This window comes from Lissotriton helveticus, chromosome 2_1 (assembly GCF_964261635.1).
Source record: "Lissotriton helveticus chromosome 2_1, aLisHel1.1, whole genome shotgun sequence".
Lineage (NCBI taxonomy): Eukaryota > Metazoa > Chordata > Amphibia > Caudata > Salamandridae > Lissotriton > Lissotriton helveticus.
The window spans coordinates 1,285,510,567-1,285,582,655 of record NC_136059.1 but is presented as its reverse complement, the minus strand read 5'-3'; positions in this window follow the sequence as shown (position 1 = coordinate 1,285,582,655).

The window sequence follows — 72,089 nt, the reverse complement described above, 5'->3', positions numbered from 1 at the left end:
TAGATGTGCCCAACCCACGCAATGGTCTTGACTGAGCTAAATATCATCACCTGGAATGTAAGGGGGCTGGGTGACCCACGAAAGAAGCGTCAGGTGTTGTCGTATTTCGACAGACATAACATACACGTGGCCTTTCTGCAGGAAACTCACTTTAAACCTCATACCAACAATTCATTTGCTGGACGGTGGGCGGAACACAGGGTATTTGCCTCGTATTCCTCATATGCTAGGGGCACCGCAATAGTGATAAAGAGAGGTACACAATACACAGCAGTAGAAGGCAAAAGTGATCCGTTGGGAAAATATTGTATGACATGGGGACGCTTGGGGCACATGTCACTAACGTTAGTATGCTGTTACGGCCCCAATGTCGACGACCCTCGGTTCTTTTTACGGTTCTCTGGGCTGCAATCTTGGACACTGGACCCGATCATATAATCTGGGGAGGAGATCTCAATGTGTCCTATAACCCGGCAGTGGATATATCACATCCAGCCCCGCATCATTACACCAAGTCACATACTGAACTACGAGCAATACTGCAGGACTATGATCTAGTTGACACCTGGAGGTATTGGCACTCTGAAGCACTGGAAGGCACACACGTCACTGCGCATGCTGCGTCATGGGCAAGATTAGATTATATATTTATGTCACAAGAGCTCTGTCCCATGATCTCTAAAGTGCAACACCTAGCCAGGACCTACTCAGATCATGCGCCGGTAAAACTCACCCTAGCTGCGGAGGACCTAGGTCCCCCCAAAAAAACCCTGGAGGTTACAACCCACCATGCTACTCGATACATGCTTCCAAGAAGAGCTCAGGGAGGAAATGTTAGATTTTTTTAAGCGCAATAAAGGGTCCGTCGACAGCGTCGAAGTGATATGGGAGGCCTTTAAAGTGACGCTGAGAGAGATCTGCATAGCGAAGGGGGCAGGTGTTCTTAAAAGCATATTGAATGCACTCTCCACCCTTGAGCACGATCTGAAAATGTTGGAGAAATCCCTGGCTATAAACCCAGCAGCAGCGACACGCTCCCAAATTAGAGAAAAACTCACAGAATATAAAGAAGAGGCTGATAGGGAATCAGAATTTACAGGCCGTTACTGGACAGCGCGCAGATATGGCGAGGGGGAACGACCAGGAAAGGCATTGGCGGTGACAATCAAAATGATGCCACCAACGAATGTGGTGCTCGAAATTGAAGATGGTGATGGGAGGATATACAAAGACACAATGCATATTCTGAACGCCTTTACTACTCACTACACCAAATTATACACCTCCACTAGGGCGGCTAGGCTCGACCTCACTGAATATTTGGAGGATGTGACACTGGCATGGTTGAGTGACGCCCAACAGCGTTTTTTAAGCACCCTGTTTGAATTAGACGAAGTAAGGGACGCCATAAGGCATATGCAATCAGGCAAAACCACTGGATCAGACGGCATCCCAATAGAATTCTATAAAACCTACATTGATTTTATGGCACCAGTATTACAGGAAGTATATGAGGATGCACTCGAGATGGAACGCTTACCCCCTCCATGAGAATGGCCCTCATAACGTCACTCCTAAAGCCAGGAAAATCGCTGCAGCAGTGTGACTCATATAGACCTCTATCACTGCTCAACTGTGATGTCAAAATATTAGCCAAGATCATAGCCACACGTCTTAATCTCCTCATGGAGAATTTGATCTTACCAGATCACTCAGGCTTTGTGCCCGGCAGGGCGACATCGCAAAATTTGAGAACATTTTTCAAAGTTCTGAATAATGTTTCTGAAGAGTTACCCATGGCGGCATTATTCCTAGATGCCACAAAAGCATTTGATTCCCTGGAATGGGACTATGTGTTTGCAGTGATGGAACGCATGGGATTCCCACCTATATTTCTAGCCTGGATCAGGATATTGTATGAATCGCCCACAGCCAAAGTGGTTATTAATGGGAAACTGTCGCAGGAAATACCCATCACAAGGGGCACTAGACAGGGGTGCCCATTATCACCCCTGCTCTTCGCGATTACAGTGGAGCCTTTAGCGGCGAAACTGAGGCAACATCATAATGACAAGGCTCTGCAGTGCAATTTACGACAAATCCTCGTCTCTTTATATGCAGACGACATTACATTATATACCCGGGACCCCCAGCAGAACATGAACCCCGTCCTTAGAGAATTCATAAAATTTGGTAGACTCTGTGGAGTTCACATAAACTGGAGTAAGTCGTGCTGTTTTCCCCTTACAGCGGCGACGACTAAATTCCCCATGTATTACCCCATACTCTGGTGTGATGACGAATTTAAATATTTGGGAATCCGTATATCCAAAGACAGAGATGAACTAAAGAGGGCCAATTACGGAACAACTATGGTCCAAATCTCGGACAAAATTACACGCTGGGTTGCTTTGCCTCTGTCTATGGCAGGCAGAGCCTCCTTGATAAAGATGGTACTATTGCCGCAGTTGCTGTATTTATTCCTCAACATTCCTTTTTATACCGGAAGGTATTTCTTCCAAACACTGAAGTCAGAATTAATTTGTCTGATCTGGGGAGGCAAGAATCCGAGACTTAAGTGGGAAGTGCTTACGCGACCATATGTGCAAGGGGGATTCGGGATCCCTGATTTCGAGCTCTATTATTACAGCGCACAGGCGCACTATGCATTTTACTGGGTGCATCAACCCCGATATATGCCCCAGATAGCGGCGGAGCACTGGCTAGCGCATCCGGTCCCTATAGAGGGCGCATTGTTTATCCCGCCACCTGGCAGAGACAAGACACCATCCACGGTGATGAGCACAAACCACGCATGGTCCCATTTGAGTGACATGCTGGAAACGCCCCTGATATTTTCACCGCTCTTGCCACTGGTCTACCACCCTGACATGCCCCTGTTGCAAGAGGCGGTCTTTCACAAATTACTGGAGCGCACGAAGATTAAAACATGGGGGAATCTTTATCATAAAGGTACATTTAGAACTCGGGAGCACATGTTCATGGGTATACAACAGTCCCCTTTGGATACCTTTCTATATATCAGTCTCCGACAGGGTCTTAGGGCACTCACGGCAGATTTTCCTCGTGAACCTCCTATTTTTGCACCACTGCAGAAGATCCTATTAGGGGGGAAAGCCAAGAAATTAGTGTCGACTATCTATAAGACTGTACAAGGGCTAAGAGAATTCGCTCCCCCAGGAGCTAGGGCTAAATGGGACCGAGAACTAGGTATGGAGCTAACGGATAGGCAATGTGACTTCTGCGCGCAGCAAACAGAGTGCATTTCAGGGAGCAGCAGGCTTAGAATTATCCACTATAAGTACCTTCACAGACTATACTTCACCCCTGCGTGCATGCATAAGCACCGACTGAGGGATACAGACACCTGTGATCGTTGCCACGCTCCAGGAGCTGATTTTTTACATTTGGCATGGGCTTGTGAGGGAGTGCAGGCATATTGGATACAAGTCTTTAAGGCCCTATCCGACATGCTCAATGAAGAGATTTCTCCCTCCCCGGTCCTGGCACTCCTAGGATATGTGGAGCCAATACGGGTGGCGCACCGTAAATATATCGCACTGGCGCTACTCATGGCTAAAAGAGGAGTGGCGTGTAGATGGGGCAGAGGGAGGGCACCTAAATTCAAGGATTGGTTAGATGATCTTATTTACTGCCAGTAACAGCTAGCAAAATATGCTGAGTTACTACCACTCGCTTCGAGACCGACTGATATTTGGGCCCCTCTGACATGCTATTTGCTGGCGCAAAATGGCATAGACACCCCAGGAAACCTCGGTGATTTAACACTCAGATTACAATGTGACGATCCCCGCATGCACTTCAAGGATGGATAGTATATGTTGGAGTGGTTGTATTGTGGCTTATAGGTATTGTTCGATGATTGCTTAACACGTCCCATGCGCAGGTAGCACCCGCTCTACTATGAATGTACTTGCTAGCTGCTTCTGGTTCCTCTTCTGCTTCGATTACTTCACTGATCCATTTTTATGGTAGTATTTGCTGCAGAACTATGCTAAGATATTTATGCTGTAGTGTATGTCTTTGAGCTACCTAAGGATAATGTATTGAAGGATTGGAACAGGAGGACTGTCTTCCCGACATGAACGTGTATGGACATGTACTTACATCTGCCACTATTTGCCGCATAATGTATTGATTGTGTTTGTTTTTCTCTACCGCAATGTGTGATTGCTAATATATTGGGTTATTTTTATACCTTGTATGGCAACACTCAATAAACAAAGTTTAACAAGTTTCAAACAAGTCAAGACATTACCCCTACTGTATCGGCTGATCCCCGGTTCCAATAAAACATATAGTGGAGGTTGAATAGTAGCCATGGCTGTAAATTCTTTCAAATCTGAAATTGTGCGAATTGCCGGTGAAATTAACGATCCGCACTTGGAAATACTTGAAAGGTGTGCAAAATTGCCGACTAGTTTATTAATAAAAATCAGCCCAGTCATGTGCATGCAACACAGTTAATTAAGAAGATGTGTTTGAAGGGTACAAATCACAAATAAAGATAACAATCCACACTTGGATATCTTTAAAAGCTGTGCAAATCTCCTATTAATATTAGTTTTTTAAATCACCACAATAACATGAATGCAACAACTTCCACTGATAAGATGGTGTGTGAATCGCCGTAGGTCCGTTGCAATTTCCGAATACAAACCAAAATGGCATATCCCAAGTCCGTAATGTGTATAACTTAATGCGGTAACCAAACTTACATGGTGAAAAGCACACGTCAGTACTCAGCGTGTGCAGAAAAGACTGCACCGCTGAACACAGTATCTGCCTCCAACTCCACAATTGACCCATCCGATCCACTCAGGAGTATAAAGTTATCAAAAAGGTAAAGTCTCCCAATTAGAATAATATCAGTCCCCAACTTGCCTTTTCTAATGCACATCAATAGATTCATGTAGTGTGCTGGTATCTCGCTGGGTCCGACACATCCATAGAGCCACTCAGACCGCTCATATCATGTTGGGTCCAATCCCTGAATAAGAACGCCACTCCACTCCACTTAACTCGTTCCCACTCATCTGCATCTGTTGCACTGGAGAAAAATCCACTCTAAAGTTAGATCAAGAGACTACTTCATTTAAGTTAACAGCAAGCGGAGCAGCTCCATTCACCATCTGGCAATTTTTGCTCAACTGCTGGTCCCAGAACTTTGAACCCCACCTTCTACCCCAACATTCTATGGGGGCACATGCCACAACATTTCTTCTTAGGCTGGCTTTACAAAACAGACACACTCTGCTTCCGGCCCTCTTTCTAAAGGCCTGACAGAGCATATTCAGCATCACAACATTTCAAACAGAACGGGCACAGTGTGGATGGTACAACAGTAGCACTAGAACCATACAGGTTATACAATTTGATCTGTACGTACCTAGGGTTTAGCTATCAATTGTGCAGCAGGTGTAGTGGAACGAGCTTCTACATGGCAAACACTTTAGGTGACTACTAACACTCCGGACCCCTAATTGGACGCTCGGAGAACAGAGTTCTAGAGCCCATGGCACCCTTACTACGCCACTGGTGCAGACTGTCCCAAGGTAGTATTTTTTCTTTAACTGATACCTTCACACCATATAAAGTGGGTATTGTTTTGATTCTGGGTCTGGAAAGATATATACTTTTTCCCCATACCATTTGAAGGAGCAAGATCTAAAATGTGCAGCATTAAATTTAATCCAATCTCAGATGTTCCTGTTCAGAGGCTTCTGACATATGGCACCCATTTTGAACTTCACTTGAAATTTATACTCCACAACAGAATACTAGTTCCACATAATTATGCTGCATTTGCCACATAATCCATCATCTGCTGCATAATTTGAAGATTTTAACAACAAAAAAGTTTCTGGCTCAATCAGATTAAAAGTAATACATGTGATAAAGGAATATTGCAATAAAGTATTTGTTTGAAAGGAACACAATTTGATCAGAAAATAAACAGAATTTAAAAAAAACTGTATAGTGCAACCTAATGTATAAAACAGAATTGCCTTACTTTATGTATTTTTGTGTCACTGGATTGGGCGAGCTCTCAGTGATAAGACAATCAGTTTTCAGAATTGGATGATCTTGGGCCACAACATATCCCTGATCTGCCTTTTCATCATTACAACTTGTAACCAGGCTGGTTGTCTACTTAACCTTTATTGAAACTGACGATTTGTCATACTGCCCGATTACCAAAACGATATTAAACATGAGCTACAAATTAGACTGAACTTTTTCTGAAGTTCTATACAACAGAATTATATGTTGGAGTGCCCTTATACTGAAAGTCTGTTAAAACCGCATTCTGCAAGAAACACTCTTTCAAAATCTGTGTTAAAAATGTCCATGGAACTGCAATTTTTCCAAAAGCTTTGTTGAAACTCCAAACTCCAAGCAGCACTTTAGCAGAATTTGTATTAAAACTGTGCATCGACCCACGCTATTCCTGAAGGTCTACTGCCAATATTTACAGACTGCTCTTTTCCTAAAGCTCTATTAAAATGCATAAAGCTGGATGTACCTTTTCAGAGCCTCTACTAACACCAAATACTTGGGTACGCTTTTGAAAAAGCTGCCTATCAAACAGATATTTTTTGGAATGTATAGTAATTCTTTCTATATAGAGGCACTGTTCTTGAAGCTCATTAATGTTCTGTTTCTCGCTGTACATTTCCTAGAGCGTCAATAGGTAAAAAGGAATGTTTTATAGTGTGTAAATTTATATTAGCTATTAGGAGAATAAATTGTTGTAAAGCTATGGATGACTGTGGATAACGTAGGTGAAGCGAGTAGTTTGCAACAAGGTACAACATTCTGAAATTGATTTGTCAGGAAAAAAAGCTACCATAATGTGAACTCAGCTGGTTTCAAATTAAGGTTATTGTTTCCTGTTCGAGCTTAATCAGGTTTCATGTGAGAAGGTACGCTGTGAAAGTGTCAACACAATCCAAACATAAAGTAGTAAAACCATTGAGCTACTCAAGTGGAGGATAGCTTGTCTGCCTTTCCCTGTTTTGAATCTGTACTAAACAAAGAACCTTTTTTATGGATCTCGAATACAGACAGCTGTCTGCAACAAACCTACTGTGACAACTGGGTACCTGGTGCACCAAGGCAGTCAGGGGTTAATGGTCTCCAGTTGTATCAATTGGAGCTGTTTCCTGCTTATGTCTTGGGATCACATTACTGTTGAACCCCACACTGGGTAACCAAGGACTCCGCAACAGCACTTGACTCTCTCAGGGTAGCAATAGGGATCAGTTCAAGGCTTACCCAAGGAGGTGAGTTGAGTTAGACATTCAGAATACAGTTTACACCATAAATCCAGCTAATAAGATCAGTTATCCAGTCATTGCTAAATACTTAATGCACACACATGAAAATATACTACAGATAAAACTAAGATACACTGTAAAAAATGGAAATTGCTTCCACCCTCTGTACCAGAGTTCTGACCTCAAACAGTAATATGGCACCTAGACATTAAGCACTATAAAAAGCAGTTGATATGGAGTCAAATGATCCTGCTCCATCCACACAAAGCAGCAGAAGTGGTCACCATTCCTTAGTGGGCACACCGCTCTGAGCGTCCCAGGGGCTGGATAGGAGTGCCTGGTGTCCACAAACAGTTACTGGAGTCCCACTAGTCCAGTAGCCACTGGTGGAGCTGTAGGAGAATAGTGGCTGGCCAGGGTAGCAGTCCACCCTGATACATGTGGATGACACAAAAGAGGTAGGGTAGTGTAGTTCCTATCAGCCTGATTCATGAAGCGAAATAGCGCCCGCAATGGCTGCGAAAACGCAATTGCGGGTGCAAAACACGGAATCGGCATTCAAGTACGAAATAGCGAAATCGCTAAAAAATAATAGCGAGCGGAATAGCGATTACGCTGTAAAAGTCGCAGACTCCGGGAAGTCGAGCATTAGCGATACTGAAATAGCGACCAACCACGGAATCTGCGAATTGAATAGCGAAACGCAATATTGTCTCAATCGGCATTCATGAAAGAAATACATTAGCGAAAAAGCGCTAAATCGCACATTTGCGCGGCGCAATTTAAGGACAACTCAAAGCAGGTGGTAACCATAAAAGCCATGATTAACCAAAATTTGAAAAACTGTTAGCCAATCACCAACAGGTCCAGGCCTGACCAATCACACATAAGGACATTCAGCAGCAGCAATAGGCGTTCCACAATGCCTGGGATGTACATGGTGGTGAGGCGGCGAAGGCTACAGCGAGCAGCACGGAGGAGACGCATGAGGCAGGCAAGGATTTACCGGCAGCGGGTCACCTTGCTGGGGCAAACCAGAGAACAGATTTATGCTAAATACAGGCTGAATGGGGAAATGATCACCTGGCTGATACAAGAACTCGACCCCATCATGCAGCACCCAACAAGGCGAAACAATTCTGTGCCCACACATGTGCAGGTATTGTGCAGCCTGCACCTCCTGGCATCCGGCAGTTTCCAGGGCATAGTAGCCGCTGCTGGGGGGATATCCCAGCCCACCATGTCACGCTGCCTCCACACTTTTGTTGACGCCATGCTCACCCAGCTCCACCGGCACATCACATTTCCCACGAGCCAACAGGATTTGGACCTCACAAAACTACAATTTTATAATGTTGCACATTTTCCCCATGTCCTTGGCTGCATAGACTGTACCCACGACGCCATCTGCCCACCAGCTGGCACGGAGTATATGTACCGCAACAGGAAGTCGTACCACTCCCTCAACATACAGATGGTCTGCAATGCCAAGACCATCATCACTGACATTGTGGCCCAGTACCCAGGGAGTACCCATGACTCCTTTATCTTCAGGCACAGCGGACTCCACACACGACTGATCAGGGGAGAGTTTGGGGAAGGACACCTACTTGGTAAGTACACTTTGTCGACAATGTCACATTGCTATGAAGTAACTGCGCTGCACAGGCAATCAACATCTGCTCCTCTCATTCAGGTGACAGTGGCTACGCCCTACGGGAATACCTCCTGACCCCTTACCTCAACCCTGCCACACCTCAGCAACGCCGCTACAATGTTGCGCACATCCGGACAAGGAACTGTATTGAAAGGACATTTGGCCTGCTCAAGAGCAGGTTCCGTATACTGCACAAGACAGGTGGGGCCATGTATTACAGTCCTGCAGCGTGCTGCCGCATTGTGGCTGTCTGTGCAATGCTTCATAACATTGCAACCAAGCGCCGGATACCAGTTGACATCTCAGGCAGTGAATCTGAGGGGGACGACCGGCCACCAGCACATGCGCACCATGCACGCGGGGAGAACCCAGCTGAAGGCCACAGACGTCGCAACCACATCACAGCTAACAATTTCTAGCCCACCCCCTTCCCCCACCCCACATATCACAATTGCATGCAAACTGTAATGATTACACAAGGCGTATGTGTGCAGCAAAATAAATGTATTTGTTTGAATAACAAAAAAAAAAGGGTCATGGAAACAACTATTTACAAAATGCAGTATTCATGCATACTGCATGAGACGGTTCATGGCAGGCTTAACTTCAGCCTGCGCCTGTGTCCCTGACACAATGTCATTGGCGCCTCCGGCGCACAATTCCCAGGCGCCTGTGAGGCTCTTCCTCATCCTGGGCAGCTGTAGCAGGCGTAGCCCTGGTGCTGCGCCTAGGTGGGGGGGCCTGCGTGGCAGAGTGGCTGCTGACACTGGAGGCACCCTCACTAGCATCATCACCCCCCACAATTGCCGGTAGCACAGGTGCGTGCAGTGCGGTGACGGCGGTGGTCAAGTGCTCCAGCACCCGGGTAATATCCTCGCAGCACTGGACCAGTTGGTGCTGCTGGGTCAACGAGCGCCGCGCAAGCAGGGTGGTGGCATTTGCCGAGACATAATTGGAGCGGCTATAGGTGGACAGCCGGCTCAGCAGCTGGTGGTGGCGCCTGCTTGCAACACTGCGGTGCTTCACCAGCGCTGCAGTGTTGTCTTCCATAGCCGCCGTCATGCGGTCCATGGCCGCCGTCATGCGGTCCATCCTCTCGCCGACTCCAGCCACATTGCGGCCTATCTTATGCAGCTGGAGCTGGATGGCTCCTTGCTGCTGGGACTGGCGCTGGTGTATGCGGAGCATGCGCCGCTCCACGCTCAAGCAGGCATGGAGATGCCCATTGCCCCGCCTGCTGTTGGGCCGGTGTTGCAGGTGCGGCAGCCACTGGAGGCACATTGGTGGGGTGCCTGGCTCTGGCAGCCGGTGGGCCTGCAGATGTTGCAGCAGCAGAGGCGGGGGGCCTGGCCTTGGCAGCCGGTGGGCCTGCAGATGTTGCAGCAGCAGAGGCGGGGGGCCTGGCCTTGGCAGCCGGTGGGCCTGCAGGTGTTGTAGCAGCAGAGGCGGGGGGCCTGGCCTTGGCAGCCGGTGGGCCTGCAGGTGTTGTAGCAGCAGAGGCGGGGGGCCTGGCCTTGGCAGCCGGTGGGCCTGCAGGTGTTGCAGCAGGTAAGGTGGGGGGCCTGGCTGCTGGTGTTGGCGCTGCTGCAGGGTCTGGTGGCTGGGTATCAGGTAGGGATTCCTCCTCCTGGGCCTCCTCATCGATCAGCAGCCTCTCACTGTCACTGCTATCACCCGCACCTGTGAGGGTAAGTGGATACTCATTAGGTGCATGTGACTGTCAGACGTGCAGATGTTACATGCATGCTGGGTGTCATTCCCTGGGTGGCTGTGTATTTGCGCACTTTGGAACCTTTCTGGCCGCATTGTGGTACTACTACATTGTGGACATACTACGTCTCCCACAATGCTTCGGGGCATTTCCTGATGCACAACATAGGCATGACTAAGGGCCAATGAGTGAGCCTATTTGGTCAGGGGGGTCATAGGGGACAGGGTCGCAGTCGCATGCCACTTACCTTGGGTGTCTTGGGTGGGGCGGGAGGAGTCCAGAGGGGTCACGCCAACACACGCCTCCCTCTCCAAGGTGTCCTCTACCTGGTCCTCCAGGGGGGTGTTGGGTGGGACAGTCGGTCCACCACCTCCGGTGCCTGATGCCTCACCAAGGCGCTCCGCCACCCTCTCCTTGGCACGCCCTCGGAGGTCGTACCACCGCTTTTTAAGCTCCTCCAGAGACCTGTCCGCAACGCCCACAGAGTTGACACTGGAGGCAATCCCCACCCAGATCCTCCTCTTCTCCTGCTCTGGGACCCTCCGGGAGTTGGCACCAAACAGCTGGTCGTGGTTGGCCACCACCCCTTCTATGAGGTTCTCCAGCTCCTGTTCGGAGAATTTCAGTTTGCGCTTGCGGCCAGCGCTGTTGCTGGGGCCTGGCTGGGGTTCATCCGACATGGCGGTCGCTATTTCGGCGGGGTTGTGAGTCGCTAACGGCGGTTTAGCGGCAGCTTTCGGTCGTGAACACTCGACTGATAGCGTCACTGTGTTGTTTGGGGGTGGGATTTGGCTGCTTCCTGGTTGTGATGTCATCACGGTGCTCGTAATGCGTCTTCCCGTTTTCCATATCCCGCGAGATTGCGACTCGCATTCCCGATCGCACGGGATTGCGAGTCGCTATCCCGTGCGATCAGGATTGCGAGTCGCTATCCCGTGCGATCGGGATTGCGAGTCGCTATCCCGATCGCAGGTAGCCGGAAATAGCGATTTTTCTGCGTTTTTTGTCGGTCGCTAACGGCTTTAGCGCCCGCGTGCGAGTCGCTATTTTTTCCCCGAAAAGTACATGAATGCCGTTTTGCGTTTCCTCAATAGCGAGTCGCTATTAATCGCTATTAGGGACACGCAAAACGGCCCGTACATGAATCAGGCTGTATATTCCCAATAGGCTCTGCGCATTGGAATAGCTTGGCTGCCTTTTTCTGTTTTGAATCTGTACTAAGCACAGAACCTTTTTTACAGATCTCAAATACAGACAGCTTTCTGCAACAAACCTACTGTGACAACTGGGTACCTGGTGACCAAGGCAGTCAGGGGTTAATGGTCTCCAGTTGTATCAATTGGAGCTGTTTCATGCTTATGTCCTGGGATCACATTACTATTGAACCCCACACTGGGTAACCAAGGACTCCGCAACAGCACTTGACTCTCTCAGGGTAGCAATACGGAACAGTTCAAGGCTTACCCAAGGAGGTGAGTTGAGTTAGACATTCAAAATACAGTTTAGACCTTAAATCCAGCTAATAAGATCAGTTGTCCAGTCATTGCTAAATACTTAAATGCACACACATGAAAATATACTACAGATAAAACTAAGATGCACTGTATTAAACGGAAATTGCTACCACCCTCTGTGCCAGAGTTCTGAGCGAAAACAGTAATATGGCACCTAGACATTAAGCACTATAAAAAGCAGTTACTATGGAGTCAATGATCCTGCTCCATCCACACAAAGCAGCAGAAGTGATCACCATTCCTTAGTGAGCACACCGCTCTGAGGGTCCCAGGGGTTGGATAGGAGTGTCTGGTGTCCACAAACAGTTACTGGAGTCCCACTAGTCCAGTAGCCACTGGGGGAGCTGTAGGAGGGTAGTGACTGGCCAGGGTACCAGTCCACCCTGATACATGTGGATGACAAAAAAGAGGTAGTGTAGTGTAGTTCCTATATTCTCAATAGGCTCTGCGCATTGGAATAATATGGACTATAGATTTGACATAGGACTGAGGTCAGTATGTCTCTATTGAGTATATTAAACTTAATTGTGTGTGTGCCAGCGAACTCAGAGGTCACTAGAAACTTTCTCGAATAAACAAGAAGGGATTAGTCTCTGACAACCGTATAAACATGACAACTTTGTTTCCCCTAAAACCGAAACAATATCTTCAGTGTCGTGGAAACAATAGATAACTAGTTTCACTCAGTCAATCATGCATGGTTCGTTTCTACAGAGTTGCACAGAAATAGAGATATGGGTGTTTCAATAAAAGGGGTTTATTTAAAAGTCTTATTTCTTATGTAAGAGATATGAACTGCTCCAATTGTTAGACAGAATGCAAAGTAGAATGATTACAGCGAGAACAGTAATATAAAATAATACTGTAACAGCATTGTCTGTTGCTATGACATGTAAAAATACATACATAAATAACACAGGCTAAAATACTCAACTGATGCTTCTAAAATACGCCTACCCCAATGTACCTAACCTTGGTCTAGTACCAGGGAAGAAGTAGATGTTTGTCTTTTAGCATAGGTTTAGTATTGCCAAGAATTGCCAAAGGTTTCTCTAGTTTCTAATCAGCTCCATACCTTAAAATGAGCGAGGTTGGTATCTCTTTCATGCGACTCGATTTCCCAACACCCTGCAAGGGGAGTCAGAAACACTGGAGCTGGATTCTCGGCAGGAAGATAACAGCTTCTGGTTAGTGTGTCAGCTGGAGTGTTGTCTTCCTTCGGCACTTGCTGTAGTGTGCTGTATTGTGCAAGTAGGTAGTCGAACTGCACTGAACCACACTGTGCTTTGCTATAGCAAGTGAAGGTATATTTATACCTTGAAGGTGTTTAGGAATGCCAGTATTGACGTACAAATCGGGCATATGAACATCATGGATGAACCCCTAAGGAATAGATGTTCATGCATAATAATGAGTTTCTTGGAGAAATCAATATCCAGGCTAGGGGAAGTCCCTTCTGGTTTTCCAAGAAATCGTTGTGACGTAGATGAACAGCTGGAAGTAGCCGTGCCTGTATTTGGGTAGCATGGGCTAGGCCTAAATAAGGACTGGTTTTCAATGTCTATATAAGGGCAATGTGAATTGCACCTATATAAGGGCATGAATCGGGAAATTAATTCGGAATCTAAATCGACATACAACACCCACTCCACTTTCTTATGTATGACGTTACTAAATTCTAAACATGTTTAACCCCTACCGCGCTACCTCGTTTTCCCGCTGTGCGCTGGAATTTGAAAAATGGCTTGTTTATGACAAAGCCAGCTCGTCATCCGCGTAGCGCAGGTAACGCCCATGACGAGCTGGCTTTGTCATTAGCGCTGAAGGGGTTAAACATATCTAAAACCTATCTACACACAAAATGTGAAAACCCCTCCATAATACATAAAAATGCATTAGAACTGTTGTACACATAAAAGATGCATAGGTTCTGAATGAATAAAAACAACGTTTCATTCTAAGCATATATTTACATTTGAATGCTAAATGAATGAATCATGAAATTATATATTTATGAAAATGGCTCATAAGTACAGAATAAAAAAGGCTGAAACCATGTCAGATTGCATAAAACTGTTTGTATATGGACAAGGTCAAATATTGTCTTTTGGAAGTATCCAAAGAATTCTTGTTCCCTATGAATAGTTCTACTTTAAGCAGATTACTTTGTGCCCAAAAATTAAAAATACAATTTTGGAGAAAAAAAATTAATCATAGGAAAAAATTCTTTGTTTTAAAAAATGAAGTTCAAATTCAAAGTCTCTCAGGACACTGTGTACCGAATTCAAAAGTCAGTGTTAGCGCTTAGAGAAAACATGAAATCTTCTATGTCTGTAAAAAAATCATCTATCATTGTAGGTGATACTTGGATTACCTCGTTTAGAAGATTAACTGCACATAGATGTGAAGCATCGCCTTCAGCATTGGTCGAATTAGCAATGTTCGTATTGGATGGTACCTGTGTGCCTGTAGTTTCCTCTCGTACCACAGCATCAGCATTTTGCGTCTGTGAGATCTCAATGAATGCCATCATCAGAATTGGTAGTTGCTGGAGATAACACTGCGCATGTGCCGTTACAGGGTCCAGCATAGTGTCAACATCCATTGGCATGACTGATGGAAGTGTTAGACAGATGTCTAGCATGCATTCTTCTTCGCATAGCAGGCAGCGTAGAACAGGTAAGATGTAATCTTGCCAGATAGGTCTGAATGACAGAAACCATGTGGTGTTTAATTCTCGTAGACGAGTTAATCCCAAAATTTGGACGATGCGCTCACGACAATTCATCTCCAATAGAGCTCTCTCAATGGTGCTTGGATTGACGCTGGTGATTTGGCTTCGCATATCGTAGCAGTAGGAGCAAAAATAGTATCCCAGCAACGAGTCCCAAAAGGAGAGGCAGTCCGCCACAGAGTGCACGAAGTTTGGAAATATTCCTAGGACTGCTTGAAAAGGTGCTAACAGTCAGGAACATACGCTCACAAATAGATGTACAATACCGCTCGTATCAGACATGTTTAAAATACAACTTAACGTTTCCGAGAAATGTGTAGGGCAGTTTGTAGTTAAGAGGGCATGTATCTCGGCAGAAGTCCTTGTGACTTGCAGATCATAGGTCTCTTTGGCCGAGGTCAGTGGCACAGTTTTTTTGCAAAAGAATGGCTTTCATTCTGCTTTAAGTATCAATTCATATAGAAGAGATTTTCAGTGAAGGCCATAAAGGCGAACCCCTGTCTGTCTTGGTTTTTGGAAACAATACTTGCATACAGCAAGAAACCCTGGCTGACACAGTCACTAGATATGGAATACCTGGCAACAGCAGCTGTGATTGTTCAACATGAGGTAACTCCCATTTTAACATTTTCCAAAATATTTGATCAATCACTGCAGCCGGTGAACCTTGCAGGTGGCATTATAAGTTGTTAGAGGAACCATCGCAGGCACGGTGTAAGTTTATACCCTGACGAAGGAGAGAACCGTTTAGTGCATTTTCACAGTTTTACCACTAAGAAACACTTCACGTCCCCCACTCCAACATCTGTGTGTGTAAGGTAATTCCCAGGATGTCTTGATGTATTCTTTACCCAACCTTTCATATGTGCCTACTGGTATGTGTTTTAGGCAATACTGAAAATAGAAAATTGTAACAGGCTGAGTGATTGTTCCATGTATTATCCATTCGGTAGCTGGCTTTTCGGCTACCGTAAATGGCAATCTTTCCAGCTTTTCAATGCTCAGCACCGTATAGTATGCTCCCCTCTGTGCCAGTTTGATCCGTTTATCAGTAAAATTGAATTCTGAAAATAGTGATGTGGTATTGATTAAACACCAAGGCACATAGCCTGAATGAAGGTTTTGCAACGTCCTGCCTAATAGCATGACAGAACGGAATTGCGACTGACCATGTTGCAGCATGACCAAGTCCTGTTCCATGATGTCTATGGCAGAAGACACTATGCTGTCCAATGAATATATCCATGACGACACCGTTGTTAACCCATTGCCAACTACAGAGAGAGTTTTCTCTAAATTAATTCAATCAATTTCTCGTATTCGTTCTGCAGTCTCTGCTTGCGTAATCTTCCATGCTTCAATATAAGCAGCATAGATACCGGCATATATAAAACATTTATGACGCGGTTTTCTTGGTCCTAGCAAGAATACCCTAAGATCAGCACCATCTTTAAGTAAAGATAAGTGTTGCTTTACATCCTTAAGTGTAGATCTGTGTAGCCAATCAAGCAGAGCTTCCCTACACTGTATGTTGTTACTATTCCAGGATGCTGTCTTTGAACATATCTTAGTTTTGGCTTACTGAATGTGAAACCCTGTGGTTTGTTTAGGAATCTATCTTGACAGTTGTTTGTGTCTGTGGGCCAGATCAACCATTTTTTCCAATCTGGATCTGTTTTGTTGTGATGCAAAACAATAGTATGTACGTCGACCTCCCCCTCTGAATTGTTATTACTATCAGGTGTAGGTATGGACGGATTGTTCTTGTTTGATCCTGGCTAACCCAAGGCAAGACGTCTGTTGGACAGTGTCATTAAAAAACATAATTTGCTCAGGGATGATGCAGGTTATAAATAAAGCTTCTACCCCATGAACCTGCCAATCTTTCGTACCCCAGACAGTTTTCATCTCAATGTTGTCTTTCCAAAAGTCGAAACCTAGTTTAGACAGTTGGGCATAAAAGGCTGAAGAATATATAGCTGTTTTGTTTTGATCATCATACTTTTCAGTCCTGTTTTGTTTACAGTTTGAAAGTAAAATGATTCAGCATTTGATACATTGAACCCTGAAAAGTATGGAAACTTATTGGTAAAAGTTTTTGAGCTACCCTTTGGTGGCGTAGGACAATTTTCCCATTGATTATACATTAATACATTTCTTGGATTTGCAGATTTGTGCAAGAAATGATGACCATAGTGATTATAACAATACATTTGTTCATAGTCTGATGAAGCTTCTAAATATTCATGATTAGTGAACACTGCAGACAGTTCTAAGTTTGAAATCATATTATTAACAGTCTCGAAGTCCCTATCATCAGAAAAGGTACTAGATGAAACAAAGTCACTTAATGAAATCTTGAATTGGTGTGGAATCTTCAACAGCTCCAACGGGCCAAAATTGTCATAATCTGTCTGTCCCAAGCTATACCACCTGGTATAGGAATGGCTGTGATGTTCACTGATGACAAGTCTCCTTATTCACAATGGGATGATTTGTGTGGCTTAAGGAGTAAGTTGATGTTCTTACTTGCTGTGTCCATTTTGACATATCTTCCATTTATCAGCATACTCAGAGTTATTACCAGAGCAAACGAAAGTAGAAGAAAAAGTACACCCAACACAATCCAAAGTTCAATCCATGGTAAAACCAGATAAGTCTTTTCCAGGTGATGAAAAAAGTAATTTGTTTGTTCTTTGAAAGTTCTATTTGCTGGTGTCGTTTCAGGTCGCTGGGATGCTCAGAAAACATATCAAAGTTAATGAAATAGCCAGAGGCAGTTCTGTCAATTGTTGGGATTGCATCAGTATTCGTAGAAATTGCTGGAACCACTTGATCACTTGTTACTTCATTGTAGACAGGTGTTTCTTGACGAGCTGTTATTTGGGTTTCAAGAGGTACAAGTTCCGTGGCTTTGTTGCATAGTCCTTCTTTTCACACTGTAGATTCCTCAAAGGTGATGAGTCTCTCAGTTTGAACCTCTTGGATATTAGCCAGATTAGTGCGTCTGCTACTTGGTCGGAGTCCACTTGGCCTACTGCTTAATATCGGCCACATAATGTGGTTTGATCAGATCGATGGACACAAAACTGTTCTCCTTTTTACCAGCAAGGGGCGGCAGTAATACTGTTATTGATCTGTGGATTGCTAGGACAGGTACTGGTTGTCTGTGAGAAGGCCCAAATTCCTTCTTGTCCGCGATCTTTTCTCTGACTAGATCACGATGCTTTGGGATCCAGACAGGCCTTGCTGGGACGGTTGGTTTTTCTTCAGTGGCGGTTGGCTTCAGGATCACGTTGCTTTGTTTTATTCTTAGATCATTTAAGTCCTGTAAAACAGCCAAACGATCTTTGATATCAAAATCTTTTTGGTCCACCACTGATGTCTGACAATCAAGGTCTGTGACCAACATTCTTGTCCCAAAAAGGACCTCATGTGGAGTGATACCATCTAGAGAACTTCTTGGCAAGTTGTTAAAACTACGTTGGGCACTTATTAGATGTTTGACCCACCCGTCACCCGAACCTAATACCCTAGCTGTTATAGATTGCTTTATGTCCCGTTTTTTTCTCTCCACAACCGAATTTCCCTCAGGATGAAATGGACTAGAATACCGCAATGAAATGCCCACACTGGCCATGGTCTCTTTGTAAGCTCGAGAGCTAAACGCAGGACCCTGGTCAGAATGTAGTGTGCCAATAGCTTATGTGCCGATAAAGACTCGCAAATCTTGTATAACAGTTCGAGCATCAGCCGAGCGTTGAGGCCACATCCAAATGAACCTTGTCTTAACATTTGTGGGACTGCATCTGTCCACAGGGACGTCTGCATGTAGAAAGTCTAATGCTGTCTAACAATAGTGTCTGTACTGGGCTGACTATGCTATAGTCAGGAATCTGGCGGCGTTCTGTGCTGCGATCTCTATTGCAGTCTTTGCAGTTAATCACAAATATGTGAATATGTGCATTCATTCGTGGCCACCAGTACATCTCTTTTAATTGTATTAATGTTTTAGAGATCCCCTGATGTATCAGACTCTCTCCCAAATGTGCGTCGTAAATCAAAGCTACCCTACGTTTCCTGTTTGGAATTACTCTATCCCCCGCTTCAGAGATTCGAGCAAAAGGAGCGCTGTTTGCATCAATTATATATGAGTATTTGCGTGGAAAGTTTTGAGGTAACGCTGCACCGCTGCCTTTGCATGTTGCATTGACAGCTAGCATTATTTCGCGGGAAGCATCCTTTACAACACAACTTTTACCACGCAGTGCCTTTACGACGCAACTTTTACAACGCAAACCATTACAACGCATTGTGCTGGGGGGCGCTCTAGGATAAGGAATACGTTTAATTTACTATCCAACACCTTCCCTAGTGTCCACGGGGACTGGAGTTGGAATAGTAAATTAAACTATTCACTATCCAGCACCCCAAAGCGCTATGCGTTGTAAAGGTTTGCGTTGTAAAAACTGCGTTGTAAAGGCATGCGATGTAAAAGCATGCGTTGTAATGTCATACATCCTTATTTCGCTGTCTATTTTCGTTTTTGAACGAGTGATTGCAGCTACGGAAGCCGTTTGCACAGCTGCCTTCGCGGCTTCATCAGCCAATGAATTCCCTTCAACGTGAACGCCATCACGTTGATGACTCAACGTATGTATGACGTGAGTGTTTTGTAGTCCTTCTTGTACTTAAACTACTTGTTCCCAAAGCGTTTTATGCTTAATTGTGCCACCTTTTGCATCTTTGAAACCATTTTGAAGTCAGTTTTGCTAGTATTCATTGTGAGATTGAACACAATAAAACGAATCGCACACAATGAGTGTGGGGAATTCGCGATCCGTGTTTTCAAGTGCCATCTTGAATGCTTGTTGTTCAGCTCGCTGAGCTGTACAATCTCCTAACGATTGAGTTTTTGTGACCATTGGTCTAAATTTGCCATTGCGACCTTTAACGATCGCGCACGCCGCACTATAGGCTTGTTTATCCCCTATAGCGGGTTGAGCTGATCCGTCAGTATACATTATACATTCATACTGGTAAAGGGGCAGAATTTCAGTAGGCAGAGGACATTCTTGTTCGTATTGTAAAAATGCTTGTGTTTTCAAATAAGGATCAAAAATGTATTCAACATCTGTTGCAGTAAGATAATTAACCCATTGTATCCATCTTGGATGCAAAGCTTTAGCATTAGGAATGCTTGCTTTTGTCACTGTATCTAAGGCATGGACAGGAGTTACGACCATAATGCAGTTACCCTGTGCTAGGGCTCTTTCTTTTGCTACAGTGGTTTGAACAGCTGTCAGAATTTTTTCTGTAGAAGTGAATTTTATTTCTGCTTGTGTATACAAATGTGATTTGTAAGCTATTGGAACTTTTTCACCTTCGTTAAAAGTTAAGTAGGTGAATCCGCATTGACCTGGAATGAACCGGAATACTAAGTTACATACGCTTACTCGTGTTTGCAAATGCTTAGTTGCTAACATGTTTGTTTGCAATGAACGCAAAATTTCTGTGTGTTTTTTTGCCCAATTTACTGTTTTAAAATCACGTTTTATTAATTTGTAGAGAGGATTAACCCTTTCACTGCGCCTGTGACAAGGCCTTGTTCGCCCCCTCCTGCTCCTGCTGACGCCTCTTGCATCCTTCTCCTGCCTGCCTGACTGCCTGCCGCTTCCCGAGCGACCCAGCCGCCGCTGAGCCGCCCGCCTGCCCAAGACTTTCCCGCCGCTGCCTCCCTGCGGCCCCGCCCCCCGCCAGCCCATTCGCCGTCCAGCTCCCACCACCCAGCTGACCCGCCCTCCCAGCTCCTTACTTAAGGGCACCGCGGACACCACTGGGGAGCGACCACTACGCCTGTGACAAAGCCTGGTCGCCCCCTCCTTCTCCTGCTGATACCGCTTGCAGCCTTCTCCTGCCTGCCTGACTGCCTGCCGCTTCCCGAGCGACCCAGCCGCCGCTGAGCCGCCCGCCTGCCCAAGACTTTCCCGCCGCTGCCTCCCTGCGGCCCCGCCCCCTGCCAGCCCATTCGCCACCCCACTCCTGCCACCCAGCTGACCCGCCCTCCCGGCTCCTTACTTATAACACCCACGCGCAGCGTTCACGCGCGCATCTGGACCGTGCCCAGTGCCAGAACCCCTGGCCCCCGAGAACGCCAGCCAATACGACGGACCTACGACCCCACCTTCCTCAAAGCACTCAACGCCGGCCGGAACCCCGCCTGCTACCAAGCCACCCCGAGACGCACCCACGGACCCTTCACCTGCCAAGACTGCAAATCCACCTGCCTCTGGACCTGCACCGCTCCCGCCAAGCCAGACACCAGCAGCAACCACCTGAAGTGCATCCTGCTCAACACCCGCTCCGTCCACAGGCACGCCGTCGAACTCTGGAACCTGCTCGACACAACATCACCTGACGTCGCCTTCCTCACAGAAACCTGGATGAACGCCTCCTCAGCGCCCGACATCGCCATAGCCATCCCGGACGGATACAAGATCACCCGGAGGGACCGCGTTAACCAGACAGGAGGAGGCATCGCCATCGTACACAAGAACACCATCCGCATCTCGGCCAACTCCGACGAAACCTTCACCGCCACCGAACACCTCCACTTCCAGACACACACTGACCCCAAGACCACCCTCAGAGGCACCCTCCTCTACAGACCCCCGGGACCACGCACACACAATTCAGCGAAGACATCGCAGACTTCTTCAGCCCGCACGCCCTTCCCACCGCTGACTACATCCTCCTAGGGGACCTCAACTTCCACCTGGAGAACAACAATGACAGAAACACCACTACCCTGCTGGACAACCTCGCCAACCTTGGACTCAAGCAACTGGTGAACACCCCCACCCACTACCCCGGCCACATGCTTGACCCGTCTTCTCATCCAGCAAGCACATCTCCTTCAGCCACTCCACCGGACTCCACTGGACTGACCACAGCTGCGTCCACTTCAGCTTCAGAAGAACCACGACTCACCACCGCCCGCAACAGGTTCCTCGCCGGAGCTGGAGCAAGATCACCGCCGAGCAGCTCACCGTCTCCCTCAGCCAGAACCCTCCCACCAGCACAACGGACCCCAACGAAGCAGCCAGCAACCTCACCAAGTGGCTGACCGCCTGCGCCGATGACCTCGCACCACTAAAGAACCCTCCCAGCAGACCCGGCAGCAAGAAAACGCCCTGGTTCACCGACGAACTCAAGGACTCCAAGAAGAACTGCCGCACCCTCGAGAAAGCTTGGCGGCTCGACCAGACCACAGACAACAGGACCGCCCTCAAGCACGCCACCCGCAAACACCATCAGCTGATCCGCGCTACCAAGAAGACAGCACTCAAAGAACGACTGCATAACAATGCCCACGACAGCAAGGAACTCTTCAGCATCGTCAAAGAGTTCTCAAACCTCAGCGCCGGAAACAACTACATCACTCTCTCGCAAGACCTCTGCAACTCACTCGCCTCCATCTTCCACTGCAAGATCGCCGACATACACAACAGCTTCGACGCACACACCATGCACCCTACCACCGAATCAACGCCCGCCACCACCACCCTCTGCAACTGGACCCCGATCAGCACCGAAGACACCACCCGCACGATGAACACCATCCACTCCGGATCCACCACCGACCCCTGCCCCACCACGTCTTCAACAAGGCCGACGCACCCCTTCTCCGGGACATCATCAACACCTCCTTCCACACCGCCACCTTCCCGGAGAGCTGGAAGCACGCCGAGCTCAGCGCCCTCCTGAAGAAACCAACGGCGGACCCCACCGACCTCAAGAACTACCGTCCCATCTCGCTCCTTCCTTTTCCTGCCAACGTCATCGAGAAGACCGTCAACAGACAGCTCGCTGCCTTCCTCGAGACGAACGGATCCCTCGACCCCTCGCAGTCCGGGTTTCGGGCCACCCACTGCACCGAGACCGCCCTGATCGCAGCCACCAACGACATCAGATCCCTGTTCGACAACGGGGAAACAGCGGCCCTCATCCTCCTGGACCTCTCTGCTGCGTTCGACACTGTCTGCCACCGCACCCTAGTGCAGCCCTGGCCATGAGAAATGCGCATGCGCGGCCGCCCGCGCATGCTTATTAGTATCCGAAATGGCTGCGCGAATCCAGGGACGGCGAGAGGGAGCCCCGGGGACGCGGCGGACAAGGTAAGTGTTTTTAAAAGCTTTCTATCATTTTATTTAAATATTTAGGGAGGGCGGGAGGGAGGCGGGTGGCGGCCGGCTACGCACCGTCTGCGGAGCGCGCGTAGTGCCGCCTGGCTACGCCCGCTACGCAAAATGCGTAGGAGAATGCACTACGTGCACTCCGTGCACGGAGCGTAGCTGGCCGCCCACCCTTACTTTTGAGGAGACCTACCTCTGGATTGAGAACGCTTCTCTTTAGAAGTTTGTTTGCTATTTCCCCACTTCTTTTTAGAAGAGGTTGGAGTGTTTTTAACAAAGACCTTTTCAGGACTTTTAGACAGTTGTGGTTTAACTGGTTTCCCACCCAAACTGTCTCTGCCTAATTCTTCATATGATTTTTCAATTATTCTGGCTAGTTCTTGTGGTTGTTCTGTTACATCAAATTCCCTCAACTTCTGGTGGATTGCCACTGATGCTGCTTCTCCTTTAATATTAGCTAATATTATTGCTGAGACCTGTTTGAAATCTTTCAGTAGTTTCATACCCAAATGTAAAGCAGGCTATGCCCCAAATTCATTTTGAATTTCTTTCAGGACGTCTGGTATTACCGCCATGGACGAAACACCATGTGTTTTAGTGTAGATTGCAGCGAAGACTGTACCCCAAGTGGTGCAATTCTCCAGATGTGGTGTGGAATTTGTTCACGTTTTGCAGGTAATTTACCTATGACTGAGTGTAAAGTCTGTGGTGTAATATTTAGTGTATTCCCCTGGTGAGAGGTTTGTTGTGGAATTACTACTGTTGGTTGGACTGTAAAAGTCCACATGACATAGTGAACCAATTGTCTATAGATTTTGATTAACTCTTTAAGTTGAGTTAGTAACTCCGCATCTGACATTTCGTCAATGTCAGGATGTGGTGTATAGCCGGCTAAAATATGCCATGTTGCTCCTGGTTTACCTAGTGGACCGAGCCTGGTAATGTGATTTAAATGTTTTAGGGCGCCTTTAAACCAGAGCTCATGCTCCTGGTATGTGAGTGGAATTTCAATATCCTCGAAAGGAATATACTCATCCGGTGGTTCATCTTCTTTGTAGAAGAGAAAAATATGTGTTACTGGATTTCCTATGGGGTAGACTATCCATGAATAGAATACCTCTGTCTGGTGATATTCATGTGCCTCTATCACAAAAATAGCCCTACCACCTCTTGATGTTAGGCCATGTTTTATAAGTTTTATAGTGATGGCTTTCCATAAATTTGGAGGAATGACTATAGCATTCTCATCGTTTTCTTGGAAACCTGTTAGGTTGTAGGCTGCATCGGCTGGATCAGCCTCAGCTCCACCGGTTCCGGTGTTGTTATCCCTGTTTAGGAAAATTTTGTTTAATGAAAACTGCAGAGCAAGTTTCAAGGGAACAAAGATAAGGTACACAATATTTTGAAACACTGTATCCTTCAACCTTGAACAAACCAAAAAGCTAATACATAGGATTTTCCTCCTACTCAGCTATGGCGGATATTATCCTTTTACCCACTCCAGACGTCTATTGGAGTATTACCGAAAAAAGGGGTCTCTGAGAAAAGCACGACTGAGTTACTTTAGTATCTAGCGTTAAACTAGTGCCTTACCAATCCGTTGGGCGCCATGTAGTGTAGTTCCTATATTCCAAATAGTCTCTGCACATTGGAATAATATACACTACAGATTTGACATAGGACTGAGGTCAGTATGTCTCTATAGAGTATATTAAACTTAATTGTGTGTGTGCCAACTAACTCAGAGTTCACTAGAAGCTTTCTTGAATAAACAAGAAGGGATTAGTCTCTGACAACCGCATAAACATGACAAATTTGTTTCCCTTAAAACCGAAACAATATCTTCAGAGTCATGGAAACAATAGATAACTAGTTCACTCAGTCAATCGTGCATGCTTCGTTTCTACAGAGTTGCATAGAAATAGAGAAATGGGCGTTTCAATAAAAGGGGTTTATTGAACAGTCTTATTTCTCATGCAGGAGAAATTAACTGCTACAATCATTAGACAGAATGAAAAGAATAATGCATAAAGCGAGAACAGTAAAATAAAATAATTCTGTAATAGCATTGTCTGTTGCTATGACATGTAAAAATACATACATAAATAACACAGGCTAAAATACTCAACTGGTGCTTCTAAAATACACCTACCCCAATTTACCTAATCTAGGTCTAGTACCAGGGAAGAACGGTGTTTGTCTTTTAGCATAGGTTTAGTTTTGCCAAGAATTGCCAAAGGTTTATCTAGGTTCTAATAAGCTCCATACCTTAGAATGAGCAAGGTTTGTATCTCTTTCACGGGACTCGATTTCCCAACACCCCGCAAGGGGAGTCAGAAACACTGTAGCTGGATTCTCCGCAGGAGGATGACAGATTCTGGTCAGGGCGTAAGCTGGAGAGTTGGCTTTCTTCGGCACTTGCTGTAGCGAGCTGTGTCGTGCAAGTAGGTAGACGAACTGCACCGAACCACACTGTGATTTGCTATAGCAAGTAAAGATATTTTTATACCTTGAAGGTGTTTAGGAATGCCAGTATTGACCGTCATGGATGAACCCCTAAGGAATAGATGTTCATGCATAATAATGAGTTTCTTGGAGAAATCGATATCCAGGCTAGGGGAAGTCCCTTCTGCTTAAGAGTCTGGTTTTCCAAGAAATCATTGTGACGAAGATGAACGGATGGAAGTAGACACACCTGTATTTGTGTAGCATGGGCTATGCCTAAATAAGGACTGGTTTTCTATGCCTATATAAGGGCAATGTGAATTGTACCTATATAAGGGTATGAATTGGGAAATTCATTCAGAATCTAAATCGGCATACAACAGTAGGGGCCTGTACCACAGAGACCACTGGTCGCAGTCTAGATTTTCTAATAGCATGGCACCAACGGGGACAGCGATACTTGCTAATAGTTCAGGACAAGCAATGACAAACTAGAGACTATGCACTTCCTGGGACAGGAATCTAGGGTTAAAATGGTAAGATCTTCAAGAGGACATTCTGCCTCTAGCTGTAGATAGAACCACCCACAGGCTCCCACAGCACAGGAGAGGGGTCAGGTGCAATGCAGTCTCACCTTCAGTGACAGAGTGGGCTAAAGAACGGTGATGGATTAAGCCCAGATCTGTTGACTGGGTGTGAGTGTTTGATTGGTTCAGATGCTCCGTCCATCACCACCCCCTTTTGTACCGCTCTGTTTGCCATAAGTTGGCAGGGTATGCTCAGACGTGAGTCCCTTGCTCACTTTGCCACTGTATTCAAGCAAGCCTGGCTGAAGACGGCTGTAATGCAAGAAACTGGTCCTAGAAAGCTTGTTTCCAGTCCAGGGAAAGCATGGCTTGGCAGTTCGGGCTGGACTGTTCCCATGAGGCACAGGGTCAGACTGATTTGCATATGGCCATGTCTGAACTGGGGTGGTAGAGTGGGCTAAAGAACGGTGATGGATTTAACCCAGATCTGTTGACTGGGTGAGAGTGTTTTATTGGTTCAGATGCTCTGTCCATCACCACCCCCTTTTGTATCACCTTCATTGACAGCATGGAGCTTCCCCCTTCTCCCTCAATTTTAATGTGCAGCAAGTTTCCTTATCTTGAGCAGCTGCCAGCAGTATCCTTTTGCTCCAAAGGACAGAAGCCCCTGGAAGCCTCAGTCAGCTCTGTCTCTGCTCTGGTGCCCCCCTCAACCAGCTTCAGCCCAGCTTCGTCTGTCAGACCAGCAAATTCCTTTCACCAGTAAACTGGCACAGAGACACCTTTTCACAATCAAACCCTATTCAAAGGTCTGAAAGAATGGCAATCCAATCCCTGGACTCCACTCCTGAATCTTGGCTTCCTGTGTGACCCCTTGTTGGTGCCTTGTCAGACAAGAGAACAGCCTTGAGCAACCAACGGGCTGATGAGGCCATACTTTTATAATTCCCTGAGTGACAGGCTAATCAGATAAGCGGGTCTGCCACTTTTTGCATCTAACCCTGGGGCAAATTTCCTGCATGTTCACTGCATGATCATTCTGTGATCAGTCCCTGAAAGATGGGCTCTCCCAGTCTCTTGGTACTTGTCTGTCCTATCCCCTGAGAGGGGAATTTTAATTAACCAGAAAGCAGGAGGCCCTAACACACATCCAGCAGAAAGGGAGGGTTCCAATCCAGCAGAGGAAGTCTTAACTAAATACAGGAGCTAGAGCTTACTCCAAGCCACCAAGCTTCTACTAAGAATAGGGAGGGGTTCAGATACCAGCCTGGCTCACATTAATCATAATGGTTCAACATTCTCATCCAGTGAACCCACTGGCTCTCAATACACACACCCCACATACCACATGTGAAGAAAAAACTGTACAGACCTAACAAGGAGAGAGCTGGTGAGCAGCCCCTCCTAAAGGGTACAGGTACCCAGATTATACATTAATGCTGCTCTCACTGTCAGTCTGCCACAACCTGGCAGAAGAGGGTAGTTGCCACTCTCTGTTAAAGGCCCCTTCAAACTCAGAGCCAGGTTCTAGGGTCTTAATCCATGTAAACAGGAAGACATTCAGTTAACATGCATGAGTGACATGTTCCCTGAGGTAGCAATAAAGAAAACCTACTGTTCTTTCAAGTGACTTGCCAGGAAATCAACATAGCGAAGGGAAGCATGCTCTCCAGAGCCAATCAGAAGACCTCATTTCCCAACTCCTGCTGTATCTAATGTAGTCGTGGGATGAGCTTAGAGTCTCACTTTTTGATGGCTTTCTTGTCTATCTCACTCTCCTGCTCCTTATTTGATCTATTGCCCTTCCTAATCATGCATCTGTACAACCCAAGGAACATTACAGTCTCACTGTTTTTTAGTTGTATGTGTGATATCTTTCAAGTGGTGAAACCAGGAGCTTGCTTTGCAGAGCATGACGGCTTATGTTATCTTCCACTCTCACTCGCTTAGTTATCCCTGCACCCTCTTCTTTTCCTGCCCATGCTCTCTTCATTTAAATATTAGCTACCTTGCTTCCCCCACACAGTGTACTCAATCCCTTCACTCACCACCACACACTCTGTGCTCAATCTGATCACTGTTGCTGTGTTAGCTAGTGGCCATCTTTGAATGATTCCTAAACCATTCCAAGAGGTCTGCCTATGGTTGTGAATGAACAAAACCATTGCTCTGAACCCAAATATAGAGCAATTAACTACACAAAACTGGGAACACAGGAAGGGAATCATTGGTCCAGCAGTCTCTAGGGTCTACTTTAGTGTTTGGCTATGAGAGATTAGCCTGGAGGAGAAACCATTAGATAATGGTAAAATAAATGCCACTAATGTATGCTCCTCTGGACATATCACTTCCTCTATTAATTGGCGAATTTTCCACAACCACCCAGCTCCAAATCAGGCCTTGAGTAAGAGGAGCACAACAGGGCTGGAAGGGAGAGCTGCATGAATAGGTTCAGGAGAGAAGCCTCCCAACCATGGAGCAGTTGTTTGCTTGAACTCTTCAGCTAATTGAACAAGCAGAGGGATCAAAGAACACCTCTTCTGCTTAAGCAGAGGGCAAATGCATGATTCTGATTCAGAGATAAGTGGCTGGAGAAATTCCTCAGATTTTTTGAGAAAGTGTAACATAAGCTAGGAAATCCACCAGTTTATTCTATCATACACCCACTGACTTTCCTCCACACTTGATCCCTATTTTTGAGGGAATCAGACCAGTTGACTTACTTCTGGATTTAACACTTCCTCCAGAAAAAAAGGCTTTTCTGTTGACATGTAACTGTAACTCAGGTCCTTAAACAGCAGGAACATTTTGTCTGGTTGATAACCTCCCACCCAGCACACGCTAAACAAACTCATTTACATGAGCAAGCTCACCTAATATTGCGAGATCACAAACACCCAGCCTGCACAGTTGCCACCATAGCTCTCACACAACCCAGGCAAGTTCACAATAACATGCAGTTCCTATTGCACATATTGGTATGCTTTTTCAACGGTTATACAAATGTTAATAATAATAATAATAACAAAGCTTATAAAGCGCCTGGTTACACAAAGAACAGTGTGTCCCCGCGCTGTCAAGACAGAACTGGGCGAACTACAATAGTGAACTAGTGAGAGCAGAGGGCCAAGAGAGGACAGGACTTAGCCCAATTTAGGGAACAGGTAAGTCTTCAGTTTCTGACGAAACCTCAATTCGGATGGTTCCATACGGAGCTCAATTGGCAAAGAGTTCCACTGTTTGCTGGCCAGGAATCTGAACGAGCGGCCGCCCATCCGTGCTCTATAAATACGCAGGACCTGGAAGAGCATACTCCCCAGGGATCTCAACATCCACTTCGGCTGGTACTTGGTTAGTAACTTTTGAAGGTATATAGGGCCTTTACCATGTGCAATACGCTGTGCCATGCACATTGTTTTAAACACAATTCGTTCTTGAACCGGGAGCCAGTGCAAAGAGGCAAGGGCATGCCTCCCGGAAGACTTCCAGGGGAGGTTCAATGCCAACCTTGCGGCCGCATTCTGCACGCAATGAAGTCTGTGCTGCCCTTTTTTACTCAGACCAATGTACAATGAGTTCCCGTAGTCTAGGTGGGGAGTGACTAAAGTGTGGATTAGTGTTTTCCTACTGGTAGCAGGAAGTAGATCGAGGGTTTTTCTCAGGCTTTTTAAAATGCCGTAGCATTTGCTCGCCACCCCTCTCGTATGGATTTCAAAGGACAGATTAACGTCCAGTTGTACTCCCAAATTTTTCACCTGCGCCGCAGGGATCGGAGTAGGCCCCAGTTCAGTTGGCCACCACGCTGAGGATCATATTGATGGTGACTTCCCTATCACCAGAAGCTCAGTTTTACTCGCATTGAGGCGCAGGTAGTTGTTATTCATCCAGCCTGCCAGCTCCCTATGACAGGCGGAAAAGTTCACTGCCTCCTCTTCCGGGGGCTGAGAAAGTGTCACCGCCAGTTGCGTGTCATCCGCGTAAGACACGATCTCAACCCCATAGGCTTCCACCAACTTTGCAAGGGGCTCCATATAAAGATTAATAAGGTAGGGCTCAAAATAGAGCCCTGTGGAACCCCCGGCCTTAGTGAGCGAACCTCATATTTGAAAGGGGGACAGTGAACCTGAAACCTTCTGTCTGCGAGAAATGAGCATAGCCATGCATGAGCCAGTCCTGCAACCCCAGCCTCCCTGAGGCGGGCCAATAATCTGGGGTGAGAGACGGTCTCGAACGCCGCACTAAGGTCTAACAACAGCAGTGCGGCCGTCCGTCCCTCGTCCACTTTCTCGCGTATCAGTTCCATAGAGAAAAGCAGAGCCGTCACTGTGGACTGATTGTCTCGAAAGCCTGACTGTGAGGGATGTAGAAGTTGGCCCTCCTCCATATACTTAACCAACTGGGCGTTCGCAGTTTTCTCCACCACTTTGGCACAGAAGGGTGAGATAGGGCGAAAGTTATCCAGATAGAATATATTAAGATTGGCCTTCTTTTTAATCGGAATGGCCTGTGCTGTCAGCCAAGTGCCCAATATGACTTATCAAAAGTTCCAATAGATTCTTAAAGATCTTTGGCCGCGCTACGTCCATTGGCGAGCCCGATTGGATACTGAGGCTTATCCTGAGCAGTTCTGATTGGTGAGGGACAACAAACTGAGTGAGGCTCATGTCTGTCCTGAGCCTTATGTCACCAGCTCGTCCTCTGGGTACTTTTTCGGATTCCCCCTGGAAAGACTTATATATTGTCTCTACCTTATTTACAAAGTGGTCAGCCAGAGCCTCACAGACCTCCTTAGAATAAGTGTCTGGCGCTAGCGTCCGGTTAAGTGACGTGAGCTCCTTATAGATGGAGAAAAGCTCCTTAGATGAGTTCTCTGCCTGCTCAATTTTTTGATTTAGGAATTCTCTTTTTGTTCATCTTATCAATTACACTTATTAATGAAAGTGAACAGAAACATTCCTCCCCACTAGCCTGCTCCATACTACCAGAATTTTAAATATTATGTTACAAAAATATAGCACACCCAGAAGGATCATTCCTATGCTTGTCCTGCTGTGTGAGTGGATAACTTTAATTAATCTGCCAGTAATATTTTTTAATTTACATTTTGTGGAATAAGAAACGTGTAAGAAATGAGTCTGTGTCTTGACAAAGTGTAGTTTATTTGTAAAGGCTTTCGTTCCCTCTTCTACCAGGGCCTGTCCTTGTACTCTGTTGGTATTTTGCGCTTTTGTTTTTCATGTATTGTACCAAGTTCTGGAATTCATTCAGAAAAGCCAAGCAGAATCTGCCACTAGAGTATCAAAAGCCTGTCAAGTAATTGCCTTGGGGGTGTGGACGCATAGATCCTACTGGGAAAACAAAAGCCACTCATTTGGCCTCTAAAAAATGCTGACAACAGAAATAATGTAACATGGCCAAGAAGACAGGCTTGGTATCTGGTCAGCAAGCTGCATTGAGCCCATGAATCCTCCCCACTGTGGCAGTTAGCTAGTAGCCACCGCCTAATGAAGATCATGAAGTAACCTTAAAATGAATAGGGCAACTATAGTAGTCCAAGTGAAGTCCTACAAACCATGCTAACTCTTACTCCTGCAGGTCTGATTTCCAACCCCAGCAATGAAAATTAATTGTAAATCCATCTCATCATAGAAATACGCATAATGAGATGTAAAAACCAGCTCATAGGATGCTACACCAAACACTACAACACCAACACAGTATTAACCCTTGTAAAGTCCTCTGCTGCTCCTTGGAGGTTATAGATTATTTGAAATAAAAAAGTAATGATTTGTACAATACAATACAATATTTGTAGGTAAAATGGAACAGCAACGTAGTGTATTTATGTAGACACCTATACATTTCTCCATCTCACGTTGTGTACTTCTACAGATCTAGTTTACCCTGCCTTCCAGGGTAATGGAGTAAATGGCACAATCTAAAATATGAGTTATCAAAATAAAATAATGTATTTGTATTCAGTTTTTTGCGGGGGTGAGGAAGTTATAAGTTATATTTTGCCTACCTATCCCAGAGAGACACCAAAGCTCTTTAACTAAGTCAGGGCTTGCCTGCTGCCTTGTGTAGGTTAGAGACATACACAAGGAGATTTACAAAGCGGTGGAGCGAGGTAAACACAAAATGGCAGGTAGAAATTTTAAATACATCTTTGCAAGATTACATGCTGTTTTATGTTGGGGGGTGGGGTTGCTCTTGTTTTTTTACATTGCTAACGCCTGAATACTGTTATCGTAGTTGGTAGAGCCACCGTATATGGAAATATTACTAATCGACAAGCCAGTAACATCTCTAATGAGCCACATTGCAAATGCACTACTTCCGCCTTTAAAGTGTTCTATGAACCAACTTTAACAATGTTTTACTCGAGCCACCCGATATCTATACAATTGCGGCAAATAGGAGTAACCCTCTCTTGCAGTGAGGTGGCACTTGGCATCTCTGGTAACTATCATGGTATACTAAGTATAATCTTCTAGGATAGGTAAAACAGGTCATCTGGGTTATATATTAACAGAGAAGTGTACAATCAACACAATAAAACGGGTCTTGCATTGAATATGTAAACGTAGGTGAGTGCACATAGTGATGGGTTACGATTGTATAAACCAAGATTTTTTTCCTTCCAGCTATCTGCAGCTGGCTTAGGCAGAATCTAAAATATTTGACAAGTTCTTTCCAAGCTTTTTCTGAGAATTAATGGACTCTGAAACATTAGCTAGGCAAACATGCTTCATCTAAATGATTAATTTCACCTATTGAGGCTCAATAGGGATCAAGGTCATAATTTGAACATGCAGGCTTTCAGGCAACCCGTGAGTGAGCTGCAGCTGGTCGATTCTGTTTATCTTTGAACCCCGTGACCTTGGCTTGAGCAGAAGTAGATTAAAATATTGACACCTACTCCAAACGCTTATAGTAGTTTATTATCGCGTGAATCAAACCCATTGGTGTAGGGGGACACATTTCATAGTAAAGTGGATAAAGCTCATCTCTGTCGACTGGAATTATCAATGAAAGAAGAAAGCGTTCGGACGCAGAAAGCACAACGCAGTCAAATTGGTCACTGTCAAAACACCACCTTAACGTTGACTTATATACTCCCAAGCATCGATGGCTTATGATTGTCTCAACTCTCAGCCTCCTTTGGAGCCTGGCTTGGATCTTGTCACAGTTGAAAATGCCGCTCGAAGAGCAGGATTTTAAAGTTTTTCCTAAAAAAGCCATATAATAGGTTATAAAGTTGCAAATCATCAGTGTTTTATGAGAAAAATACACTTGGAGCAATGGTTTTGTTGAAGATAGTAGTTTGAGACAAAGCAAGTCTATGATTCTGGGTCATCTTGATACAGTCTAAGATGAGTCGTGCCATAGGTACATTGTGTTGATTCCTCAAACTAAATTTTAGGAGGTCCACAATCAACATCAACGTGGGGCCCACTATATCCATGTGCCATCCCTTGTACTAGGTCAGGCACCATACATCATGATCTGTTGTAAACATTTACAAGAGTAATCAAGAGTTGTACAACTGCATGTGTTTGATATCAAAAAGGAAAATATTATGCACATATCATCCTTTCATCTTTAGCACAAAGATGTGATAAAACTGCAGGCACATTTGCTCTGCAGCACGGTGACTGGCAAAACCTAAGGGTTCAGTAGTGAAGGGCGCACTCCCAAAATAAGAGTGGCAAATTGAAAGGCTTCTGCTTTACAGATGAAATAACAACATTGTCACCTTAAACTAAAGGGAGAATTGAAGGCCAGTCTCTGAACCTTCCTTCAAACAGCCGCGGCCCATGCAGGTAAGAGCGGTGGGGTGGGATTTCGATATGAGAGAAAATTAATTATTTATTTAACTTTCCCTTGTGGTCGTCTGTTGAATCCTCACCCAACCCAGCCCAACTGCCCCACCGTTGTTACCCTACCGGGCCCGCGGTAGCCTTCAAAGTTAAATTTATTCATAAAGATGTCTCTACACTACTTCTCCCTCATCTCTAACAACAAGATACTCAGGGGCATATTACCAAGCCCCTATCGCCACCACAACGTCACTTTTTGTACGTTGTGGTAGCAATAGGGTCAGCGCCCTATTGCCAAGGCAACGTTAAACCACATAACGTGGCTAAAAGCCATGTTAAGTGTCTTAACGCTGCCTTCGTAATAAGGCCCCTTTCATGCTAAAATTAGCGTGAAAGGGGTGTGCTGTGGGCGTTGCGGTGGGCGTTCCACCGCAACACCCATTCACTTTGCCGCTGCCACCTATTACCAAAAGAGGCGATAATAGGTGGCAGTGCCAAACTTAAGACCAGAAAAATCCTGATCTTAAGGTGGCGAAACGTGGAGAAATGCTTCTTTTATCCTCATTTTTGCTTTTTCCATGTGTGCTGCCTTGTGCAGCACACATAGAAAAAGCAAAATGCCAAGGTTTGTTTATGTACAGGAAGGTGTCCCTTCCTGTACATAAACAAACCATTTTTTTAAATGCCTTTTTGTAACTTCCATGTGTGCTGCTTGAAGCAGCACACATGTAAGTTACAAAATGGCATTTTAGGTTTGTTTATGTACAGGAAGGTGTCCCTTCCTGTACATAAACAAACCTCCCTGCTCGCACACACCCTGGCACTCTGGTGCAAGGGTGTCTACGTTCGCGTTAAGTCGTGAGACTTAGCGCCATCGCAGGGGGAAACACCAGGCTGCACCATATCCATGGTAATATGGCGCAGCCTGGTGCTTCCGAAGTGGCGATGAGAGGCATTAAGCCAAGGAGGCTAACGCCTCTCACCTCCACCTCCTAGATAATATGCCCCTCAGTGCTTTAAGTCCCATTTCTAACCAAAACACAAATGTCAGATTGCAAGTCCTAAAGTATTGGTTTACATTCTCTAACCCTGGATGAAGGAAATGCTTGTCTCCTTACCCTACTCAAACTTTCACCAGCATTCAGTACAACGGTCATGAAACTCTACTATACATCTTATCATCCAGTACCGGGAAATAATGAAATTTATTAAACTGATTCCAATGCTTCCTGTCTGGTAATACATCTGTGTTAATCAATACACATATGATAATCATTATACCTTACAATTATTAAACAAAGTAGCAGACCCCTCATCCATAATTCTTATAATCTTCTTAAAAAATAATTAATTTGATGCTGTAAGGAAATGTATCGTTTTGTATGGTTGCCCAGGAAGTTTTTTGACTGAGGCTATTTGTCTTTCACCTCTGAGGATGGGATGAAGCCTGCTATCCATGTCTTATGTTAGAGGCGACAAGATGATTGCTGCTTGATTCAGCCATTCACAGCACCCTCATCACCTCCATGTGTGTAGACTTATGGGCTTGCACAGATTACCCTGTGGTGTGCAGAGTCTGCAGGCACATCGGTCATTGACTACCGAGCAGTGCTAGCTACTCTCTCCCTCTCGGCTTAGTGATTTGGCTGGAGTCAGGCGCTCAGTTGTTGACATGATGATGAAACAGCGCAATTTAGCTGAAAAGCAGGACATTGCTTAACATAAGACTGTTATGACTGGCAGATATTCTCAGTTCTCACCCCTTCCTTTGAGTCAAAGGCCCGTGGATGTGGCTACGGACGCTGATACAAAGAATACAGAAGGTGCCTTGTTACTGCAACAAGCTACTATCCTAGTTTGTCATCCTATCGGGCTTTCCCCTATCGACTATGCTGAAAGTATAATCCGGGTGCGCTCTTTTCGCGACACAGGCCCTGGACCTCATTTCGGTGGGGCTAAGGTAACTAATGGAGGGACTGTTAATTGTGATAACATAGCAATCTTGCCATGCTCATTGGTAGGGTTTGCAACGGAATTTACTGCTACTGAGGGGGTTGAGATATCTGGGACATGACAATCAATTATGCAAGGGGCAGCTTAGAAGGTGAGTGATACTTCAGGATTTAACCTGAAAAAGGAAGGCCTAGACGTCACCCCCACAACATTTTAATTTGGATGGCGGGGTAGCGGGATCTCAATTGCAATAGCCAGTGATGCGCTAGGCCCAGGGACACATACACCTACCAGTTAGCTTAATCAGGGCTCAGAGAAGATGTATCCTGTAGGGATGCAACACTGTCCCTGAGAGTACTCGCAGTATGAAGCAGCAGGCAACACAAGCTATCACTCAGGAGAGCAAGAAACCCAGACACTATAAGACCAGAGACTCTGTTACTAATGCTGCGGGGTATTTTTTCTCAGTCGGTGTGTGATATTTCTGAAGATGACTGTGAGTACTGTGAGGGGTGGGAGGAGGAGGTATTGAGTAGTCTTATCTCTGACCCAAGAGATACAGTATCTGCAACAGAAGATTGGGTTGGTAACTCAGGGTCTACGGTACGTAAGGTGTTGTCAGAATCTGTCCATAAATCCGGACCAAGGAAGTAATTGAAGTGGGATTACGTGGTGTCCCAAAACTTGTTTTCAAAACAACCAGGCTGTATTGATGGAAATACCCAGAGACAAAATCACCTACTCTGGAAGCTATTTATGAGAGCATTATAGACCACCGCAAGAAACCCATGCTGACAGTTGGAGTCATGGGCAGCCATACGTAAGGTGCAGGGAGTTACCCATAAAATATCAAATTCTTGTTTGAAAGTAATGACAAGATTGTCAGTGGTGGAGGACTGGACAGCTATCCTCAAATCTGAAATCATCTCAGCAAGAGAACAGTCTTATGCTCATGAGTCCTAATTCTTGGATGTTCAATGGAAGTTGGAGGACTTTAAGAACCGGCAATGCCGGAACAACTTAAGGGTATTAGGTATGAAGGAGGGGGCAGAGTGAGATGACGGTAGAAGCTTTATCATCAAGCTCTTTCAAGATCCCTTTCCAGATATAGCGGGTGGGATAGGGAACGGAAGGTGCAGAGATCACATATATTCCTTCTTTTCCAGAAACAAAATCAGGTTAGCCTGGGGGTCTCTCTCTCTCTGGTGGCAAGCCTATGGCCATTCTGCTTTTCTTAGGTAACTTCTTACTTTGGCAAGCATTGTTAGAAAAGACACACCAGGATGGCAAACGCAGCGCCAGCGGCCATGTCATCTTTGTGCAATCAAATGTTTGTCACTTAATGGCTAAATGGTGATGGAGATTCTTCCAAATGATCAAATCTTTTCAGGATAAAGACTTTTTAGCATTCCTGCTCTATCACGCAAGGCTAAAGGTTGTACATAATGGCAGAACTCACATGCTTAATTCAGACATAAAAGCAAAAGAATATCTGGACATATTTCTTGATTTATCTGTCATAGAATAATTACCAGTATATCACGGGCAAATGCAAATGTTTTTCCATCTGTAAGCAGGGAATATAGGTCCAGAGGCTAAGCACTCCATATCAAGTACTGAGCACCTAACACTGGATTACCCAAGGGGGCATGGTGCTTTATTTTTTTTAGAATTGGTCGGCTTCTCACACATAGGTGTGGGGTGTGTATGTCTCCATCACACAAATCATAGATGGTTGGTCCAACTGCTTAACATGATGTGGTGGGCCGCGGGGGAGGGAGAGTGGGTTAGAGAGCTAGAGGGACTAGTGGTTTAAAGGGGGCATTGACAGGGAGGGCCAAGGTGATGGGTGGGCTAAAATCCATTATCAAATGAGGAGTGAAGATAACTTTTCATCAGTGGAATTTATATGGTAGTATTCAGTATAATATGTGAATTGGGTGCACCAGGTTGGCTGCACCTCCATACCCCTCTCATGTTCCTGGCACAGGTTTGGCACAGGTTTGAAGGCAGTTTATCATCTAGGCTATTACTATGCTACATAATGCATCAGTTAATTTCAAAGGATTAAATGGTAGTTCTAAATGTGACATTGTTTGCCTTCAGGAGATACATATTTTGGTGGATAAGAAACACTTGTTATGGACCTTGGGGTTCTGTGTGTTGTTAAATGCCACACAAAAAGATACCTGTATGAAACAGCTTCTGTATTATGAACCGGGTGCGGTTCAGATAAAGTTGGTTGATGAGCTTTAGCATAATGTCAAATTATGGGTATGGCTCTAATGTCTACGATTCATTAGCTAATGAATATTCAATAACTGAGTCAGCATCTTGGCTGATTCTGATAGTCTTTTGTGGTGACCTCAGCTGTCTTATGGAAATGGCATTGTCCTCTACGCAGGTACATGGAGGACAAAAGCAGAAGGTGTTCTGGTTTATAAACATCTCATGGGACTGTAGGGGTAAGTGATGCTTGTGTAGAGTCAAATATATTATAGGAGACAAAGGCCCCTACAAAGAGCTTAAAGACAATGGTGCACAGAACCACAATAAGACCTGTGCCAATATTCTCCTAATGGCGAGACAATGTATTTATTAAATGCAAAATTAGAAAACACAAAGCAAAAACTTATTCCTTGGGTAAATGGTTGGAAGTCAACATATTTCCAAACCTCTGGCATTTACACACAAAGTGACTTCATCAGTAAATGAACGTTCAGAACAGTCACAATAACAAAAACATCTTATGCTCCACATAAATCCAAATGAGCCAGTTTAGAGTCAAGATGCACAAGTTGACGATGTTTCGATCCCAACTAAAATTGGGGACTCATCATCAGGACGCAAGGGTATATGCCTGAGAAGTAGTAACCTGTGGGTAAAACAAGGGGCAAGACCCTTGGGGAGAATCCAATATGCAGGAAATTGCGCCAGTGTTACACTGGCAGGGCTCGGGTGGAGTATTTACTGCAATTGTGGAAGGCAGCAGGACAAGGATACAAGTTGGCTGCAGACAAGGCTCCCTACATCGGAGTCCCGAAGCGGGAACCAAACTCAGATAGAGCGCAAGATACATAATGGCAGGATACGGCGAAGTACAGCGATATCCGGGATGTGCAGTCAAATAGCCTAGACCCAGGATTCACATATTTTTCTTTTTCACATCAGAAGTATTTCTGCCTGGATAATTTACTGGTGATTTCTTGACATCTGGAAAAAGACAAGGTATCTAAATGTCCTCAGTTTTTTTCAGACCCTAATCCTTTGGTATTTGAATTCTCTCTGTCTTTAGTCAAGAGACTCCAGCATCAATGGACTTTTGATAGGGTGTTACTTCTGGACCCTGATTATATTGATCATATGAAGGAGTGGTCGACAGATGTTTAAAACATAAATAGAGGAAGTGCTTTCATAGGAGTAGTTTGGGACAGAATGAAAGCAGAGACCAGGGGCGCAACACTTAGCTTCAGCATACATAGTCAGAGAGTCAAAACAAATTAAGGAACAATACGAAGAACTTGCAAGGTTGAAATCACTTCATGTGAGATGATATTTAGTAGGCCAAGTGGATGATGTAAGTCTTCTGAAGATAGCTATTGTTGAAGTAGATATTCACAGCACATATGCCAGAAAAGCTGCTGAGAAATATCAAATCTGTAGGGCAGAGTGCTATGAGTACATTGACACTGTAGGGAAGCATATGGCTCTTAGAACTAGGTACAAAGAAGCAGGGAATGCTTTCACGGCAATTCAAGATAGATCTCGTCAGGCGCTGAATAACCCATGCAATAATATTAAAGTGTTTGCGGATTACTACAGTATCATATACCAGGAAAATATATTCCATATATCAGATTTTATTAAACAATATCTGGAGCAAGTTGATGGGGTTACTTTAGGCGAGGACGACAGGTCAAGTCCAGACTCCCTGCTGACTTAAGAGAGAGTAAAAGAGGCACTGAATTATTTGGCATCTGTGAAAGCCGCAAGACCAGATAAGATGCCACTAGAATTTTATCAAAATCTTTTCTCAATGCTCTCTGTTGATCGCCACTTTATTGGAGGTGCAATGGGGTTGGGTAATTCCTGAGTCTTGGTTAATGGGTAACATTGTGGGTTTATTAAAAAAGGGAAAACCACCTCTGATTCTCAGGATCCTATTAACCAATCACACTTATGAATAGCGATACCAAGATCTAATCTAAAGTGCAGGCATTTTGGTTAGGCAGGATCATTGCCAAAAATGTTTCTTAATGGCATCAAGGGTTTGTTCCAGACCATGGCACAAAAGACCATGTAAGATGGGCTATAACACTATTTGATGTATTGGGGATCAAGAAGATCCCTTTGGCAATGAACCTGCTTGAAGCTGAGAATGCATTTGACTACGTCACCTGGCAATATTTTGGGGAGATACTCAAGCAATCAGGGGTCAGGTTTGGGTTTACGGGCTGCCATACACATCATGTACCGTAACCTGTCCGCAAAATTACAGCTAATGGGCATTGAGGACAAGAACATTAAGATCACTAGGGGGTCTAGACAGCGGTGCCTTTGCCCCCCTTCATTATTTGTGTTTTACACTGACCTCCACTTGCAGAAACTCCTGTACAACAGCGCTAAAACCCATGTGATGACTAATGAATTTCATAATAAGATGTAAGCATATGCAGATGACAACACAATTTTTACCACTTGTTAGGCCTGTCAGCTTTAAGGTGCTCTTCCCCGAATCTTAACCCTTCAATTTTTGCTGAAATTAGTTTTTGTTGACTCCAGGAATCTGTGCACTTCACCACTCCTAACCAGTGCTAAAGTGCTTGTGCTTTTGCCTTTAAACATAGTAAAATTGGCTTACACCTGATTACCATATTTAATACACTTGCAAGTCCTTCATATTGTGGTTTACCATATAGCTAGGGCCTGTAAGTTAAATGCTACAAGTAGGCTTGCAGCACGTATTGTGCGATCTACTTACGTAGCCCCTTAAAGCATGTCCTAGGACTGCCATTGCAGCCTGAATGCAGATTTAAACTGAAAAATCGACTTGACAATATAACCCCCTTGCCAAGCCTTAAACTCCACTTTTATTGCATATAAGTCACCCTGCAGGTCTTATGTAGCTCATAGGGCAGGTTGCATTGTGATTAAAAGACTGGACGTTTACTTTTCAGCTTCACATGTCCTGGTAGTGAAAAACTCCTAAATTCATTTTTCACTGCTGTGAGGCCTACCTTTCACATAGGATGACTTCGGGTTGCTTTATTACATTTAATAAGCACTAACATTTGATTGGAAACAGATAAGATTTCATGTTTGGTGTCTGAGAAATTGTAATTTAAAACCCTCTGATAGAGCGCGCAGGTCACCCGACTCAGTTTACCATACTCACCTGGGCCCATAAATCAATACAACTTATTGTGAGTTGAATCAAATAACCTGTGCACTTGCTCTAATCAGTGATTCATACATTTCATTAGGACCTATACCATTGACTTACCAATCCTCGTCATCGGTACCTAAAGTCCTAAGGGATCAAAGGAGTTAGAATAATAGGTAGAATAATAACATTTGCACTCATATAATAACCACAAACTCGGGAAAGGTTTAAACTCTTTATCTAGATTTCTTAAAAGTCTTAATCAAATATTAAACGTCAGAAATTTTTCAATCAGGAAAATAATGATCAGAATGAAAATATGCAGTGATTTTATAAAGCAGTCTTTACGCATTTGACATTAGGGTGGGTAGAGAGAAGGAAACAGTACAATGACATACTCACATTGAATATTTACCTAGAATGGTGTGAAGAACTAACCCTGGCCACTGGTCAGTTTAAAGGACAGAACCCAGAAAGTGCAAGCACCATAAAGGAAAGCAGGAGCATTTCAGAATCAGGACAGGTAAAGCCAAATTGGATCAGGACAGGACCACCACAGGGTAAGACCGGCACCCGCAGTCAGTTAAAATTGCAACACCTGCGTTACTCCCTCTCTGCAGCTAACAGCCAGAACCCGGTAAAAGTTATCGATCTCTCTGACAAAGTGCTTCGCCGCACTTCAGCTCTCAAACCCCGATCTGGATTTCGAACCTTCTGACAGAGGGCTCCGCCAGCACCTCTGCTCCCGATCACCTATTGAGTGCGTTGGGTCAGTGACAGGTCAGCTATTCGGACAAGTTGGACAAAAACCTAGCTAAGCCTACTCTAGTTATACTATTTTCCATGTCAGTGTACCACCCCCCAATGTTGCAAGTGTAAGGATCCCCAAATTGAATTGGACAAAAGAATGAGGAGAGGTCATCACACCATACAAAAATAAAACTTTTAGAATGAATATTAATGTTTGCGTTCTCGCTCATCAATTTATTTTCCCATGTATGTTTTATTCCACCCAGCAATGAATGTTCCAATATTGGTTACATTTTAGTCCATTTGAGAATTCATCTTCCTCCGTAAGGGTCAGGAGGTAAGATTACCACAGGCATCTTCCAGCAAGTTGGCTCTTTGGCAGCATTTCAAAGGTCATTCTGCTTCATGGACTTTGTGATTCTTGCGCAGTCGCAATTTCTCCAAGATGGAGTTCAGCAATAGGCGTCAGGCCCAAATTGATTTACATGTAAGAATAGAAAAGAAACAGTTTGAGAACATGGAATAATTGAATGCACTGTATACCCCTTATCTCTACTCTATTCCCATTACTTTATATTTAACTATTGCGTTAGAGTTAAGCAGAACAAACAGCTTAGCAAAAGCAGCAGTGAAAGCTTCATGCATGGTTTGGGACACAGGCAGCCATCTTAGTTCTAGTGCGCAGAAGCAAAAGATTCCTTTCAAAGCAGAAAGTAGGTCATGTCACGTGAGTGTGACAGACGCATGCGCAGTAAGAAATCCCACGTAGCAGCGGCCATATTATTGCAAGCGGATTATCATTAGTAAAAGCACATATGCAAGCTTCACATACTTGTCATGTAATGCAATATTAATAGGACAAAACATGTTGATTAGTGCATTAACGTTATGTCGAGAAGCCTGAATACAAGCAAGTCGCATCACGTGCGGATCCTTGCTCCATCAATCCCCTCTTTGATGATATTTTATATCATCATCAATTAATGAAACGGATGCCAACTTTTCATATTTCACCCAGTTCAATTTCTTCAAACTTTCTATTTTGTTTCTTTTCATTGTTTGTGTGAAAGTTTTTCACTTTCTTGTATATATTTCCATTCAGTTCTTCTAACTCAAGTTTATCAATATTTCTCTTTTTCCCTCTTTTATTTACTGTATATGTCTTTTTGTGCTTCCGGCATTTGCAACAAATTATTATCCCTAAAATCAGTAAGCCTATTCCCACCATTGGCATCAGTATTCTACCTACAAAACTTTTTCCTACATTAGAAAGCCAACTACCTATAGAGGAGAGGCCATCGGTAAGTCTCTTCCATGCACTATCAACCTCCAGTGGTTTAAGCTCTTTTTCCAAATTAGTAATATTTCTTACATACCTTTTAATTTCAACTCTTTTGTCAGGTATGTAAGTGCAACAATGTTGCGCTTTCAACATTCTACAGTCTCCGCCCTCTTTAGCTAATAATGTATCAAGAGGAAGTCGATTTTGTAAAACCATTGATCTAATTGCAACCAATTCGGTATTCACCAATAAAAACACTCCAGCAATTTCAGTTGATAACCGATCCACTACTGTTGACAATTTGCAAATTCTTTGCGTATTCAGAGCACTCCCACTGTAGGTATCAATGCACTAAATATATCACCTACTATTTCTCCAAAACTAGCTCTTTTGCTATGTATTAATCCATTAGTTTCTTCATTGTTTCCTTTTTTTTTTTTTTATTAAACTTAATCCAAGCAGGTACATAACAAAATATTATGACAAAAGGATCATAGGAGCAAAAAAACATGTTAAATGGAATACAAGTTAAAATCAAAATCATAAGGCATTATATTCATGATCAAATTAGTTTTACATATTCAAGAATTTTTCCACTCAATAAAAAGAAAAAAGAAAAAACAATAAAACAGGACTTATTACATAATTCTTCTGCTTACTATCTTCCACCCCATATGAGGAGATCTAAATAGGTGGGTTTAATCCTGATTTCCACCTCGAGACTGGAGACCAAATTGATTCGCCCAACTTTTTCCATTTTATTCCTCTTGTTGAATATATGGCTCTTTCAAAGCTGAACACAGCTAAAAAGCGAGCTAGCCACATCTGAAAGCTTGGTGGTTCAGCTTCTTTCCATCGGGCCGACAAAATAATTCTGAGCACCGCAGTGCCTATAAATAATAGATTTTGCTCACTCTTTGATAGGGCGATTGAAGAGTCATAACCTAAAATAAACAATGAATCTGTCTCTGGAAGATTATGTCCAAACAGCACCTCCCAGTAATTAGCAATAATATGTTTAATTTGACTAAGCTTGGGGCAACTGCTTAAAATATGTATTATTTATTTATTTATTTATTTATTTATTAAAAAGTTTTGTATAGCGCGAACAAGACCCGTGGGTATCAGAGCGCTTAACATAGAAGGCGTAGGAGAAAGACATATATATCAGACAGTTATACGGACAACAAATATGAGGTAGATGATAAATATACAATATCACGTGTGCAGTTAGCGTTGATAGTCAATGGTGGGTATACTTCTATCATAAGTAAAATGTGTAAGCAAGTATGATAGTTAGGTCATTATCAGTTCGTGAATGTTCTATTCTAGGTAGTGTATTTCTTCATCAGAAAGCTCTTCACTTCTCGCTTAAATAATGCCACATTTTGGATCTTCCTGATGTTAGGAGGGAGTGAGTTCCATATTCTGGGGGCAGCTCCTGAGAACGCTCTGTCATAGGTTTTTTTCTTGTGGAAAAAGGCTGGCCGTAGTAGCAATTCCTCAGTACTCCTCGCTGGTCGATTACCTCCCGATAGCTGGATTTTCTTCGCTAGGTATCTTGGGGTGTTGTGGTGTAGCGCTTTATGGGTGATACATGCTATCTTCATTTGGATTCTTGCTTCATAGGGTAGCCAGCTTAAAGCTTTCAAGTGTGGCGATATATGATCGTATTTCCTAGATCCGGTGATAATTCTTGCCGCAGCGTTTAGGCATGCTTTCAATGGCGCTGTGGACATTTTTGGTAATCCAGCTAAGGTGGTGCAGCCATATTCAATCCTCGAGATAACTAAGGATTGGATTGCCAATTTGAGATCCGCCTCTGAGATGAATGGTTTCAGTTTTCTTAAGTAATTCAGGTGGAATCGGGCATTTTTAGCCATTGAGTTGATGTGGGCTTTCATGTCCAGATTCTCGTCCAGTGTGATTCCTAGCGATTTCGCTGACTTGATTAGTGTTGGGGTGCAGTTTAGCGCAGTCACCACTTTCGTCCATTCCTTTATTTCCGTATGGCTCCTTGCTGGTGAGATTAGTAGGAACTCCGTTTTGTTAGCGTTAAGCTTCAGTTGGTTGGTAGTTAACCATTGTAGAGCCATTTTTAGAGCCTTGTTCACTAGTTCTATGTCTTTTAGGGAAGAGATCTTTAAGTATATTTGCGTGTCGTCTGCATACATGTGATAGGATATCTGTGATTTTGGGAGAATTTCTGTAAGCGGTTCGATGTAAAGGTTAAACAGATCTGGGGATAACGTTGATCCTTGAGGGACTCCGATTGAAATAGGGCATGGAGGTGAGATTGACTGGTATTAAATTAGCTGATCCTTGTGTACATCTTGGACAAAGATCATTCTACCTTTTACCCCAGGAATATAGTTTAGCTGGTGTATAATAGAGGCTAAAAATAGTTTTATATGTTTGAGCTTTAAGGTTACTGGCCCTGAACAGTTGTTGGCTCAGTTCAAGACTTTTATAGATATCAACATTCGGATTGCTGAGTTTAATAGCCCAGTTAGATTCAATCTTTTCCAAATCATCTTGTATGTCTACTAGAAGAAGATTATATATAGCCCCAATTCGTGTGTTAGACCTATTAATGGCCTCCAACAAATCTATTTTTCCTAGCCCAAGGGTAGATCTTTTTGCCTTAAGGTTTGTGTATAATTGAACATATTTAATGTAGTCCCCGTTGGAAAGATGATATTTATCCTTTACATCTGAGAAAGTAGTTTCTAAACCCTGTATCAGAAAATCTTTAACACACAGAATTCCAAGACTCTGCCATTTCCTTGCTATGGTATCATTTGAAAATGGTATGAACACTTTCATATGCCATAGGGAAGTATACCTGTTCACAATACTAATATGCAAATGTTTAGTAACTTTGCCCCAAATCTTAAATGCACCGTTTATAATTTCGTATTTCCGGTCATGTGAGTAATCTCGTGCCTCCTTCTGTTGTAAAAGCAATCCATTGGCCACGTTTCCCAACAATAACTCATAAATTGAAGGTGGAATATTATTATTATCAAGGGGTGATACTTGTAAGTTAAAATTAAAATTAAACAGTGGAGTCATTTGTTTAAGACGTGCAGCCCAGTGATACATGCTAATATTGGGTACTGCCATCCCACCTCTTTCACTAGGAAGAGACATTAATTTATAAGACCTTCGAATTTTGCCATGTTGCCAGATAAACTTAATCATAAGGGATTCAAGAGTTTTTAGGATCTTAGGATCAATAGCCAATGGGATTGCTCTAAACAGATAGAGGCATTTAGGAAGTATATTCATTTTGAGAAAATTGGATCGTCCTATAATAGTCAGATGCAGTCCATTTACTCTATCCAAATCTTTTTTTATACTTTGAATTAAAGGGTTATAATTATAGTTAATTACAGATTTAATGGCGGGAGTAATAACAATACCCAGGTATGTAGCACTTGCTGCTTTTCTTTGATCATTGTAGTCGATGTTATCTGTACATAATACAATTGTCTTTGTTTTGTTCAGAGAATATCCAGAATAAAGGCCAAATTCTGTGGTTAAAGCTTCAATTTCCCCCATAGCTTCAACCGGGTTTGATGTTACAACCGTGATATCATCAGCATATGCGAGTACCTTAGTGGAAAACGGGCCAAGAACAATTGGAGTGATAGAAGGGCTCTCAATAATTTTCAAAATCAAGGGATTAATATATACAGCAAATAATAAAGGGGAACACGGACAACCTTGCCTCGTACCTCTAGTTATGTTAATATCATCAGATTCAGAACCCATCAATTGTATTTTAGCTTTAGGAGATAGGTAGATTGATCGTATCGCTTTGATAAATTTAGGGCCGAAATTGTTGAGCTTCATAGTTGCCCACAGGAATTTCCACGAGACACGATCAAACGCCTTTTCAGCATCTAATAGTATCATTGACATTCGACCCCCCGTGACAGTCATGGCATCGAACAAGGCTATTGCCCTAGAAGTATGATCTGTTGTTCCTTTACCAGGTACGAAGCCATGCTGCCACGGGGAGACGATTTGCTCAATGACCCTGCTGAGTCTCGTGGCTAACACCTTGGCATACACTTTAGAGTCCGCATTGATTAGCGATATGGGTCGATATGATGTTAGCTGTTCAGGTAATTTTCCTTTTTTCAGAGAGACGATTATATTAGTATAGTTTCAAGAATCTGGGGTTATCCCGTTCCATTGGATACCTAAAAAAAGATCATGCAGTATTGGACCCAATTGAGAGCTTAGAATTTTATATAGATCTATAGGTAATTTGTCAGGGCCCGCTGCTTTGCCTGAAGCAAGTGTGGTTAGAGATAATAAAACTTCATCTAAGGTGATTTCACCTTCCAGATCCTGTCGTGTAATATTATCCAATTTTTTTAGACCTTCGGAATTATTTATAAAGTTGTTTAAAAACTCATATTCTGTACTTGCTTGGGGGGTAGGGTCCTCCGTATAGAGATTTTGGTAATACTGATGGAATAAGCCTATGATCTCGTTTGATTGGGTATGCGCCTTACCATTCACAGTTATTGACTTTATCTGATTAGAAACATTCCTCTGTCGGGTGTATAGCGCCAGCTGTCTCCCCACTTTTTCTCCATTCTCATAAGTATCTCTCCTATGAACACTGTACGTTTGAGCTGCTTTTTGGCTAAGGTTGTTGTTTAGCTCATTTCTTAATAGAGTAACTAAGTACATTAGCTGAGTAGCATCTATCCCCTGAGAAATAGCTGTGGTATGTTCCTCCTCTGCCTTAGCCAAGGCTGATACCCTGGTATTAAACTCATTCTTTTTTAACTCTCTTGATCTAGCTTGATAGCTAATAGTCTCACCCCTAAGAGCTGATTTATAAGAATCCCATACAGTATTTCTGGAGGCACTAAAACGATTGATATCGAAAAATTCCTCCGTCCATTTTTTAACGTAACTAATATATTCATTATCAACCAGTAATTTTCGATCAAATGACCATTGTCTATGTTGCTTTCGATCACCAACTATTATTGTAAGAACCAGGGGATTATGATCCGATATGATCTTGGGGTATTTAGTTATTGCTGCATTATCTACTAAGTTCCTTGTTGAAAAAAAATAGTCTATCCGGACATGTTTTTGGTGTGGATGGGAGAAGTATGTACAACCTGAATCTTGCTGATTTTTTACACCCCATATATCCACTAGTCCATGACTGTTTGTTAGTCTCTGGATAGCCTTATATACTTTAGGTTTACGTCCTACATAATTCTGCGAATTAGGATTATTTTGACCATTGAATAAATGTGTTTTTAGAGAGATATTAAAGTCCCCACAAATTACTAATGAACCTTGCCAGGTTGCAAGCTCAGCTTCCAATAATGAGAATATGGTAGGATCATCCTGATTAGAGCCATAGATTGTGGAGATAACCAAAACATTTGCTAGTTTCGCTATTGCCCATCTTCCGTGTGGATCCGAAGCAACGCGTATAGGTTGGCCAAGATAGATTTTTGCAAGTATAGCAACCCCTCTTATATTTGATGTTTGGGTAGAAACGACTATCGAGTTATATCCTCTAATCCTCAGTTGTGACCTTTTTGTCCATGGTATGTGTGTCTCTTGTAGACATAAAATGTCTACTGGATTGAATTTAATTAATTCACACAAACGGCGTTGTTTTTCCCTATTTAATAAACCCCCAATATTCCATGTTTGGATTTTCAATCTAGCCATTAGCTAATTTATCAACATAGATAAGAAACTCTCTGATTCTCTCATTATACTTATTAGTGACTTTCACCTTCTTCATCATACAGCTACTTCCTTTATTCATAGAGTATTTAGACTTTACACAAAAAATACTACCTTTTGGATCAAGTTTTTTTTCTTTTTGTTTTTTTACCCCAACCCCCCCTCAAGCCCCACCCACCCCTACAGGCCCCTCCCCCTCTAGGGACCCCCCCCACCATTAGTGGGCAATCGGATTCTACCAGAGTCCTGGTGAAGCTAGCAGTGTAGCACCTGAGCTACCGTGTCCTTTAAACAATATATTATAGATTTAGAACACAAGAAACAGATAGTAACACAATATATCCTAAAGAATGCTCACTTAAAAGGTGAAAAGAAAATAGAACAGAGAAAACATAAGTGTCAAGCATTGTCAGATACTAATAATCAATCAATCAATCAGTGATATTGGTTAAACAAGAAGCTATGAGTTCTATATCGTAATACAGCATTATAGGCCACTATTTGTTAATCTCCTCAAGGTAAGCCTTTGCTTTAACCTCAGAGGTAAAAAATTTCGCCTGCCCTGCCCATACAACCTTTAGTTTTGCAGGATTGTTTAAATATGCCTGGGCTCCCTTCTCTTGAAAGGGTTTAATTAAGGACCTTAGCCGCCACCGCCTCTCTACTGTAGCATGACAAAAATCAGGCCTAGTAAAAAAAGAAACCTCATTATATGTGACTTTATGATCAGGTCTAGCCTTTTCGGCCACTGACTGTCTCAATAAGAAGTTTCCAAAATAGACTAAAATGGCCCGAGGATACGGGCCGGGTTTAGCAGGAGGGTTGAATGGCATCCTGTGGGCTCGCTGAATCTCAAGTTCCCAGTCCCAATTCTTTAAATCTGGCATAGAATCTTTGAACAATTTAATCACAAATGCCCGTACATTCTCTCCCTCAATTTTTTCCGGTATTCCCAATAGGCGTAGATTGTTTTGACGCTGTCTATTTTCAAAATCCTCCAGTTTCCATTTTATATCCATCAATTCAGCTTCCTGAAGTTTGATCTTTTCTTCATTTGCTTGAGTCTCGTTTTCAGTGGTCATCACCCTTGCCTCCATTTCAGTAACCCTTTCAGCAATTGATTTACAAGTTTTAGTCAAATTTTTAACCACCCCTTGTATCTTGGATAAAGCTAGCCTTGATCGTTTGCTATCCTCTTCTGTCTGTTCTCTATGGGCTGCGATGGCCTGTAAAATTGCTTCTGCTGCAGTGGAGGGGATTGTATCTTGACTAGGAGGTCCATATTATAAGGGCCTCTTTGTTTAACACTGGATAGAGATTTAGGTTTGGATTTAATTGTATTTGATTGTCATTCCTCCTCTATACTTTCTTCTGGTGAGGTTGTAAACAGTAGGGAATCGCCATCTTCATCATATTCTATATCAATCTCATCACCCTCAATGCTAGAGTTATCTTGATCCGATTCATCTTCCTCGATCTCTTCCTCTACTCCTGTTTCATCAGAAAAGGAGTAGAATACATTCCCTTCTTTTTCGGGAAGGGAGGATCCTTGAGTTGTCAGTTCCCCTCTGTCCGGTACCTTGTTGTCAATCAATGGCTGATGGTCTGCATTTACATGGCCTTGAGTTATAATATGATCTCTTAGCGGTGTTTCTTCCATCGTGTTCATCGTATTTATTAAAGAGGAGCTCACAGTCAAACCATTCTGAGGTAGAGTATCTTCAATTACCCTCAATATATTTTCCCCAGACCCACAGAATGACATTGAAGATTTAGTGATTGTATCACTTTGTGTATTAGGAGAAACGGTAAGTATATGGGGAGAGGGAGAAGTGGTTAAGGTGATAGTAGTATCTATAGAATTATTAATACTAGTGCCAGTACCAGTACCACCTTTGGTAGATCTTAAAGTTCTCACAGTTGCATTCTCCCCCTGGCTCATCTCCAGGCTCCCCATCGATGTACCCTGGACAGAGGTAGAACCATTTCCCTCTGGTTGCTGCGGAGGCTGCTGTAAAGGCTGCTGTGAAGGTGATAAAACCTCAGGGTCTCCGCTTGTGCCAGGTGAGCATAGCGACTGCGCTTGGGTATCCTCTGTGCACCCCAGGTTTGTTGAGTTTGCTTGCTTTCTTCTAAGCAGGTCAATTACCGTATTGCCTGGGCTCGCCTTCTCATGAGTGCTGTTAATCCTCCGTTTAGTGGCTAGCACCTCCTGGCGTGGCAAACATGTAGTTGGTGTCTTCTGGGTTTGTTTCCTTGTACGAACATTACTTTTAGGAGCCACGGATATATCACCATTTTGACTACCGACAGACTGTTGTAACTGCTGCTCCTCCAGTTCCGCCTCTCGTAGTGCCCTTGCTGCTTTCGCAAGTCTTGCTCTTGCTGCCGCTGATGAGGCTGACTTAGAAGGCATTTCTGCAGCCAAATTCAATTGGAACCAGCAATCCGGCGGTATCAGGGATGTCAGCTCTGCTAGCTTCAATAGCTCTGCAATTACCTCTCCCAGCTGTAGACAGAGATTGTCGATGCCAGATTCCTCGTTGTCGCAGCGAAAACTGTCCTTGTGCTGTTCACAATGCTTACTGTGCTTACTGTGTGGTGCCGATACCTTCAGTGCACCTTCAGTAGATTTTTCCCATTCACACTCTTTGCGTATTCAGAGCCACTCCCACTGTAGGTATCAATGCACTAAATATATCACCTACTATTTCTCCAAAACTAGCTCTTTTGCTATGTATTAATCCATTAGTTTCTTCATTGTTTCCAGTGATTTTGTTTACATGTTATATCTTTGGGAATATTATTCCAAAATAACAGCTCCCATACCAATGATCTGGCAATTTGTAATAAGCCTTGTTTCCGCATATAAAATAAATTCCAGGAAACACAGGTTCAGCTCCATCTTTGAAACCCTAACCCCCTATGACCTTATAATTGTGTTCACATTCACTGGAACCAATGAATATATTGTTATAATAACTTGTTCTTTCTCTATGGAGACAGAGTTTCCCCTTCTTTTCAGAATCCAGCAACATAGCAGGATGAGTCTTGCCATTTGGGGTGAACCCTATATTTTGAGCCCATTTAGGAATTTTATGATACTTATAATTCACCTTTCTTTGGAAATTCTCTCTCCTTTTCTCAACCATGTTCAAAAATATTTTCTCTTTTTCTTGTAATAAGCATGTTACATTATTCTTGTGTGCTTCAGCTATATCTATTGTACCTATAGTTAGAAAGTATTCACCCATATAATGTGTTACATCACTCTTAGTATGTACAGGATTCAGGTTACTACATATAAGAAGTTCAGAAAATATCACATCTGAATTAGAATAGTAATACTGCAAAGGTCCTTTCTTATAGAATAAACTAGCTAAAATACTACATGAAATACCATATGTTAGTGGTAAATGATGGTAAGTCACACCTTCGGCTACTGAAGTAGGTAACTTCATACAAACATAGTAATCTTCTATTTCCATAGCTTCTACATAGTTATGTTATAAGCTGTTTTGTAACGCGCTCAATTACTACCGAAGTATCCTGGCGCGGTATACCGCTGGGGAACCCGTCCTGGCTTTCCCGGTGGGATGGTCCCTACTGGGAGTCCCCAAGGTGAAGCCAGGCATCCCCGGCGTTGATGGGGCCGTTGTGGAGATTAGGCAAGCTAATGCCCAGAGTTGCCGAGTGGGAACCCTGGTTAGAGTAGGCGCCGAGACGAGAATTATCGAGTCCGCTGACCCTGGTCCACAACCCTGCCGCGTTGGGAATTGAACCCTGGTCCCGGGCTGACTCCTGCTTCCGAGTCTGCCCCTCTAACCAGTGAGCCACACCACTCCACGTGTACGTGTACTAAGTGTACTAATAAGTTTGCAAATACATTTAAGTGAGTTCTGTTTTTAATTCCAGTATAATGTAGTCCTTCCTCATCTGATGCTTCTAAATCTACCTTATATTGTTTAATGCTAAGTGCTTTCGCTTGTGTATCTATTCTTCTAGGTGTATCGATCGTTTGTAGCTCATTATTATCATTATTCATGTCTCTACTCATTATATAAGGAATAGCTATTGTCAGTCCTAACCATACTATGAGTACTATCACTATACTACACGTGCATATTCTACATCATGTTTTTAAACCGTTTATTTTCAGTCTTCCATTAACAGTATGATCAGCCATTTCCAACCAAGGAGACTTAACCCTTCTTTGTAGCTTTTACACAATCTTTTAACCTGTGACATTTTTCAAGTGGGTATCACTTCTCCGTTAGTCTGATCAACAATCAATTTGTCATCACTTTCGTCACGTATTTCTAAGTTTTCAAAATCTTCAAGGAAAATGTAAGTCCATTCAGGGCCTCTGAATTTGTTATTCAGCCTTTTCAGTCATGGACTTCTTCTTCTTGGTTGTTCTGAAGATTGTTCAGTTTGACTTGTTATTTCATTTACTTGTTCTGGGTCTTCATTTATTGTCTTTAGACAAAATCTCAGCCTTTTGACAAACCTAGGCCACTTGTCTCCTTTTCTGAGCCTTTTAGCTGGCACTGTGCTCTGCCCTTCTTCAAGTGTTCTCTTATTTTCATTCAGTTGTGGCACATCTATTTCAATGCTGTCTTCTGTATCCCTCTCTATCTGACTAGGTCCAGGTCTTATTTCTGTTTCTTCTGCCTGGTTACTAATCTGGCCTTGTTCAGGTATCTGCTGAATTTTACTTTTATTTGATTCACCTTCTTCTTCCTGAACACATTTTTCTACTCGTATCTGGCCCTGCTCAAGCTCTTCAAACCCTTGATTATCTTCCGCCCGAGCTCTCGCCCTACTACCTAGCTGTCCCTCCTCAGACTCAAGAGTTCTTGGTGGAGTGTCATTTGTCTGAGTATTCTGATCTTTCCTTATCTGTTCCTCCCCAGAATTACTACTGGCTTGGATTTCTGTAATCTGAGTATGTTCTTCTAGACCTATCTCGTCCTCACTATCACTCTGACTGTCTAGATAAGTCTGACTTCTGGTTCTCAGTATTCTGCAGGTATCTCAACTACTGGAATCCAATCATCTTGACTGGTGCTTGGTTGTTTCTCTTCAGCTACTTCAGGATCGATATCTTGAGACCCCTCAGCTGTACAACCTTCAGCATCAGTTTCATCAGGTTCAGTCACTCTTTTTGTGTGACTTGCATGGATCCAGTGTGGAACTCCTTTGCACTTTACAGCTGTGGCGGTAACCAAAATTACTTGTCGATGTTTTCCCCACCTCGGTGCAAGGCAAGATTTTCGAGTGTGTTTCTTTAACACTACCCAATCACCTGGGTTCAGGTCATGTGCTGGAGTTGCTTGTCTGGCGACAGCTTCTTCCCCAACCTGGTGAGAGATAGAATGCACTCAGTCAGCCAGTTCTTTGCAGTACTCCAGTACTAAATCATCAGATATATTTATCAGCTTGTGTCCTGGCACCCATGCTTGCCTCATTGCTCTTCCCATTAGTATTTCATAGGACTCAAGCCTGTGTTCTGGTCTGGAATACTTCTGAGTCCCATTAGAACAAGAGGTAAAGCATCTGGCCACTCTATTCGGGTAGATTCATACATCTTTCCCAATCTCGACTTGATTGTGCCATTCAGTTGTTCTACCACTCCAGAAGCCTCTGGGCGGTATGCACAGTGCAGCTTTTGCTTAAAGTTGAATGCTTCACAGATTAGGCCAATTATTTCATTATTAAAATGACAGCCTCGGTCTGATTCAATTGTTACTGGAAAACCGAACCTAGGTATGAGTTCTCTGAGTAGGAGTTTGGCTACAGTGATGCTATCATTCCTACGTGTGGGGTAAGCTTCCACCCATTTTGAAAATAGGCAGACAATGACAAGAATGTATTTTAGTACTTGACAAGGAGGTAACTGAATGAAATCAATCTGTAATCGTATGAAGGGACCCTCTGCCTTCCCAATCTTTCCTGGTAACACTACAGTTTTCTTCCCAGGATTTATTTGTTGGCAAATTAAACATCTATGGCAAAGTGCTTCTGCTATGTTCCTGAATTTCACATTGAACCATGATTGTCTGAACAAACGTATCATGGCATCTCTCCCCAAATGAGAATCTCCGTGGAACATCCTAGCCATAGGAGCAAGCAAACAGTCTGGTAACACAGGCCTACCATCAAGGTAAACAATGACACCATCTTCAAACCTTCTCTGACAACCTATCTTCCGCCACACTTCCTTTTCTTTTGGTTCTGCTTCATTTTGCAAGTCTCTCACTTCTTCCCACGTTCTCACAACTTCAACCAACATAAGTTGGCAGCTGTTTCCACCCACTTCAATTTTCTTCTTTATAGCCATTTTAAATTTTGCACAATGTTGGGTTAACTGGTCAGCATATTGGTTACCAGCTGTCACTTTGTCATTTCCAGATTGGTGAGCAGCACACTTGACCACAGCCACTTCTTTTGGCAATTGAATTGCTTCCATCAAATCTTTCACATAATGACCATTTTTAATAGGAGTACCTGAAGAAGTCAGAAATTCCCTTTGCACCCAGAGCTGGCCAAAATCGTGCACAACCCCATAACCATATTGGCTATCAGTGTATTGTATTGTATTGTATTGTAAGGGGTGCTTATAGAGCGCACTGACACCATGGGTTTCCTGGCGCTGGATAGACATAGAGGGTGCAGAGGGACTAACCAGATTGAGGGAAGAGCCAGGTTTTTAGGGACTTACGGAAAAGAGTAAGAGAGTTAGAGGCTTTAAGAGAAGAGGGAAAAGAGTTCCAAAGCTTGGGGGCCAGGTGTGCAAATCTCTGGCCTCCGGATCTACAAAGCTTGTAAGAAGGGACGGTCAGAAGGTGAAGATGGGAGGATCTCAAATTCCGGGGCGGGCAGTAGGGTCTAATCAAAGATTTCACAAAGGCGGGGCAAGGCCCAGTTAGTGATTTGAAAATAAGGCAGCCGATCTTGAAAGCCGACCTTGCGGTAACGGGGAGCCAATGGAGTTTGGCCAGGAGGGGCCTGGCGGACTGCCACTTCGGGATCCCTAGGGCCAATCTCGCCGCTTGATTTTGCACCACTTGCAGTCTAGCTACCGATGTCTTAGGCAGACCGTGGTAGATTGCATTAGAAAAATCTAAGCGGGAGAGGACGAGAGCCATGATGACCTGCAGGAGGGCATCGGGTGTGAAGAGGGATGCCACTTTCCTGATCCTGCGCAGCTGGTAGATACAGGACGAGACCACCGTCCCCACCTGTGGCCCCAGGGATAAACCGGAGTCGATTGTGACCCCTAGGCTCTTCACCGAGGCCACGGGGGCGGGAGAGGGACCCAATTCCGCCGGCCAGAATTGTGGCCCCCAGGAGGTGGCGCTCCTACCGGGAAGGAGGAGCTCCGTCTTCCCGGGGTTCAATTTTAGCTGGTTATGGCCCATCCACTGGAGGATGTGGGACATGACTGCCTGAAAATTGGGAATAGCAAAAGGGGAGTTAAGAGAAAAGATGAGTTGCAGGTCGTCCGCGTAATTAAACACGCGAACGTCCCACTGCCTCAAAGAAAAAAGAAGGGGACGAAGATAAAGATTGAAAAGAAGAGGGGATAGAGAAGAGCCCTGGGGGACCCCACAGGGTGAGTGCTCCCTGGGAGCCCTGAAGGTACCCAGGCTGAGGGTCTGAGACCTGCCGGTCAAAAAAGTATATGGTTACTTTCCAATGTTTCCCAAATTTGCAGGCTTTTGTTAATGCAACCAATTCAGCTACTTGTGCAGACTTGACTCCAGGTGAATAGGATCCTTCAACTGGACCCCCCCAAAGTACATACTGCATAGGCAGCACTCAAACCTTCTTCCTCATGTCTTTTGCATGAGCCATCTACAAATAGGTCATATTCAGAATCAATTAATGGCTTTTCTCCTATGTCTGGATGTGGTTTTGTACTGTATTCAGTCAGGTCGATACAATCATGTTCGACTTCTCCCTTCACTTCTGCAAAGTGTGAATCAGTTAGTAGTATTGCTGGGTTTAGAATATTACATCTGGCAATGGTGACGTTTCCTGCACCTACAATGAGTAGCTCGTACTTAGTCAGCCGACTAGGAGTGAGGTACTGAGTCTTAGTCCTTGTTAACAAAATCACAACTGAATGTGGAATGTACACTGTCACTGGATGTCCCATAATAATGGACTCACTTTGCTCAAGGCTCATGCAAGTTGCAGCTACTGCTTTCAGACATCCTGGCAATGCAGATGCCACTGGGTCTAATGTGGAAGAAAAATATGCCACAGGACGTCTCATCAGACCGTGAGTTTCGGTCAAAACTGAAAGTGCACAATTATCTCGTGTATCACAGAATAGTGCAAAGTCTTTTGAATAGTCAGGCATCTCTAATGCTGGAGCTGTACACAGACATTCTCGTAATTTCAAGAAAGCAGTCATACTTTCGTCATCCCATTCTACCGGGTCTTTTGCTCTTTTCTTTGTCATTTGTGTCAATGGTTTTGCTAGGACTGCAAATCCCACAATCCATTGCCTGCAGTAACCTACAACTCCAATAAACATTCACGTCTCTTTCTGAGTTTGAGGTAGATTCATGTTTTTGATTATTCTGATCCTCTCTGAGGTGACTCTTCTGACCCCTCTTTCTATCTGGTGCCCCAGATATTTCACTGACATGGTACAAAATTGTAATTTCTCAGGTGATACTTTATGCCCTCCTTCACCCAAATGATTTAGCAAGGCAATGGTATCAACAACACAGTCATTTCGAGTTTTAGACGCCACCAATAGGTCGTCTATATGCTGGACCAGGACTGACTGTCCGGGGAGCACCAAAGACTCAAAGCACTTTTTCAAAATGTGATTAAAAAGCGATGGACTCTCTGTATACCCCTGAGGAACGCGGTTCTAGACGTACACATGACTGTCGAATTAAAAAAAAAAAAAAAAATTGCTGTCTGGGTGTAATGGAATTGAGAAGAATGCGTGATATAAATCTATCACGGTGAACCATCCAGCCTCCCACGGTATCTGATACAGAATTACTGCTGGATTTGGCACAACTGGACAGCATGGGACAACAATTTTATTGATTTTTCAGAGGTCCTGTACAACCCTGTATTTTCGGCTCGGTTTTTAATGCCAATTATGGGCGAATTGCATGGACTGCTCATTATTTCTTGTAAAATGCCTGTTTCAACCAAACGTTTTATTTCTGCTGCAACACCTGCTTTTATTCCTGGGCTCATTTTGTACTGTCGAATATTTGGGTAAACTGCATCTTCTTTTATCGTCACTTTTATTGGATCAACATTTGCCATTAATCCTACATCTTTTCCGGTAAAATCCCATACATTAGGATTTACAGTATGTTGTAATTCTTCTGGTAGGTCTTCTACAGTTAACTTTTTATTCTCTATTTCTTGTTTTGCTAACATTAATTTATAGATTCCGTCTTCGTCTGGGGTTTGAATTACAACACCAATTGGGGTACAAAAAATGGTGCAATTCATTTTGCACAACAAGTCTCTGCCTAGCAGGTTCACTGGACTTGAATCACACACAACAAATCTGTGCATTTCTTTAAAATTGCCTATTCTAACTACGAATGGTTCTGTAACTGGGGTAGTAATTTGTTTATTAGAAATGCCCACTACTTGGATCGCTTCTCCCGAGAGGGGTAGGTTTGGAAGGTCTGCTGTTCTTACAGTAGAACGGGTAGAACCAGTGTCCAATAGAAAGGTGACATCATTTCCTTCAACCTTTCCTTCAATGTATGGACCTGATTGATCTACCGGCAAGGAGGCGCCAAGTACGCACTCCTCGTCCTCCCCTCTCAGGCACCATCAGTATGTGTCCTCACTAAAAAACGTATCACTCAAAAGAAATTGTGATGCTGCTGTGTCTCTCCTCTCACTTCCCTCCCAATTTGTGGTATCCACATCTGGTGTGCTTTCCTCCTAAAATTTGGCATAAGTGCAAGGGGTAACTGGTTTTGTATTACCTGCTGCTGTTGCTTCCGTGGCACCTCATTCTGCGTCTATGGATTTAAATCATTAGTTTACACATTACTGTTTTGCACAGCCTAACACTCGTTATTCCAGTGCCCCAACTTGCCGCACCCGTGACAAGGAAACTTCTTTTTGGCTTCCTCTCTATTGTATTTTCCCCTTGGCTTACCCCCATTACCATCACCTTGAGTCTGGGTATTGTTCATTTGGCTCAATTGAAGTTCCTGTTGTTCTGCTAATTTCACTTGTGCCCACATTACCTTTTCTTTTAATTATTTTCTTTTATTGTCGAGTTCATCTTCACAATACTTTGCATATTTAAGAATTTCATCAATCGGCTTGGCCTGCCAGCAAATGTTATGACCTTTAATCCATTGTGAAATTTCTGGTCTTAATTCTGACACAAACCGATAGATGAAATGCGTCATATCTTTCATATCGATATTATCCAAACCACTATACAGTTTGAATACTTGTAACAGACGTTCATATTATACATGCACAGATTAATCTTTATTCTGAGTGGTTCTATCTATTCTAGTCCAATCAGTTTCTTTGGCAGGCACCTTCCCTTTGAGGTAGAGTATTACCTGGTTGTATTTGATTTTCATAACTTCATCAGAAGGTGCTCCTGTCTTTGGGTCTCTAGAGTACTCTTCACTAGGCCAATCAATAGCAATTTTACATTCTGTCCACAAAACTACAGGAACAACAATGTCAAATAATCCATCTAAATCTTTCAAAAGACATTTCGAAACCTTCACAAATCTCTCGACTTGTCTGTACCATTTCACACGTTTTTCTCGAAGTTTTGGGAAGTCATTTGTAAATGGCAAAATATCCTGTCGGACCATGGGACATGTACATAACCTCCACCTGGTACCTCTCTAATAGGACATAACCTTTCCACCTTTTCTGCTTCTTTTAACACATATTCGAATGCACTTTGTTTTGATTGGGCCTCTTCTTTTTTCTTTGCCCACCTAGTTTTCCATTTTTCTATGTCATCCCATTTCTGCAATAAAGTCATAAACTCCCTAATTTGTACCTTTCTACCTGACACATTCATATTTTCCAAATCTTTGTCAGAAAATTCAGCTCAATATGGTGCCTGTAATACTTTAGATTTGCCAATGTCAATTCCCATATTACCTGCCATATCCATTAGTTTTTCATGAAACACTATTGTATTTCTAGTAATGCTTTTGTAAATAAACAACAATTCATCTTCACTGAGTATATTTAATCTGTCCAATCCCACATTTCCAGCCATCATTTCTTCTAAATCGACTCTTAATTTGAATGTGTCCAATACTTTTGGCTGTGACTTTGGTTTCTCTATTTCTCGTGTCCATCTCTCTATTTCTTCTGGGGTTACTACTGTGGCACTTCTGGTACCTGAGGATGTCTCCATTTGTACTTCTCTAGAATTTATAGGAGTGGTTTTCCTGACCGAGTCACTCATTGGTTCTCTAATTGGTAAATCCATCAGGGAAATCACTGACTCACATTCACTCGCTTGATCATCAACTATTAAGGGTTCTTTTCTTGGCTGAACTACAGGTGTAGTTAGTACGGAAGTTTTAGGACTAGGTTGTTTATCTCCATACAGAGGAACATCTGGCCAATGGTTACCGGAATTGTCAGGGCTTCAGGACTCGTATTCAATTGAGAAATGTTCTGAATCAACTCACTTCTTTGTTTATTTAATGCTTCCCGTTTTCTTTCCTGAAGTACCTTTTCTATTGAAGTCTCATGAACCCCTTGCGGAATCAGAGGTGGTTTCAGAAACGGAGCATTTGGATTAATTGTGCTTGGCTCCTCATTATATGGTGGTGGATTTTTCATTAATAAATCCTCCAAATAATCAACATCCGATTCACCACTAGTCATTAAATGTTTCATTTTCTCAGTCCTTTTACTTCCAGTGGGTTCTTCTAAAGTTAATACAGGATATAATCCTTCCACTAACATGTACTGTCTCCATTGTTTCATTTGTTTGTCTCTTGTCTCATTTTGGAAATCTGGGCTAAAACTTACTCCAATTCCTGTTACTTCTGGGTCTATGTGTGGGATTTTTCTTGGGATGTAATTTCACTGTATTACTTTTTGTATGCTCATAAATACTTTGCCACTAAGTTAAGCCTGGCTGCTTTTTGTGCCAAGTTACCCAGGGTTCAGCACAGGTTAGTTTACTGACTTTTGTAGTTAACCCTGCCAGGGATTGTGGCTGTTTCTTGAACAGGGTTAACATCCCACTCATCCAACAACCCAACTTCTCTCACCACAGATCCAAACAAGTCGTTTCGGGTGGTGGAGGAGGAAGCTGCTAGCTTTGGGCAACTACCCAGGTACTTCCTAAATAGGGGTAAGATTTAAATGTTATGTAATAGCGATATCAGCGGTCCTAGGAAGAATGGCAGTGTGGTTTATCTGGAAATCAAGACAGTACCTAAAATGCATCGCATTATTCCATTAAATTTCAATCCCACATTGTGCAAAATCAGGGCTGAACTGGTACGCATTAACAACCTACATTTTACACTTATCGGCCAATGCAACATTATCAAAATGCTGATGCTTTCAAAGATTCTCTATTTGTTTATGGTGATTCCTTTGATAATGCGATAGGAATTGCTGAAGAAGCTGAATAGGATCTGTAGCAGTTTCATTTGGGAGTACAAGGGGGCAAGAAGAGCTCTGGGATATCTCATTATGCCATTGGACAGAGGTGGCTGGTACATAATTTTAAATATGACCGTGGGCATCCATGCTGCAGCACATGGAGGTGTTGATCAACGACAAAAGTAATATGCACTCTCTAGTAATAAGTCTCATAAGCATATATGAGCTGTCCTTGGGCAAGGAAGCTAGAGGCTATTTTTTTGAGAATCCTGGAACTTAAGAACTACAAGAAAGTCAAGTTTAAGATCATTGAGGCAGCTATAACATCTGGACTTCCTTGTGGGATAGAATAGACATGCCTCTGTATAATCTATATACACCTCTTTGGTGCTCTATGACAGCCATTGTTTGTTCTGGGAGAAAGGAGAGGCTCATAAAATAAGGGATCTTGAAGATGAGATTCAACTTTCTTACTCTGCAGATCTACTTCAGAAATATCGGCTAGATAAATGTAGTTTTTTCACATATTTACAATTCAGGTTTTATTTCATTGAAATTCAATAAAGATATAATCTCATTAAATCAGAGTGATATAGTACAGAGTTCAAAGCCTTGGGGTGGTGGTAAAATCGGGACTTTAGATAGGCTACTTATTGAGCTTGATTTAGATGACATAGGCACCCAACTTCAAAAATGGGCTATCAGGTTGATTATCACTCCTGACAATATCAATTTTCAGTAATCTCTAAGTTTGGCGTGGAAGAATATGTTATGTGCTAGGCTAAGATGTCAACTTTACCAGACACTGTTTAAGCTATACTATACCCTCTGAAGTTGTGCAGCTGAGGAAAACAACTCTTGATGTAGGGACGGTACTGCAGATTCAGGCCATATGTTCTATATATGTGTAAAATTAGTACAACTTCTGAATGTAATAGCTGAATATCGATTTTAAATACTCAGATTTGTATTATGCCCCATATGATGCTTTTAGGGGTAGATACACAATATAGGAATGAGAAACGTAAACTATGCTCTATGTTTGTAGCTATGGTGTTTGCTCGCATTTGTATTGCAGGGGCTTGGCTAAATCAGGAACGCTCTTCTTTTCATCAATAGCAGACCAGACTATTGTCAATGTATCCAGTGAAGAATAGTTTATAATGAAGTAAAGGCAAGGGGGCTAGGCGGAAGGGGGAGCTGCCATCTGGTCACCAGTAATGAACTGGATATAATCCATACTAATATTATAAAGAGAGAGCCCAAACCTTTGAGGCGGGTAATCTCAGTAACTACAGCACCAATCACAACACCCAATACAGCATTGGAAAGGGCATTTGCAGCAGAAGGACATAGGCTATGCAGACGGATAAAAAAATGTATAGGCCGAGGGACAGAATAACATCAAACAGGAAATTATGTAATAATGTGACTCACTATATTGAGACTGAGAGCCTGGAGCCAAATCAATCGTGAACAAGGGATATGCTATCCCGATACGCGTAGATTTGTGCCTGCCTGCTTGAGAAACTCCATGCTGTGAGGATTAAATTAAAAAGCACATAAGTGAAGACAAACGCGAGTTCGTCCCGTTTTTCTCCCAGCTGGGGGAATTGGTTGTGGATTTAAATGCGGCGTGGTTCTGCCGCGGGTATTTTATGAACCGGCGAGAGAGCGCTGCAAATTCTGGCAAAAAAGAACCGAGGGGTATCTATATATATATATATATATATATATAGATATATATATATATATTATGAAAATCCTTCAAACCTCCACATGCAGCGGTAACAGCAGCGGCGAGAGAAGAGACAGACCCCACGTAGTCCAGGCAAGATGTTATTTATTCCAAGTGCCTTCCAAAATTTAACGTTTCGAGTACTGACGTACTCTTGTTCACACACCACATTTCAAACATTGGAAAGTTCTTTTATCTGCATGGTGAAAGCCCACCCCATTGGGCCACACCTCCCACACGTGAATCACATGGTTGTGCTTGATGTCAGATAGCAGAAAATTTAAAGGCATAGTGCATCTATTTACAGTGACTATATACAATAGTTGCATCCAAAGAAAACACACATTAATTTCTACTGCATGCTTGGATAAATATTGCTGGTAATCCAGATTGGTTACTGTTTGCAAATAAATGACAGACATTTTGGTAAATGGCAAAATAACTGCTTGAATGCACTGTTGTTATTATACATAACAAGTAAGAAATATTTATCATATGCATGAATGCATAGCATACCTCGTGTTGCCAGAACACCCAATCTGGACCATAGACCAAATGACAAGCGTAAAAAATATTGTAAAGATGCAAATCATAGTCATATCATACTCAATTGCTAAATGGCCAGGCACAACTTTTACGTGAAAGAACTGATTTTTATAGGTACATATGTGTATAGGTGTCACCAAAAGAGTAGCACCTTAGTGTAAAAAAACACATTCTCAAGTTTTAGTCCTCTGTCATTGTATTAAAAAAATTTATACAATTATGCATTTTGTATATTCAAAATATCATTGCAGAACTATTTACAAGACAATTATGTTTGTGAGAAAAAAGTGCTGTAACAAATTTACAGTGACAAAGAAAATCACCCAAAAAAAAAAACATTTTCCAAATATAGTTAAAAGACTGCCCTGCTCAGAAACCTGGACAGCCAGCTCTGGGTTAAGAGACGGGACTACAGCTTTACCTGCAATAGGTATTTGCTATCAAGAAAAATTTGTATGTACATATTACAAAGATTGCAGTGTGTCGTATTGGAAAGTCTATTGTTGGAACTTCAGTTTGCTGAAAAACATATAGTTTGTGCAGAATATATACAAAGAATTTGATGCTCTTACAGAAAATTGTGCATGTCCTCTGTCGCATTCAACCCATTGGGTTGTTTGCTGTCGAGTTTGATGATATACTGCGTTTCTAAACGGCGTAATAGTTTTTCACGATCACCACCACGTCTCAATGGAGCAACAGCATCAATGACAAAATATTTAAGGCATGACAGATCCCTGTTGTGCCTGCTGTTGAAGTGACGTGCTACCGGATATGCCCCATCGTGATTGACTATAGCACGAAGGTGCTGCAGTATTCTGACATGTACCTGTGCGCCGGTGCTGCCTACATAGCGCAGGCCGCAGGTGCAAGTTAGGACGTACACCACAAACTCCGTACGGCAGTTGTAATTGCCGTGAATTGAAGATTCAGATTCAGAAAAAGGAGTGCGGTAATGAGTGGTATTCTGACCGAACTTGCACGCTCGACATGAGGCGCATTTGTGAAAACCTTTACCTCCAAACCAATCGGTGATCTTCGGCAATTCAGGGCTAGATTGTACTAGCTTGCTGCGCATGCTGTATGCACGCCTGAATGTGACCACCGGTTTGTCTGGGGTCCTATCACGTAAGACTCCATCCGTTTTTACAACTGCCCAGTGTTTGTTGATTATGGATTTTATCTTACGATGCTGTCTACTGTATGTGGTTATCAGTCTAGTAACATTGGGTGTGCTGTTGTTTGCAGGGGGTTTGGGTACAAATAAAGAGTCCCTAGATCTTTCTTTGCTCTTTTGCAATGCTGTGGCTAGACAGGTTTTACTGTAGCCCCTTGCCTCTAATCTCTCAAGCATTGCCGTTGCCCCCTCCTCAAACTTTTCCTGAGTGTTACATATTCGCTTGAGGCGCAATAATTCGCCCAGCGGAATGCTCATGATGACATGCTTGGGATGACCACTGCTGGCATGTAGAATACTATTGCCAGCAGTGGACTTTCTATGTAGGGAAGTGATGATCTTGTTGCCCTTGATGTTGATAGAGACATCAAGAAAATCAGCCGAAGTTTCGCTGATGTTAGAGGTGAAGAACAAATTGAATTGATTCACATTAAATGCATTCACAAAATTTTTAGCACTTGCGATGTCCCCTTCCCATACACAAAATATATCATCGATAAAGAGCATCCAATGTTTGACACGTTCAAATCCATAAATGCCTGGTAATTCCTGCTCCTCCCACAGCCCAACGTGAAAACACGCGTAGCTGGGGGAGAAGCAGGACCCCATAGCCACACCACGTATCTGTTTCCAAATTTCCTTTCCAAACAGAAAATAATTGTTGTCCAGACACCATTGTACCAAGTTACAAATCATTTTGTTGTGGCTGTAGTACATACAAGATTTGCGCCCCAAAAAGTGTCTTATACCTTCAATACCTTTCTTGTGTTCGATGCAGGTGTATAAGGACTCAATGTCCAGAGTGATGATGCACCAGTTCTTTTGCCATACTATGGCCTCTACTTTGGATAAGAAATCACCTGTATCTTTGATATAACTGGGTAAGGATTGGACATGCTCTTGTAAATAAAAATCAATGTATCGTGAAATGTTTTCGCCCATACTCTTGATGGCGAAAATAATGGGCCTCCCAGGTGTTGGATTCTGCATTTTGTGCACCTTGGGGATTAGATACATATGTGGTATCACTGGATGTTCAATTAATAAAAATGCACATTCCGTAGAGGAGATCAGATTTTCTCTTTTATAGGACAAAAGCAATTTTTTGATGCTGTCCTTTGCATGTTTGTATTGGATACCATTGCTCCGTGTATAGCAATCAGCATTGTCCAATTGGCGTTTTGCTTCTGTAATGTATTGTTCTTTTTGCCACAAAACAATATTACCTCCTTTATCAGAGGGACTTACAATGATTTCTTGATTTTTGGACAATTTAGCCATTAAGTTGTTGTATTCCTTGGTTTGGAAACTGGACATGTCTTTGTTGGAATGAATTTGTCTGTTGAGTTTTTTTAAATCCTCAATGATGCATTCGTGATAAATATCCACCGCATCTTTGGGCATGACGGGGACAAATTTGCTCTTAGGTTTGAAAGGACTTTCACCAGCTCCCTTTTGGGGAACATCAATTTCACGTAATTCTGTTTGGGTGTCAGCAACATCCATCTCCATATTAGGTGCCGCACTTGCACTGTTAAGGTTGCATAACGTGATGAGGGTTCTTGCATCATGGGCTGGAACTAAAGAAGGGCTGGTGTTTTCTTCAGCCCTCCTGTGTAGATCATCTGAATTGTCGCTGGACTTGGTTTTGATTGCATGAAATTTGCGTAATTTCAACTTTCTGATGTAAAGATAAACATCAGCCCTGGTGCTGGTGTAATCAAATGAGCTCTCAGGACAAAAGTTCAGACCCAATTTCAGAATTTGTTCTTCAGCTGTGGTAAGTGTCACATCCGATAAGTTAACAATTGTGCTAGCATCAATCACTAGTTGTTGTTTTTCTTTCTGTACCATTTCTTTTTTGGTGGCTGCGACTCTTTTGGCGCGCTTGCGTCTTGCCCTCCGCCTTGCGTTTTTCCTTTTGCTGCATTGTGTGACCGCGTCCGCGGGCCTTGAGCTTGCAGCTGGGCCTCGACCAAAAAATCCATCTCCTCTCCTAGATCGAGTATGGCGTGTGAAGAGTTGTCCTCCGCCAAACTTGACAGGGACCCGCAGGCGCTGGATGAGCTGGCCAGTGAAGCGGTATCTGTGGATATTGTTTCTTGCATATCCAATGTTGTAGCTGAAACTTGTTGGGTCTGCAGTGTTTGTGGCTGTGAGCCTGATTTTTGTATTTGCCGCTGCTTTTTGGCTTGATCATACTTGCGTGCAAATGTGTAAATTTGTCCAGTCTCATAATCGTTGAGATCTCTTGCAAACTTGTTTATTTTGCGCACCTTAATTTTGTCCTCATGTTTGTTCAGTCGCTCACTAATATCTTTACGTCCTTTAGCAATCATTGCCTGTAATGCAACATCCATGAAAGCATCCAAATCCTTGTTAATCTGTGCTATTTCATCCAGGAGCACAGCACGGTCAATAACTGCGTATTTTATTAGGAGCTTTACTATATTCATTGATGCTACCAAATTGAGTTCCCCCCATTCTCTTAACATGTTGGGGTTAGGGTCCAAAAAACTTGGTGCCAGCATGATGCGTAAGCCTCTCGGCACTCGCCCCACTTCTTCATACTTGGATAGCGATTTGTGCTCCCACCACTTTGTAATCTCTGCACGAGACTTTTTTTCCAGTAATTTCAACATTTTTGTAACATCTTGATTGGCTGTAGTAGCGGCGCTGGTTGGTGCTGGCTTACTGCTGCTGCCTAATCCTCGTGTGCCTTGGGACCTCCGGTTTTAATTTATCGCATCGACGTGAGCCCACCCCTTTTTTGAAACCGAAGTGAGACAACGTTAATGTGTTGGATTACATTGTATATATACAGATTGAAAGTATTACCAGTCCTGAAGATGGTCTCGTCAAGCATTCTGTAGGAGACCGAAACGTCGACCTCCGCTTTATTCCGCTTGTTTTTTCATTATACTTTTGGGATAGGCGTTTATAGGTTCTGTTGAGTTGTTTGTACATATACTAAGTGTCAACCTGCAGTCCTATATTATTTTCTGTATATCAGATAAACTGTTTTTTTAAAATAATTTTGTGATAAATTCCTTTTTCTATACACCTGGCTTGTGGTTATGTTTGTCATACATGTTGTTTGTTTGGTTTAAATTGAACTTTGTGGAATTGTATTCCGATGAGGATTATTAACTAATTCTTACACAAATCATATCTAAAATCACAAATATTTTTCTAAACGAATCCCCTTGAAGGCATCTTCACCCTTTCATTTAATTACCCAAGCCCTCAAGGGTAATTTGGGTCGCTCACTTTTTTGTACCAGCCTAATCCTCGTGGCACTTTTGCAAACAAAGCGGCGGCTGCCGCCTCCCGCTCCGTTTCCGAGCTAGCCGCCATGGCTGCGAGCAGAGCAATTCGGTAGTGTGGTAATGGAAGTTTTATGCGCACTACAGATAACTTTAGTGGAATAAGGGCCACTGCTTCGTGCCCTTCGCGTTTACACGCCGCCTTTGGATACAGCGCTGCCTCCTCACCTGACGTTGATGAATGAAAACGGTGCACGCCCAGTTCGTCAGCGCGATGACCAGTCAGCAAACTAGCCTCTCTCGGTGAAAAACACTCGTGCACTCCGTAAATATCTTTGTCAGGGAATTCTCCGCCGCTTTATTCCTCAAGGAATTCGCGTCCACGTTTGGTTGTTTGAGCAGAGAACCGCTTGTCGAGGAGGGGGTACCGCCAGCGGAGACAGCCAGCTTCAGCGTAATATTATGAAAATCCTTCAAACCTCCACATGCAGCGGTAACAGCAGCGGCGAGAGAAGAGACAGACCCCACGTAGTCCAGGCAAGATGTTATTTATTCCAAGTGCCTTCCAAAATGTAACGTTTCGAGTACTGACGTACTCTTGTTCACACACCACATTTCAAACATTGGAAAGTTCTTTTATCTGCATGGTGAAAGCCCACCCCATTGGGCCACACCTCCCACACATGAATCACATGGTTGTGCTTGATGTCAGATAGCAGAAAATTTAAAGGCATAGTGCATCTATTTACAGTGACTATATACAATAGTTGCATCCAAAGAAAACACACATTAATTTCTACTGCATGCTTGGATAAATATTGCTGGTAATCCAGATTGGTTACTGTTTGCAAATAAATGACAGACATTTTGGTAAATGGCAAAATAACTGCTTGAATGCACTGTTGTTATTATACATAACAAGTAAGAATATATATATATTTATACCTACTGGCGATAGCCAGTAGGTTTATATAGTTAGGATTGTTTTCCATAGGGAAATCGCAACATTCTATTGGGAATAACTTTGGCGCCGGTTGAGGAATCTTCCTGAAATTTTCTTTAACTTTGCCTCGCGGCGCTCCGGTCCTTACCTGAAAGTGTGGGGGGGATTCGTCAAGCGGGGGTCGAGATAAAAGGGGGGTCCCAAAACGTGTTTTCCCCATGTTAATTTCCATAGGGCGGTTGGACTCACTTTTAGCCCGAACGGCGGAATGGTTTTCCACCAAACTTGGCAAAATTGTAGGGACTGGTGCCTTTGCTATGTCTCAAGATATGTGCTCCAGTGGTTTTTACGAAAATTAACTTTGAAAAAATATATATTGGGCTACATTGGGCTATATATATGTTAGAGCCCAAATGTAGCCCAATGTAGCCCAATGTAGCCCAAAGATGGCCACCAGAGACAAAAAAAAACAAATGTAGCCCAAATATCAGCCAGATGTAGCCCAGCTATAGCCCAATGACAGAATGTCCCAGAGTGTTCTAAAGAACAACTAGAGCGCTAACAGTCTTACTTATGACAAAAGTATGGCACACCTGAAGTCATCTTGATTGGAATAAAGTGTTAACACTTAAAACATTTAATTTGCAAAGGAACAAAATGAGGGGGTTCATTTTGCCATAGAAATTATGATTAGTGCTGAAGAAAGAAAAATTAGGGCACATTTTGAGTGACTTCTCAAATCCTCTTATATTTCATTAAAAAAATTCTGATATGCTGTCTCCCAAGAAGGCCACCAGAGACAAAAGAGTCTGTGCTTAAAAACTCTGTTAGCAAAGCAGGCATTTGAGATTTAAAAAACGTTTTAATATATATAAACGTTATCCGCTAATAGAATTAGCATTTAAAAAACCTTGCGAATTCAATGAAAAAACCATAGGTTTCAGGCCTTATATAGTTAGGAATTAGCATTTAAAAAACCTTGCGAATTCACTGAAAAAACCATAGGTTTCAGGCCTTATATAGTTAGGAATTAGCATTTAAAAAACCTTTGAAATTCACTGAAAAAACCATAGGTTTCAGGCCTTATATAGTTAGGAATTAGCATTTAAAAAACCTTGCAAATTCACTGAAAAAAACATAGGTTTCAGGCCTTATATAGTTAGGAAATAGCATTTAAAAAACCTTTGAAATTCACTGAAAAAACCATAGGTTTCAGGAGTTATATAGTTAGGAATTAGCTTTTAAAAAACCTTTGAAATTCACTCAAAAACTATAAGTTTTAGTGGTGTTATAGTTAGCTGGACATTTTACTCATACAAAACCATTGAAATTGCTCCTATATAGTTAGTTGTACTAACTATATTTCGCGCACCCGCAATCCACTGCTGATGATGTCACATATTAGATCATTCATGACATGGTCAGTGACATCACTGATGACATCTCAAATGACATCACTGATGACATCACTGATTACATCATCCATGTGACAATCACATACACCTTTTCATACACTATTACAATTTTTCATCACTCTTTGTAAAATACAGAGTATCATATTTAAATCCATTGTCACAGCAATACAAGTATCTAAAAATCCACTCAGTGATTCATAGATGTATACACACATCTAATCACTTACCTATGGATTCACTCATACATGCTGTCAATGAACAATAGAACACTATCAAAAATACTTATATATCTATATCGACATTAAACTACAGCACGCATCCTATTCACATATGAAGTCATCCTACTCACTTATGCAAACAATGGATAATACTTACATATTTACTTAGCAAAACACTTATACAAACACCACTTCTTCTATTCATTTAGATAGTAAGTCATACTTAGTGAATTATAAAATCATTATTACAAGTATACAGTTATCCATACAGTCACTCACACAATCATTGTGTCTTATGTATACTTATTTATATACAACAACTGACACATACACTGCCTTTTATTTTTCTAGTTTGTTGGACCTGTACCATTGAGAAATATATTTGCTCATCACCACACCCATAAAGATATTCACTCACCCAAACAACTGTTAGAACATGTAGTTTTAACTTCATATATCTACTGAATCAACTATTCACACATCTTTGGACAGTCACACCCCCCCCCCACCGAACCACACACACTTTCACACTCCCATACAAATACTCAGTTAACTAATCAATAACTAATGTAGACTTTCACATAGCTAGTAACCAACTGTAGAATCAGTTTACACAACAACTGACAAAGTGATACAGATATTCACACAGTTTAGTCACTATCCACTATATTTAGTGAGACATTATAAATTGGTCAAGTAAACAGTCAATTACACTGCTACTAAATCCTCCATCCAAATATTTATTTATATATATCCACTTATTCTTCAATGCAAATTGCTATATATATAATGCATATTTAAATAACGAAGCAAACCACATTCACTGGATGATGTCATCAGTGATGTCATCAGTGATGTCATTTGAGATGTCATCAGTGATGACACTGACCATGTCATGAATGATCTACTATGTGACATCATCAGCAGTGGATTGCGGGTGCGCGAAATATAGTTAGTACAACTAACTATATAGGAGCAATTTCAATGGTTTTGTATGAGTAAAATGTCCAGCTAACTATAACACCACTAAAACTTATAGTTTTTTGAGTGAATTTCAAAGGTTTTTTAAAAGCTAATTCCTAACTATATAACTCCTGAAACCTATGGTTTTGTCAGTGAATATATATATA